This window comes from Pelophylax lessonae, assembly GCF_965119305.1.
Source record: "Pelophylax lessonae genome assembly, chromosome: 3".
Taxonomy (NCBI): domain Eukaryota; kingdom Metazoa; phylum Chordata; class Amphibia; order Anura; family Ranidae; genus Pelophylax; species Pelophylax lessonae.
The window spans coordinates 139,999,526-140,071,614 of record NC_138770.1 but is presented as its reverse complement, the minus strand read 5'-3'; positions in this window follow the sequence as shown (position 1 = coordinate 140,071,614).

Genomic DNA, 72,089 nt, shown 5'->3' with positions numbered 1-72,089 from the left:
TTGGTCTATTCCATAAAATATCAGTCCTTTTGGGCCTCTGTTATGCACCTCTGAAAAATGTCTAGATAGACTGTGTTTGGGGAACCCTTTTTTTGACGGTATTAATATGTTCCCTAATCTTAACGAAAAGGGTCCTGGTGGTCCTCCCCGCATATGGGAGCCAGCAAGGACATTCAATCACGTATGTCTCATGTGTACTATTACAAGCAATTAATTCCTTCATTTGAAATGTTTTATTAGTGACTGAAGACTTAAAGCTTTCTCTCTTTCTGGATTGGTTTTTGCTCACCTTACAAGGTAAACATTTCTGGCACCTATAAAATCCTTTTAGTTCAGATAGTCTTTCATTTTGAGGAGGGTCTATAATATTGTGGACAAAACGGTTCCTACGTGAATGTACTCTCCTTTAGATATATCTAGGCCTTCTAGGAAGAATCTTGGAGAATATTCTGTCCAATTTTAAAATAGGCCAGTACTTCTTCACAAAGTATTCAATGGACCTAAACTGTTTTTTATACCCTGTGATAAAGGCCAGATATGTATTCTTCTCTTTAGTATTAACTCTCTTGGTCAGCAATGTTTCTCTATTCATATTACCCACTTCTCTTCTTAATATTTCTAAGGTCTCTCTTTGATAACATTTTTCTTTCAACTTCTTCCCCATTACTTCAGCTTGTTCATCATAATCTTCCATTCTGTCACATTTCCTCCTCAATCTCATCAACTGACCCTTAAGGATTTTTCCTTTCCATCTTGGGTGATGGAAGCTGGAAACTGGTATATATCCATTTCTATCTGTGGGCTTAAAAAAATATCTTAGCACACAATGTGTCTCTCTCCTTGTATATCTGGAGGTCTAGATAACCGACTTTTTGCCAATTCCAGTTCCCGGTAAATTAAATCCCGTATTTATTGTGGTTGATCTCATCAAGGAACCTTTCCAGGGACTCTTCTAATCCTTCCCATAATATTTTATCATCTATATATCACCAGTAGAACTTCAACATGGTTAACAGAAGATAGACTTAGAGCTAAACTAGAGAAACTTAACATAAATAAATCCCCGGGACCGGATGGCTTGCACACGAGGGATCTTAATGAGCTCAGCCAGGTGATTGCCAGACCATTATTCTTGATCTTTAAGGATAGTTTACAGATGGGTATGGTGCCAGCTGATTGGAAAAAAGCCAACGTGGTACCAATATTTAAGAAGGGGCCGAGATATATCCCGGGTAACTATAGGCCGGTCAGCCTAACATCTGTAGTGTGCAAAATCTTGGAGGGGATGTTAAGGGACCACATACAAGACTTTAGTAATGAAAACGGTATTATAAGTAGTAATCAGCATGGATTCATGAAAAATCGTTCGTGCCAAACCAATCTATTAACCTTCTACGATGAAGTGAGCAGCCACCTAGATAAAGGTAAGCCTGTGGATGTGGTGTATCTGGACTTTGCAAAGGCCTTTGACACCGTTCCCCACAAACGATTACTGTACAAACTAAGGAAGGTAGGTATGGATCAGAAGGTGAGTACCTGGATAGAGAACTGGCTCCAGGGTAGAGTACAGAGGGTGGTGATTAATGGGGAGTACTCGGATTGGGCGGGTGTGGAAAGTGGGGTCCCCCAGGGTTCTGTCCTGGGACCAATCCTGTTTAATTTGTTCATAAACGATCTAGAGGAGGGGATATCGAGTACAATCTCAGTATTTGCAGATGATACTAAACTAGGCATGCCAATATCTTCTATGCAGGATGTGGAAACCTTGCAAGCAGACCTGAACAAAATAACGGGGTGGGCAACTACATGGCAGATGAGGTTTAATGTTGATAAATGTAAAGTAATGCACTTGGGGGCCAGAAACCAGAAAGCAAGCTACTCACTAGGGGGGGAACCTCTGGGTGAGTCTAGGATGGAAAAGGACTTGGGGGTACTGGTAGACAACAAGCTTGGCAGTGGCATGCAATGCCAAGCCGCCGCAAGCAAAGCCAACAGAATACTGGGATGTGTAAAAAAGGGGATTCACTCCAGAAATAAAGAGATTATTCTCCCACTCTACAAGACTCTGGTCCGGCCACATCTGGAGTATGCTGTCCAGTTCTGGGCACCGGTCCTCAGGAGGGATGTGCTGGAACTGGAGAAAGTCCAGAGAAGGGCAACAAAAATAATTAGGGGAATGGAGGACATCAGCTATGAGGAAAGACTACAAGCACTGAACCTTTTCTCTCTGGAGAAAAGACGATTGAGTGGGGATATGATATCAATATACAAATACTGTACTGGTGACCCGAGCATAAGGAACAAACTATTCAGAGAAAGGAGATACAATAAGACACGTGGCCACTCACTAAAACTAGAGGAAAGGCGGTTTAACCTTAAAGTGCGTAAGGGGTTCTTCACTGTAAGAGCGGTAAGGATGTGGAATTCTCTTCCACAAGCAGTCGTATCAGCAGGGAGCATTGATAGTTTCAAAAAACTATTAGATGGACACCTGAAAGACCACAACATACAGGGGTATACAATGTACGGTTAAAAGCAAACACACACACGCATCATAGGTTGAACTGGATGGACTGATGTCTTTTTTCAACCTCACTAACTATGTAACTATGTAACTATGTAACTATGTAATAGGGGTCTCTCCACACTATAAATCTGTTCTCCTCCCATATATTCATTAACAAATTGGCCACACTTGTGGCATAACGGGCTCACATAGCCACTCCTTTAGTCTATACATAATTGTTGTTACCATACCAAAAATAATTACTCTCCATTGCCAACTCCAGACCTTCCAAAATATACTGGACCTGTTCTTGTTTTAGATCTGTTCCTTCATATAGGGCTTTTGCAATCCCATCTCTCTGTACTATACTAGTATAGAGGGAGTTGGCATCTATAGTAACTAGAAAACACTGATCGATAGTAATGATATCCCAGATTTCTGTAATTAACTGTGCACTATCCCTCAAATAGGATCTCCCTTCCTGTACCAGTGGTTGTATATACTGGTCCAGATATTCGCCCAATCTGAAGAATTAGTCCACTCCACTAATAATAGGCCTACCTGGTGGTTTCTCTAGCCTCTTGTGTATCTTGGGTAGATAATATATCACTGGTGTTTTTGAAGCTTTGGGAAAAAGATATCTAGCCTCCTTTTTACTCAGGATACTCTTCTCCTTGCCCTTTTTAATATAGGCCCTGAGCTTCTTCTCATTTTGCCTTTTAGGAATATTTTTCAACCTTCTATATGTACCTTCAACCCTCAAGAGATTTCTCATTTCTTCTTTATAGTCACATTTATTCAATATAACCAATCTACCTCCCGTAGCTGCTGGGGGGATGATAACCTCCTTTTTCTTTTCTATTCCTTTAATTGTCTTCCATATATTCTTATTTCTCATGCCATTCATCTCCAATCTCTTCAAGTTTTCCTCAACCATCCTTTTAAAAGCTCCCATGCAATCATTTCCTGGTACTTTAGAATTAAATAAGGAGTGATTCCTTAATCCAGTATGCTTAAATTCTGTAGGCTGTAATGGTTTATCTCTCCTTTGAGTGTAAAAACATTTTTGAGTCAATTTCCTCATAAATTTCTGTAACTCTATGTATACCTCAAACTTATGGATTTATTTATCTGGGGCATACTTGAGGCCCAAATCTAAAATACTCAATTCTACCTTAGTAAAATCCACACTACTTAAGTAAAAAAAGCCAGTATCTATTAGTCTCTTCTTCTTTTTCTTCTTCCCTCCTCATTTGCCTCTTGTCTGTTTCCTCTTTCCCATACTGTGGTTCTGGGAGCTTGTCCTGTCCCCCCATCTTGATTGCGTTCCCATGGAAACCATGCATAGCCCCACAGTCCCCTGGGTTTGGGGTATCTCTGATTCCCCATCGGGCCCTGATCTAAATTGTCTGTATCCCTTGGGGTTCCCCACCACCCCTGTCTACTGGGTGGGCCATACCATCCTCAGACATATGCTCATTAGAAAAAAGAAAACATTCCCACACCCTCAGGTACAGGTTTGCATAAGAGGGGGCACATGTGGTCCCCATAGCAACACCCTGCACCTGGAAGTAGTGGAATTAGTTAAGAATAAAAAAACATTATGTGTCAGCACAAACAATAATAAGTCCAAAATAAATTTGTTATATTCACCCTATTCCATACTTCTTTCCTGTAGGAATGATGAGACAACATCAAGACCTTTGTCGTGTGGTATACTTGAAAAAAGCACCTCTACATCTAAGGAGGCTAAGATAGTTTAATTTGTAACATGGATATTATCAAGAATAGACAGTAGGTGAATAGTATCCATTAGTTAAGAGGGTAACGCCTCTACATGTACTCTTAAATAATCATCTATGACCTTGCTCTCTCGATGTGTAAGTGATCCAATCCCTGATACAATGGGTCTACCGGGGAGGGGGGAGGGGGGCATCAATAGATTTGTGTGTCTTTGGAAGTGCATAGAAGGCGGGGGTAACAGGGTGGGGTACTTTCAGATAATCATGTGTGTTGGTAGAAATAAATTGTTTTGCGCAAGCTACATTAATAATTTTTTTCAAATTTCTGCTGGAAAGCTGTGAGTTCCAGAAAATGTGTCTGTACCACGATTGATTTTTCAGTATGTTATAACACACCTGTGTGTATTGTATTTCCAACATTACAATAATGTCCCCCCCCCCCACACTTATCAGAGGGTTTGATGACAATCCCCTCATATATCTTAAGTTTTTCCATTGCCAACCATTCCTCTCTACTTAAATTCAAATGACATGAGTGGATAGGCATTTGTTCTATTTCTTGTGTTACAAGGACCATTAATAATTTAGCTCTAGGGTTGGTGGTGCTAGGAAACCTCTCAGATTTCTTTTTATATTCTTGTACTGTATTTCTATTGGAATATCTGAAAGGGAGGGAAAGTCGTTGTCATAATTATCCATTTCTCTAAACAGATCCTCTGGGTTGTGCCAAACTCCTCCCTCCTCTTCGAGGAGTGTGAGGTTTTTGAGAGCACAAAAATCAGCTCTCAAATAGCCGACCCATTCTGATGTTGGTTCCTCTCTCTTGTTGTCAAATATGGATTTAAAATTCAATTTACAGCCAAATAATTGCAGGTCCTTGATAACATTAAAGGGATCACTATTGCTAGAAGGGCAAAAGTTAAAGGAGTTGTAAAGTCAGAAGGCTTTTTATCTTAATGCATTCTATGATAAAAAAAAAACCTTATGTGTGTAGCAACCACCCCAGCACTCCCTAAAACTTACCTGAGCCCCTTCTCTCTCCAGCGATGTCCACGATTCTCTCCTGATTGGCTGAAACAAAGCTGTGGCGCCATTGGCTCCTGTGGCTGTCAATCAAAGTCAGTTAGCCAATCAGGAGATAGAGGGGGCAGGGCCGAACAGTAGCTTTGTGTCTGAATGGACACACAGAGCTGCAGCTTGGCTCGGGTGCCCCCATAGCAAGCTGCTTGGTGTGGGGGCACTCGATGGGAGGGAGGAGCCAGGAGTAGCATTGAGGGACCTGAGAAGAGTAGGATTCAGGCTGCTCTGTGCAAAACCACTGCACAGAGCAGGTAAGTATAACATGTTAACATGTTTGATATTTAAAAAAAAAACAAGACTTTACAATCACTTTATGGCCCAATTTTAGGACTGGGGGTTCTAAGGCTATTGAGGTAAGATTAATAATATAAAAAGTGGTGGATAAATCTGTACCAAATGTTTCATGTTTAATATCAAGGTAGGATTGGAAGTTGATTGAATCAGACGCAACGTTGATGCATCCTATTTGCCCAAAGGGGAGCCTAAACTTTGTTTTGTTGTGTCTATCTCTAAGAAGTGGAGTTAATGGTGCATCTGAAGAAGGAATACCCGCTTGCATCACAGACGTAAAGTCAAGTGCCGTACCATAACCTGTGTCATGGGAAATGTGAGGTGATTCCTCTTCCTCTAAAGAAAGGGGAAACTTATGTTTAGTTCTCATGATCTAAAGGAATAAGAGTGTCCACCATTTGTTTTACCACCACCTGATCCAGCTGTTAAATGTGAAGATTGGTGTCTTCCAAAACCTTGTTGTGTTCTTGATGTACTTTGTTGGGAAATAATAGAGGAAGCAATAGATGTGTCCGAAAGAATACCATCCTCTTTATCATTAGCAAAGTATTCACTATTCCTGTTGTGTCTATAATTTTTCATTTGCCGTTTATACGCCCTCTCTGTTTTGAATGCTAGGTTATCTTTAGAGAGTTTACTATTTTTAGAGATCACCAACTGTCTGTTTTAATGATTAATTGAAGCTCTAAAATCCTTATTTTGGGCTTTAAAAAAGGAGTGACTGTTCGGATGTTTCCGCTTCATAGTATTCTTTTGGCATTTCAAGTATATTTAGGGAACATGTGGTGAGATTCTACTCCCATTTTTCTTTAAAACTGGGAGAAGGATTGTTTATAGTAATAGGAAAAATTTGGACACATAATGCAATCGGGACAATCTTTGTATCAATATAGGTTTGAAATAACTAGCTATGCCCAAAAAATCTACATTTGTGTTCTGAAAGGTGTTTAAGTTGTCAAAACTGAGATATCATTAAGGTCCCCATTATCATTAACTTTTTCTGCTCTTAGTTTTTTCATATGTTCCTGCCATATATTAACACAGAACATAGATGTATATGGGCGGTAAAATATACAAGAAAATAAGAATACTATATAAAAGCAAGATATATTTCACTTAATTGCATGTCATCTCACCCCAATAGGTAGGTCAGGGTATTATCAGCCAGGAAAATTTAAAATATGTGTATGGGTGAGAGGAGAGATGCCAGGTAATGTTTATGTCACGTTCTCATTGGCATCATCCCCAAATGTAGGTAAAAAGGAATAGCATAGAAAGGGCAGGACTTTATATGTGCCTCTGAGAACATACCACACCAGATATATAAAAAGTACAAAAGTATTTTTAAAAGCCTAGACACATCATAAAAATGCCTATTGGCATAAAAACATAGAACATATACCATATACCATACAGTGCAAAGTACATATCATGAAGACACGAAGATTTGTATATATATATATATTCAAAGTTAGCTTGGTCTGGTCAGTGCGTTTCGTGGGGCTCCCGTTTCCTCAGGACCATGCAAGCATATATTGTATATAACTTTAAGCTGAAAAAATGAGAAGACACTATATATATATATATATATTTATATATATATATAGTAGACGTCTACAAATCATTGGAAGACATCTACAAATCAATAAAAGTCTAAAAACAAAGTTCCTCAAGACATTATATACGAGAACATGTATATTAACCATTAATATATATTTGGGGTGGGGGGAGGGTGCTTTGTCTCCATGTTGATGAGCTGTAGGGGTGCAGGGGGGTGACTTATCGGAATCTTAAAACCATGTAACCAAAATACTTATTCACATTGGGGGGGGGGGGGGGCTCTGGGACTTCAACCCCCTCACCCCCGCAGAATTTAAAACGGTCAGCATTTTTTTTTTGCCAAAACACTGCTGCCACAAAACACTGCTAAAAGCCTGTGTGCGTATGAACACATAGCATAACATGCAGGGGAGTCTAGAGGCAGTTAAAAAAAAAAACATGGGATGCCACTGACAGCAGCTGTAAAAACGCCCAGTGTGAATAAGGCCTTAAGGTTTGATAATTTGCTGAATTTCCATAAAAAACTAAGGTTTTTAGAGAAAGGGAGGAGCCCATGTTCCCAAAATGTTGATCCCTATAAAATGTTAGTAAATCTTCAATCCTTTATTTTACAGTGCACGCTATTATCTCTTCTAGGTGCCAATTGCTCTTGGTGTCCCCACTGGGGAGATTTACCCGTAGAGTGACCATTATAACCTGGACTGAAAATGGGGGAAAATCCAACATTTTGGGTTGGCAGTGACAAATGAGAGTGGATTTTCCTCACTTTGGAGATTTCCTCCTAATTCCTGTTGTGTCTACCAGAAGGAAAGTAGAGGAAAATTTCCTCAAAGGAACACAGAGCAAAAGTAAATGGACAGGAGTTTTAATCCATCATTATGCAAAAAAAATATCTAGAAATACATTTTAAAAATAACATGGTAAGAAAATAATTCACAACAATATAGTAGATTAGAGACAGGACATCTGATAAAGCTAAACTTGCATTTAACCCCTTGCTGACAGCCACACATACATTTACTGCGGGGAGGCGGCTCCTGTGCGCAGAACCACGTACAGGTACGTCATTCTGCTTTTCCAGGTCTGGGGCGTGCGCGCGCTGCCGGCGGCCCACTCCTGCTGTGATTGGACACAGTGGGAGCCAATCAGTGGGTCCGCCAGGACCCACCGATCATTCCCAAGAGAAGCAGAACAGTGGTCTGCCTATGTAAACAAGGCAGAACGCCGTTCTGTTAGTAGGGAACACAGATCTCCATTTTCCCACAGTTAAAGCACCTCACACACATTTAGCAAGCACTCCCTAGGAACACATTTGACCCTTTGATCGTCCCTGATGTTAACCCCTTCCCTGCCAGTGTCATTAGTACAGTGACAGTGCATATTTTTTAGCACTGATTACTGTATTAGTGTCACTGGTCCCCAAAAGAGTCAAAAGTGTAAATTAGTGTCCGATTTGTCTGATAGAATATCACAGTTTCGCTCTAAGTCGCTGATTGCCGATATTACTAGTAAAAAGAATAAATAAATAAAAATGACAAAAAATATCCCATGGTTTGTAGATGCTATAACTTTCACACAAACCAATCAATATATGCTTATTGGGATTTTTTTTTTTTTATAAAGTAATAGTAAATATGTGATCAAGTGCCTTGTGTGTATTTTTATTTTTTTTTTCAAAATTTTTGACAGGTTTTTTTTTGTTTAGAGCTCAAAAAATAAAACCACAGAGGTGATCAAATACCACCAAAAGAAAGCTCTGTTTATGGGGGAAAAAAAAAGGCATGTGACTGCGCCATTGTTAGTTAAAATAACGCAGTGCCGTATCACAAAAAATGGTCTGGTCATGAAGGGGGATAAATCTTCTGGAGCTGAAGTGCTTAAAGACAACAGTCCAGGTGCTGGAGTACAATTAGTTCCAGATTCTCAACTATTCAGCGCTTAAATAATTTGTTTGGTGGGGCTCATAATTCACCGTCTGCCTTGATTTCTGTCTGTGCAATTGTCAACTTTGTCATTTTACAGCAAAACTGTTATTTTAATGCTTCACATCTACAGGAGAATAGAACAATTTGCTGCAGCTGACAAAAATCAAAGCACATTCTTGCATATTATGTGGAAGAGCTGAGGAAGTAGATACAATGCGTGCCACAGCACATTTCTTGTTATTCAAAACATTATTTGTCAGAACAGAAGTCATTGAAGTAGAACCATCCTTTTATCTTTTTTCATTTCCTGCTTCTCAAAGTGATGGGCCATTATCACCAGCCAGCCGAAATGCGAGAATGTAATTGTCAATGGGTGCGCACAAATGTGGAAGTACGGCATTAATAGTTTGAAAGCTCTGTGTGCGTAAAATAAAACAAAGAGGTCTGCGCACAAAGGCGCCATTTAGAATCGTGTAAACCCAATCTTGTTTGTGAGAGACTTTTTTTTCTTTTCTTTTTTTTTTTTGCTCGTGTTGCTCTTGCAGACATCTTAGCGTGTGATTAGCAGAGACTGCTATAAAGGAATGCACTAGAAGGGGGATAGGTTTTATGAAAACATTATCAACATGGAAAAACAGGAAATTCCTAGCAGACCATTAAACATTCACAATTCTAAGCAATGATTCCCTGCTCTGAGAAATTAAATTTTCAGTAGTAATCTGTGCAACACACTGTGGTAAACGTAACATGGCACCACAACAGGTTTTTATGATAGTATTAAATTGGGACCTATTTGTTAAAGGCCAATTAAACTATTATTTTGAATTGGTTGAACATATTCCAAGTATGCAAAGTCTTACAACTCATTTTCTTCAGAAAGCAGCCACAGCTTAAATAGAAAGGCCTGTCCCCTGCCAGCATGCTGAAGTCTGACATGCCCCGCATTGAGTCAGAACTAGAGGTCTCCACAATGGCGGAACTATCAGGGTTGCAAAGGTCGCACTTGCAACCGGGCAGTGGCGTTCTGCCACTGTCGGGGGGCCCCAGCGGGGTAGCTGTCTGCAGGGCTCTGAGGTGACAGCATCTCTCTCATACATACATATTTTTTTGAATTGCATGTATTTGGGTATTCTTTTCCCCCATCAATACTGACTGTGTTGATGGGGAATCAAGCAATTTTCACGGGTTGCAGGAAAGAAAATCATTCTGTCTATGGCCAGCTTAAGCTCTGGGGCAAAATCCTTTCCATAGTGCAACTTCACAAAGCCTATTTGCCTTTCAAATCAACCCCACTGACACAGCCCACCAGACATGTATAGTTACCCAGGCAAACGTCCTCACCATTGCAGCATCCTTGCTTGTCGAAGCTCTGTTGTCAACTGGTGTTAAATCTTAAACAGAGGAAAAACATGACACCCCCACATGACAAAGTTCAGGCTTGATGATTGGTTGCTCAGACCCAAGCACTGTTGCATAGGTAGAACACTTGCTCTTTCACACACAAAAGCCCCTGCAGTGCATGCTGTTGATTTGGAATATCTGTATTAGTAAATTGGACCCTGATGAAGTCTCAATAAGGAAGCACATAGGAAGGGACCTATAGAAATGGGTTAGACCAGGCATTCCAATTTACAACCCTCAAGCTGTTGCAAAACAATATGTCCCTTGAGGCATTGTAAAACTCTTACATTCACAGACATGACTAGGCATGATGGGAATTGTAGTTCCTGAACAACTGGAGGGCCATAGTTTGGAGATCCCTGGTTTAGACAGTTCAGCCCCACAGTGCATGCTGGTGAGGTGGCATATCTCTATTGCTAATTGGACTGTAATATAATGGGACCAATAAGAACACATCCTCATGTCCCCAGCATGCACAACAGAAGGAAGTACATGGCAAAACAAACTCTTGATTTTATTATATATCGATAATAAACAAATTGAAGACCACTGGCCCCAAGAAAGAACCCTGGGGCACACGTTTCACAGGTTTAGACCATTCAGCCCCACAGTGCACGCTGGTGATGAGACGTATCTTTTTTACTTGAACCCTGACAAAGTCTCAATGTGGAAGAACATAGGATGGGACCAAAAGGAACACTCATCATGTACTTATCATCCAATAGGCAGAGATGTATAGTAACTAAGTAGAATTACTTCACTACTGTACTTAAGTAAAGAAAGGCGGTATCTGTACTTTCCTAGAGTAGAATTTTTTTCTCCTACTTCCACTTTTACTTCACTACATTTTTACGATGATTTCAATACTTCTACTCTGATATTTTTTTTTGTGCTGCATAGTTACTCGTTACTATTATAAAAATTACCACTGCCAGAACAGTAGATGGCAGGTTTCATGAAGCTCAAAACATGTGTATTATCAGCGCATACGAAAATAAATGCTACTCTATGTATAAATAAAAGCTGCATTTGAAATAATAAAAAACAATATGATGTTCAAACTTTTGACTTCTTTCTTTAATAATTACATAACACAGTACTTGTACTTTTACTTTCAGTACTTGAGTAACAATTTTTTTTCAAAACTACTGGTACTTTTACTTTAAGTACTTGAGTAGCAAAATTTTTAAAAAAACTACTTGCAATACTTAAGTACAAAAAAATGTTGAATACTTTAGTACTTCTACTTAAGTCACTTTTTGATTGAGCACTTCCACTTCTAGTCAAGTCACTTTTTGATCGAGCACTTGTACTTTTACTCAAGTATGGGTTTTGAGTACTTTATACAACTCTGACAATAGGATCCTCATTATGCACAACAGGAGGAAGTACATTATGTTTTTTTGATACTTCTGTTACTCATGAGGGTTGATTTACTAAAGGCAAATAGACTGTTCACTTTGCAAGGAAGTGATCCACATGGTTTAGTAAATGAGGTGAAGCTTTGTTGACTTCCAATCATGTGCAAGAAAAAATGCTGTTTTTTTATTATTATTATTTTCCTTGCCCATAATTGGGTATTCTTTTTAAAGTGAGCTTTATCACATTCACTAAGCTCTGGGTGAAAATTCCCTTGCAGTGTGTAACGTCTCTTGCAAAGTGAACAGCCTATTTGCATTTAGTAAACAAATTTCATTGTGCTCAGTACATTATGTATATGTGAATGCATACTATATATTGTTTTTGTCTAGGAGTGTTAGTAAACTGAGTTATGCTATGTTTATGTTTCCTTTGTATGTCTGTGGATGATACTTGTGGATGTACCCAGGATCAAAGTTTAAGGAGAGGAGGATATTGCTCATTGGAGATCATTAGGCGTTCCTGACCTTTTATGATATGATACACTTCTAGTGAGTTTGCCTTTCAAAAGGTGGAGGAACGCACAGAGTGCTACACTAGAGAGAAAGCCATTATATCACACATCGGGAGTTTTTTGTTACATAATTTGTGGAGGTGGTGGACACGGTGTGCAGTGTTCATTTTATACAAAGACTTTTATGATTTGCATTCTATAGGAGGGTGATTGAAGGGACTATTATCATTTATTATGGAATTTCTTTATGTTACATTGTTATGTTGGGCATAGAATGTTGAGAGAAATCTGAGCACTGCTTAACTTTGATATATAAATTGAGTTGCTTTTATCTCTGGATCTACTAATAACTTCAGCATGCTTTAGGTGAAGGCAACCAATGCTTATACTGTACATGTGTTAATCATATCCACAGGTTCATTGGCCAGGTAGGTAGCATTTTATGTACACAGAAATATGATGAAATTGGCTAAATTCCTTTTAAATGTAAACAAAAATCTGATTTACTAAATAACAACGACAGTACATCCAGATCTTTAAAGTGTGCTTTTTTTCATTATATAATCATATGCAAATTATAAATAAGAGATGCTAAAAAGCTTAAAAACTTTACCTAATGCTATATTTAATACTATAGTTATAAAGTCAGTAACTATTTAGCATTAATCCAAAATTATGCCCATAAAACTACTATAATACCATTAATACACAGGGATACCCAAATGTGTGGTAATAATTGGGTGCATTATAGGCCTAATTTACGAAAGAATTTAAAACAATAGGAACTTCTCCTATACACAATTCAATGTTTGAAGTAAACACAGGTTCACTTTGGTAAAGCCAAGACATAGACGGTTCAATTCTCAACCGAGCAGCAGGGACCAGCCGAGATTCAAACCATGTATGGGTAGGCTGATTGTACCCAAATTGTTTGATCGATCAACTTGGATACAACCAGGTGGTCCGATGTTTCATGCAATTATTGCCAGCGGTTATAGCCGCTAGCAACAATCACTGTGTATTCTCATGGCCGGGATGGCTCCCCCCCGCCCCCCCCCCCCCCCTTGCCTAGAGAACAATATAGCTCCATAGGAAGGATCTCCCATCAACACTGATTGTGTTGATGGGGGAATCTAGCAATTATCTTTCCTGCAACTCGTGGTTGCAGGAAAGAAAAGAACACCATCAACGACCAACTTAGGTCAGGCTCTTTGGTGCCAATTTATAATAGAGAGAATATCGCTATCTGCACCCTATGGTATTTCTTAATACTGTCTACGGTATGTCATGGTATTCTCTCTATTTCTTGCAGTAGGCATTACTTAGTGATTGGAAGAAAGGGAGCCATGTGACTTTAAAAACATTTTTTTTGCATCCTGCCAAGTTTTGTTTACCAAAGTCATCAGAGCACAAGACACATTTGTAAATCACACCGTTGTGCTTTATAATTGTGCAGTGGTATTTTTTTTAAAGCAGCATTATGGCTATAGTGCTACATATTAAATGTATCAGCTTTAATGTTATGGTAGCGTGAATAACATAGATTACCTTGTTACAATGGCACCAGAAAGTGGGTGTAATATATAAGCAGCACCTTGCTTTGTGCACTGGTCCAAATCATTTGGTGGAGGGGGGGGATTATGGTGTGGGGTTGCTTTTCAGTGGTTGGGCTTGGCCCCTTCGTTCCAATAAAGGGAAATCTTAAGGCGTCAGCATATCAAGACATTTTGGACAATTTCATGCTCCCAACTTTGTGGGAACAGTTTGGGGATGGCCCCTTCCTGTTCCAACATGACTGCGCACCAGTGCACAAATGAGGTCCATAAAGACATGGATGAGGGAGTTTGGGGTGGAGGAACTTGACTGACCTGTACAGAGACCTGACCTCAACCCGATAGAACACCTTTGGGATGAATTAGAGCGGAAACTGCAAGCCAGGCCTTCTTCACCAACATCAGTGCCTGACCTCACAAATGCGCTTCTGGAAGAATGGTCAAACATTCCCATAGACACTCCTAAACCTTGTGGACAGCCTTCCCAGAAGAGATGAAGCTATTATAGCTGCAAAGGGTGGGCCAATTCAATATTGAACCTTACGGACCAAGACTGGGATGACAATAAAGTTCATGTGCATTTAATGGAATGTGTCCCAATACTTTTGACAATATAGTGTATATGTTGTATTCTTATGTTACATTTATTATCTCTTACTTCAAGTTTTTTTTTTTTTTGTATACTTTGTTATTTAGCGATGGTGGTTGACATTCTCACAATATAGATAGACTGACCTCAGAGAGGTTGCACTCTGATGGGCTCAGTTGGCTGAGGGTTCATCAAACCCTCTTTTGGAGGGTGTCTCCTAATTGTGCTGTATTTGAAGAATGGAGAGAGGGTTCCTGATCTCCTGTTCATCCAGGGGTTCTGGGCCTTAACTCATCCATACCTAGTCCCCAGTACATCCAGGATCATTCAGTAAAGCAGCTGATAAAAGAGAAGATGCTCTCTGGAGCTGTCTGAGGAAGCAAGAAATAACACTTCTTAGCATTATTGCAGCTTCCTATAATACTCTTATAAAGTTCTGATGTAACAGATACTTCTATTTTTTCTCAGAGGAGAGTAAATAATAAAAGGTTATGTAGAAACAGCTGTCAGTCCTACTTGGACTCTAAATGAAAGTAAACTGAAAATAAATAAAGCCGTATTTAAATGTATACTGTATACAGAATCTGTTTATCTTCCAAAGGATTTGAAGCTCTGTGCAGACAATCTTGTGATCCTGGTACTTCCGCCAGACATCAGACATGTCCAGGACCTTTATTACAACAACAGAACAACTTGGTTTAGAAACACACCCCCAGCCTGCTAACTGGTCAATGAAACATCAGCAACATACTAAGGAGTCATCATTCTGGTCTCTTTTCCAGCCAGCATGTACCCTTTAAGCACCTATCCACTACAGCACAGTCTGATTGGTTCCTAGTGCTGGCCCATCCTCTTCTAAGTTAAGTGAATCAATAACAGGGAATAAAACAGGCTTACATTATGACAAATTCCAAGACTTGCAGCTGGGCATTGCATGCTATTGGAATGATCTGTGATCTACAAGCACCCCCAGATCCTTTTCCATCACTGCTTCTCCGAGGGAGCCCCACCTAATGTGTATCTTACATGTGTATCTTTAGTACCCAAGTGCATAACTTTACATTTCTCAATATTGAACCTCATCTGCCATGTAGCTGTCTAACCCCCTATTTTATTTTGCGAAGGTCTTCCTGTAATGATGCTATATCCTGTGCCAAAACGTATTTCCTGGCATCATTTGGTATCATCAGCAAACACTGAAATCAAGCTCTTAATTCCAACCTATATATCATTAACCTCTTGGCGCAGAGTACACGCAAATATGCAACCACTCGGCGGGTGGGCCCTGAGCGCTCCCAACGCAGGAACCAGAGGCTAACGGAAAGCTCAAAATCGCCACTTGGGATCAGGAGCTTTCCCATTATGTGACTGTCGTGACAGCCAATCACAGTAGTCACACGACCATAGGCCCTGCCCCACCTCCTGGCATTCTAAATACCTTGGTGGCTCCAAGGCGTTAAAAAACAAATCAAATCAAATACCACTGAAATGAAAGCTCTATTTGTGTAAAAATAAATCATTTAAATTTTGTTTGGGTACAGCATTGCACGACCATGATATTACCAGGTTAAGTAGCGCAGTGCTAAATAGAAAAAAATGGTCTAGTCATGAAGGAGGCAAAAACCTTCCGAAGCTGAAATGGTTTAAAATTTCTCATCACTGCGGATGATAACAAATGTGTATTTGACCCCACTAAGGATTAAAAATCCCAGAAGCATTCATAAAACAAAAAAATTCCAACTAAATTGTATTAGTGTATGGTCAGTTTTAGATTAGCTGTAATAAAATATTAAATAGATTTTTAATAAATACACAACCCATTGGTGTTTGTTAATATTAATGCCTGACTGTATTATGTCTTTAAATGATAAGTTTACCTTTACCGAAACTGTAAGGTGAACTTACACTTTTGTGGTCCAGTGTAAGTTCACCTTACAGATTTTCTATTTGGGTGAACTTACACTTTAAGTTAACGTATGTTTTGTAGATGAGGTTCACAAACCCTGAGCATGACCGTGCCTGATGCCTATCTGTGTCTGGCTCAATACTGCTGAGTCCTGGAACATGCAAACTGAAAGTCAAATTTATAAAACAGTGAATCTGCAATTCAGCTTTAAATGACAGTAATTAATTCACCACCTGAGAGTGTTCAGTGGAAGTCTCATTCACTACTTTACACGTTACTTTCACTACTACAGTATGCACCCAGAAGTACTGAATACAAAATGTCAGCATAGTAGCCAGGAGAGGAGTGTAATCAGGAATTTGGCGAGAGACAGAGAGCAATTTGGAACTTTACTATGGCAGTTTAAGAACTATTGGACTACAATTCCCAATGCAAGCTGGGTTTAAAGAGAGATAGAGCTGTATTTTCTCAGGCTGACTACTGAGGGATTTCCTCTTTGCTAAAAGGAAACTGAGGTGGGCACAGAACATCAACCTGCTTAAAGCCTGTGGCCGTGTTGTGAGGACCAGGGTTGTTCCAGGCAGATCCAGAAGGGAGCTGACATCTGAACAGCAGGACCCCTGTTGCTGTATCGCTGAAACTGGTGAGAGGACACTGCTGCCATAACCTGTTGCTGCTAGCAGAGACTGGCCATCTAACTAGCAAGAATATTTACTGAATGCAGACTTTACTGGGACTGTACTCATGTGCACCATTGTAAAGGCTAGGCCCCAATGTTATCCATCTGAAAAACTAGGGCCAAAGACTGCTCACTCTGCCACTTCACAATAACTTTTTCCATAGTAAGAGGTACCTCTTTAGGGAGTCCTAAATGTCACTGTTGCTATTCATATAGAGTATGCTCTAAGTTGGATAGAGCCTACTGTGTACAGAAGAGTTATTTCAGTATTGATAATCGTTGCTGTTACTGTTTTCTAATGCCATTACTTATTGCTGATTTTGTGGATTATCAGGTTTAGTCTAATTTCAGAAGACAGTCAGTAGGAATTAGCAGAGTGATCTTATTAAAATTGATTTCTGTGTGAAATAACTGATTTTGCCATCCAAGAAATTTTTAATTTCTCTTACTGAGTTGTTGAGATAAAAATTCTCTATATTCAGAGGATTTTATGGGTGTATTTAGGGTAATTTAGGTTATTTTCTTTACTGTCTTTGTATTCGTGTTTTTCTTTTTCTTTCTTCCTTTTTTTTGTGTGCTTGGTATTTCTCTACTGTTGCTTTACACTTTTTATTTTACTTTTCAGCTGTGTGTTCCTTTTGTGAAAAAAGTAAACTAATGGAGCTAATGGGGAGCCTCTCGGGCACAATAACAGGTCCAGGACCATGGAAAGGTATCAGGAGACATTTAGGGGTGTAAAATCAGTCTTTATATGCAATAAAGCATGCTTGTTATACTCACTGTGGAGCCTAAGGGGTTAACCTGTGCATTGTGTATAAAGGCTGATTGATCATGTCTTCTGTGATCCCCCCCTTCTTCCACAGCCCCAAACCATCTCTTGATAGAACAGAACCTTGGGGCAAGCTGCATGTGTATTGCTAGAGAGTTTTTTTCTTGGGAGAGTGCATGTGATCAGCACAGGACCAATCAGCACTGTCTAGACAGTGGGTCAGGGGTCATACAGTGGGTCAGGGGTCATGCAGTGAGTCAGGGGTCATGCAGCCTCATAGGATAATCAAGAGAGAACTAAAACTCCTCCTACAAGCTTTAACCAGACACTGATATAAGTCATAAGACTGCTATATGCTGCTGATGAGAAAAAGGTATTTAGCAGTTTATTTTTGCTAAAACGTTTACATTTCCATGTTCTGTGAACAGTGGGAGACCAAATATGGGGAATACAGGGTCCTGGGTTGAGTAACACTTTAAAAAAAAAATATTGCACACCAATTTGCCAAGTAAAAGTGCATGTACATTTGTTCTGCATTTGGCCACTAGATGTCACTATGTATCATTAGAATTTCTTATGATACTTATCGCCATCCTGTGGCCAGATGCTGTATTTTTCAATCTAAATCAATGAACAACTTTCAATGAGCACATGAAATAGCCTAATAGCATTATTTTGTCCCACTCACACAGAACAAATGCACATGCACTTTCAACCGGCAAATTGATATGCAAAGACATTTTTTTTTTAAGATACACCCCATAAAATTCATTGCACACCTAAGCCACTTTAACTATTGAGCCCAATGCATTTAGCTAAAATGGTGAAATTCCACTAAAATCTCACGATTTACACTGACATCTCAGGGAAATGAAAACTCTATATTTCAGGTCAGTAATGGTAGTCCCTCATTTTTCTTTAAAGTTTGGAATAAAGAGATAAATTGTACCATTGTAAGTTATGATACCACAGAATCTATTTGAAAAGTCAGAGAAAGCTGTTCTAAAACTTTGTGAAATGTTTCTACACAAAACTGTCTTTTAAAGTATAATTATTGAACATTAAATTCTATATAAATGTCAAAAAGTAATGACCAATTTTCTCTATAAATGTTCCTGTCACAAAGTGTTCAGAAAAGTCTAGCACTAATAGCACTGCCTGAATCAATGCATGATTGAAATGTGATGTTTGTGCTTGAACATCACTAAGGAGAAGGAAAGAATATAAAAGGTGTTCTCTAGGTGAATTATATGTGCTGCTGGCATTGTCCTGCTGTTCTTTACGTGTTGGTGTAGGAAGAACCTAGAATTAGGAGTTTTTTTTTTTTTTTGCTGTCAAAAATGTATATGTCTATTTCATCTTCTGAGGTGTTCTACAAAGAAATTCTCACAAATAATGTTAATAAAAACAGTTGCTTGCAGTAGAAGTCTGGACTAAACCTATTTAAGCCTAAACCTGCTTCCACACCTATTCTAAGCTCTATAGTAACTAGCCTGTAAAGGAAAGATGTCTATACTTACCTTAAGCCTCATACACACGCAATGATTTTTGGCCGACCTATCGGCCGTCTTTTGTCCAGTGTTGTTGTGTTGGTTGAAATGTGCTCTAGACTGCACACGAATTTTATCGGCCAACAAAAACCAACTTCAGAAGTGATGTCATGTTCTGGTTTACTTTCCATGTGTTTTTTCTTCTCTGAGCATGCCCAGTCTTGCTCATCACATTTTTGTCTGCCGAAATCTGTACTGACTGACGAACAATCGGCCGTTCTGTTGACGGCCAACAAAAATTTTATAGCATGCACACCAGATTTTGTTCGGCCGAAAAGTCGCAGTCGGTTGTCGGAAGCATCATACTAACAAGCCGACAATCGGCCGATCGGACGTTGGCCGAAAATTCACGGCCAACAATCGTTCGTGTGTACGAGGCTTAATCTAAGGGCTTTCTGGTCCAGTCCTGTGGACATCTCCCGGTGCTGGCTTCAGGGTAGAGGAGGGACAGCTGACAATGGATGCCCCATAGTAAGCTCACGGGTAACATCACCATTAAGGCTGTGCAGCCTGTGTCACTGCTCTACTAAGGCCAGTCACTGGGGAGATCACGTGACTGGACTGGCAAGCCCCGAGAGAAAATTAGGCAAGGATGATAACTCTGCTTTAAAGTGGAATTTTGAGATAACCCTAACTACTCTTATAAATGCTCCCACCCCCCTACTAACTCCTAAGCTTACTAACCTGTGAAGGAAAGATGCATATATTTACCTATTTTCAGTCTGCCTCAGTTTGGTCAAGTGATCTTTCCTGTGTCAGCCAGGAGCAGCTGAAGGGAAGAGGAGAGAGCGCTTCGACAACGGCTGATAATCCTAAAGTGGCGATGTCATCCATATGCTCCTAAGGCCCATCCATTGGCTGGACTCCCTTCTCTCCCCTGCAGCAGCATTGGCTGACAAAGGGGAGCTGGATCACATGATTGAATGGGAGTTGCATGAAAATAAGTAAGCATATACTGTACATCTTTCTTTCACAGGTTAGTTAGTATAGGTGTTAGGAGGGGGGGGGGGGGACCGTTAAAGTATTACTAAATTCAATTTTTAAATAAAATAAAATAATAAACATGTTATACTCTGCCCTGTGCAGAGGTTTTGCACAGAGTGGCCCTGATCCTCCTCGGGTCCCCAAGCAGAGATCTTGGCTCCTCCTCTTCTTTGTGTGTCCCCATAGCAAGCTGCTTGCTATGGAGGCACACAGTGTCCTCACGCTCCCGAGCATGTGTCTATGGAGCACCTAGCCCCGCCCCCCACTTGATCCTCACTGCATTTTATTGATAGCAGCAGGAGCCAATTGCTCAAGTGCTGTGTGAAGAGAAAGTGAGAGGAGAAGAGATGCAGCCATGCACAGCCCTGGATCTATTCTCCCCTCTCTTCCTCATTACACAGGGAAGAGGCGGGGGGAGGGGCAAATAAATGGAAATATTTTTTTTTAGTTTTAGTAGTTAGGGTTGTCCCAGAATTCTACTTTAAGATAACACCGCTAAGTGAACAGAACACAAGACAGCACTGGGTTTTTTTAGCAGGTATTTTTGACACTTATCAATCACATGTACCAAAAGAGCAAATAAGAGAAAATCATTGTTAATCTTCGGATACACTTAGCATTCTACAGAAACATACAATTGTATATCAAACCATAAATGACAGAAACAAGATTCAGTCAAGTCTTTCTCTATATTTGCATTGTAAGATTGTAATTGCTGACAGTTAACATTAGAGGGTAGGCAGCAGGAAAACCCCATGGTTAAGCCACGGTTTTATTGCCCCTCAACTACTCTTCTTTTAGGTGCAGAGGCAGAGGTCCAGGGAGGTACACATGCAGTGGCCATGATGGTTTGCCTCGCGGTGGCAGTAGGAATTATACTCTGTTGCTTTCAAGTAAATGGGGCCACTCTGCAACCACATGCATTGCAGGGTGCTAGTGTTAGTTCCAAGGAATTAAAGCAGATGTTGAAGAGGCAATATAATGCCACCTCATCGCCTGTCAAATGCTCTGAACCAAAGTGTGCATGGGATATACTGGGTGTGCCTGGGCACACCCTAATCAACCTTTGTGGCATAGAATCCCCCTGCTGCCCAGGGCCCCCCATATCATTTACCGACCCCTTCCTTTTCTGAATGAACACATTGAGTGATCTGTTCCAGTCACTCTCTGTGTTCATTCATAACTGAAGCATAGAAAACTGTGCTTACTATGCTTCAGTTTATGAATGAACAGGAGGCCACTAAGCACAGAGCACTTCCTATTCATTCACTGTCCAGTGCAGCTGAGGCTGCAGAGAAAGGGACTGGGGAAATCTCTGTCCTCAGTCAATTTCTCAAAAGTGAGACATCAGGGTTTGTTTAGACCCCCTGGTATTTCACAAGAGCCCTCAACAGGGCTCCTAAAAAAAAAAATAATAATAATAAAAAATAATATTGTAAAAAAGAATTAAATACAATTGTATGTAGCACCCTCCTATGTAGGTGCTAGGCAAAAACAATATGTGACCCTGTTCTGCTTATCAGGAAGGTCTAATCTGTTAGTTAGCCTGTCACATGCTTCCCGGTGTGACCTGTTGAGTCTGGGGAGTCTCCCCACTGTATCCAATGAGGGACATTGTTGGACAGTGGAGGAAACCTAGCCAATAGCACACCAGGGTTTATGACTGTCCCAGTGGGTGGGCATTGTTGCAATGCATCCTGTTATTGGAAATAAATCCTGAGGGGGCATGTGACAGGGTGTCTTTTGGCGGGAGTAAAGTCCCAGGAGGAGGTGGACGGCTGTCACCCCTCCTGCTGAAGTGAGGAAGGTGGTCCAGGCAGTTGGCCTAGGGACCAGGGGTTGAGCTATACTGCAGAAGGATCCAGTGTGCTGACTAAGTGGAGCTGCTGGGCAGAAAACTTCTGGAAAAAACAGTATTGTGAGTACTCAAGAATCTGCCCAGGGGTCTGCCTAAGAGAGGGGACCACTCCAGAGGGGTCAAGGGGATCCAGAAGTCAGATAACCCTGAGTGATACAGTAAAGAGGGTGCCAAGTTGTCAAGCCCTGAAGATTAGGTGGGTAAAGGGGGTGCCAGGAAGAGTCCTGGAGTGGCTCAGGAGTACAGTCTCCTTTAAAGTATAGCTACCTCAGGAAAGAAGTACCTCAGGAAGCTAACAGGATTCTTTCACAGCCAAGGGCAAAGTGAAGCAGCTAGGTCAGTCAGCATTAACCAGCGTCAGTCAGCGTCAACCAGCCTCAATCAGAATTTTCCATATCATCCCTGCCTATTGTGGATAGTTCAGTTCAGTTGGAGTATCCCACTCATCTCTTCTCCTATCCAAGTTCCTAATAAAACATAAAAACCTTGTCTGAGGTAAAAACACTTGGAAACATGTCAGAATGTTCTATTGTTGCTAATGGTATTCCAGGGGAACCCACACTCAGCAGCTCCCATGGGAGTAGTGCTACATTTGGGGGCTCGTCCGGGATGTTGCCCTGGGTTACCGGCCCGGTTGCTAATGGCAATGGCCGAAGAAAATTTTCAAAATCTCCATTTTTGTGTCCGGGACTTTGTTCTAATGCTCAATCCAAGTGTGAGGCCTGCTCTACAGGAGATAGGGAGAGTGGGATGAAGATAGAAGTACACCTTGAAGGTTGCCAGTGGCAACGTCAAAATTTCAGTCAGAACTGTGATATGTGTTCATCAATGGCGGGAATCTTTCACTTCAGCTATGAAATGTATACCACTGTGAAGTACTGAGAGGCAGGAAAAAGGCCTCGAATAGTGAATAAAGACTGTATCTGCCTGACAAGAAAAGGTGAATGGAGAAAATGGCGGCAAGGGGCATGTGGATCGGTGTGCCAGGGGCCGCGTGTGTGTCAAGGCTACATAGAATGATGTTGACCATGCATGCGACAGCGGGACATTTATTCTGTATATCGACAGTTTCAATACTGTGAAGATAGCCGTCGGCCATGCCGGGAAGGGCAGTGGAGCTTTCTTTGGAGACAGTATGGTGACGGGCCTTGCTTGTACATGTGCTGGGAGGAGGACTGTTGACTGTGCATATGACAGCGGGACAATTCTCTGGACTGGCAAATAGGGACAGCTGGCTCAAGGTGATGGAGGTGCAGATGGGGCCCTGCTACAAGCAAGATGCATGTCTGGCAAGGGACATGGTCCACTTTGCAGTAACTTCTGTGTCGGCTAAGGTGAGAGAGCGCGGCATTGGTAGGGTTACTGCACCGTGCAGGAAAGCGTGAGCTAGAAAACTCTGCCTAGCAGGAGGAGCCACTGCCAAACAAGGAATGTGTGTGGAGACGACGGTCACGTCCAGCCAATCAGGAGTGACAAGGGAAGTCTAAAAAAGACTTCCTCCTTTGGGTGTGGCTGAGAGGGAGACACGTGCAAGAGGAAGTAACATGGAGGTTACCAGAAAAAGAAAGTGCACACCAGCGAACGCTTCACCTGCTGGCGGAGAACCTGCTGGGCAGACCCGGGAGCAAACCAAAGAGCCTAAGGTGATTGTCCTGTGGGATACAGGAGTATAGATGGTGCCCGATGGAGGACTGGCGCTGTGCATCGGAGGAGGCGTGGAGCACTTAGGCCTGGTATGTCCCCCAGTGTATGAGTGTGACTATGCAGGTGTGGGCGTGGAGCCAGTGTGGGCACTGCGGCTATCTGCTGCTGTGGGCGGAGAAGAGAGAGGGTTGGCCCAGACAGCTGTATGTGTCATGGGAGACAGGAGTCACTAGGGTCATGTCAGTTCTGGAATCGGGACCTCTCCGCGGAGGTGGGAGAGGAGTCATCAGGGTGCTAATGCAGCTGGAGGCTATGCAACCTGGCAGTGGTTTAGACTGTACAGCAAGAGAAACCCGATTGCCAGATAAAGGGTGCATGCAGGTACTGAGGGCCGGGAAGTGGCCACCTCATGTACCGAAGGTCACCGCAGCAATGACAAGGTCTACTCCCACCCCCATTAAGGAGGAAGCATGGCCAGCGGCAGTTGAGGCTCCTGCAGCTAGTTGTGAGCAGTGAGGAGGAGGCCGGGGTCATCAATGTGGGGTCTCCAAGCTTCCAAAACAGATTTGGGTCCATTGAAAAAGAGATTGACAATTGGAAGTCTGAGGATGAGACAGAATGGGACTGGGGATCTGAGGCCAGAGGCAGTCCGCCATGTCCTGATACAGTAGAGGCGCCTGACGAGGAAACCAGGGATTCTGTAGTGAGAGGAGAGCTGGCTCAAAGTTTGGGGTTCCTTTGAAGCCTATTCCAGTAGGGTCCCAGACCTAACTCCACCCACTAACTATTCCCGGGATCGGGATCAAAATGAGGCCTATAGCTCCCTCATCAGGTGTAAGGAGATTCCATTTTCTATAGCTGGGAGAGGAAACAGAAAGACCCTCCCCAGGTTTTCCAGGATGCAGCGGTGGCTGCAGCGAAAAGTGGCAATGGAGTATGGGTATGATTACCCATATGCTCCCTGGGAGGTTATGCTCGAGATTGAAACTAAAAGAGTCTTGGTGTGACGAAGCCATCTGGGACTTTCTGTTTGTTCCAAAGCCCTATTGGAACTCAACTAGAGCAGATCTACAGTATGGGAGAAATTTACAGTACTTCAGTAAAGACACAATGGTACTATGGGCGGTCCATATATGTGGATCGGGTGGAAGTCCTCTGCCCAAACGGATCAGGCCAGGCTTGGTCATTCTGTGTTCGGGACAGGGGAACCTAGTAAGGATCCCCCACCCAGAGTATTACATTTGAAGAGGGACTACTTCAAGAGAGAAAAATAGCTGGCTAGCTTACACAAAGAGCACACACTGCCGGGTCAAGAGTTGCTGTTGGGGCTTGTACCCCCTTTTTCATTATCTTCACATGCTTTTGTTGTTCTACAGACCCCTTGGGCCATCGGGCCAGGGTCATGCTTTGTTGTTCTACAAACCCTTTGGGCCATCGGGCCAGGGTCATAAAGGAGAACACCAACTTTTATGGATCCTTTTGGCCATCAGGCGGGGATCACTGGATTACAAATGTTATACAGCTTCACTATGCTGTATAACATTTGCGGGTGGCTGTAATATGCGGGTGGCCGTTACAGGAATGGGCGGTGCATCCAGGAAATCTGGTGGGGGTGCTCTGGTGCGAGAGGCCCCCAAAGAAGACATCCTTGACTATGGGTGACCTATCCTGTCTCAGACTAGGAAGAGTGCTATTGGATTGCTGCAAAGGAATGCTGCACTCACTCTTTTCTATTGACTCTGCATTAGGTAGTCAGTGAAAGGACACAGACTCACCTACCAGGAGGATGTGGGACGTCGTGTCAAGACTACAGCAGAGAAGTCAGGGAACAGGATGAGAAGGTCGCCTCTGCAGAGAGGGTCTTCTTATCACAATTACAGAGACAAGATAACCCATGTCAGTGTTAATGTGTATAGCATTCTTAACCTTTTGCTTTCTCTTCTACAGGTGATATCAACCTTAGAGGTAGTCAGCTAGGCTGTATATATTTGTTGATTTCTTTCACCAAACGGAGTTTGTTTGGTGGGGGGTGCATCCTTTTAATGCACCCCACCTGTAAATTTGTATAGCAGGTGTATACCTATATTTTTGCACGTAAATTATTATTTGTACATTCGTTCTTTTTCCCCCTTTCCAAGTTAGTGGGATACTCCTGATTCTTGGCAGGATTTTTTGTAGGGGGCGGGCTGATCCAGAGCCAACGGGATGTGGCTCATTTTGGTGGGGGGTGGATGTAGCACCCTCCTAGGTAGGTGCTAGGCAAAAACATACAGTATGTGTGACCCTGTTCTACTTATCAGGAGGGTCTGATCTGTTAGTTAGCCTGTCACATGCTTCCAGGTGTGACCTGTTAAGTCTGGGGAGTCTCCCCACTGTATCCAATGAGGGACCTTGTTGGACAGTGGAGGGAAACTAGTCAATAGCACACCAGGGTTTATGACTGTCCAAGTGGGTGAGCATTGCTGCAATGCATCCTGGGATTGGAAATAAATCCTGAGGTGGCATGTGACAGGGTGTCTTTTGACAGGAGCAAAGTCCCAGGAGGAGGTGGACGGCTGTCCTCCTGCTGAAGTGAGGAAGGTGGTCCAGGGAGTCGGCCTAGGGACCAGGGGTTGAGCTGTGCTGCAGAAGGATCCAGTGGGCTGACCAAGTGGAGCAGCTGGGCAGAATATTTCTGGAAAAACAGTATCGTGAGTACTCAGGAATCTTCCCATGGGTCTGCCTAAGAGAGATGACCACTCCAGAGGGGTCAAGGGGACCCAGAAGTCAGCTAACCCAGAGTGATACAGTAAAGGGGGTGCCAAGTTGTTAAGCCCCAAAGATTAAGGGGTAAAGGGGGTGCCAGGAAGGACCCTAAAGTTGTTCAGCAGTACAATCTATAAAGTATAGCTACCTCAAGAAAGGAGTACCTCAGGAAGCTACTGTAAAAGGATTCTTTCATAGCCAAGGGAAAAGTAAAGCAGCGGCCTATCTGTGACTAGCTCAATCAGCGTTAACCAGCATCAGTCAGTGGTAACCAGCGTCAATCAGCATTTTCTATATTGTCCCTGCCTGTTGTGCATAGTTCAGTTCAGTTGGAGTATCCCACTCATCCCTTCTCCTATCCAAGTTCCTAATAAAACACAAAAACCAAAGAAACTGGACTGGTCCTTGTCTGAGGTAAAAACACTTGGAAACATGTCAGAATGTTATATTGTTGCTAATGGTAACCAGGGGAACCCACACTCAGCAGCTCCCATGGGAATAGTGCTACATGTAAAAAATATGAAAAAAGAAAATAATAAAAAAAAAAAAAAAACTACTGACACCATCCACTGCTATACTGACTAACGCTGTCCACTGCTCTACTCACTGACTCCATTCACTGTCCTACTGACACTGCCTATGTTTAAAAACATTTAATATGTGACAAAGGATTCCCAAAGCTCTATGAGTTAGCTGAACAAACAGCACAGCAAGTAAAACTAGCCTTATTAAAATCATCTCCTAGCCCTCTCTGTGTGGGCCAAATCATCACTCCCAGGACTCCTAATCTTCTTTACACTGAAGATATTTCTTAATGACACTGGCTGTATGTTTGGGTTAGTTGTCCTGCTGCAGAATAGATTTGGGGCCAATCACATGCCTTCCTGATAGTATGGCATGATGGATAAGCATCTACCTGTATTTCCGAGCATTGAGAACACCATTGATCCTGACTCCATTTGCAGAAATGCACCCCAAACTTGCAAGGAACCTTCACCATAACTCACTGTTGCTTGCAGACACTCATCATTATACTGCTCTCCAGCCCTTCGGTGAACAAACTGCCTCCTGCTACAGCCAAATAGTTTACATTTTGACTCATTAGTCCAAAGCACCTACTGCCATTTTTCTGCTCCCCAGTTCCTATGTTTTCATACAAAGTTGAGTCGCTTAGCCTTGTTTTCTATCCAATGCCCAGGCTGAAGCCACTCCTTATCGTTTATTCACCTTGGCTACTCCCGACCATCCTAGGTGAATGAACAATAAGGAGCAGCCTCAGCCTAGACATAGAGTGCAAAACAAAGCTAAGTGACTCAACTGTGACTATGACTAAGCTCTGGTGGGCGGGGCAAAATGCATCAGGGTGTGTGATTTGGTGGAGACATATAGGCTGAGGCCGCTCCTTATCGTTTATTCACCTTGGCTGGTCGAGAGTAGCGGCAATCCTTTCCTCTTTTCAACACAATGTAATCACTTTAAGCTGCAAAGTCAGCAGATGGTGGTGTACACATGCCGCAGCCGCATGCAAAAATTATCCCCCTGTTGTGTTTATCGGGCAATACCGCCTGCCAAGCGCAATCTATTCAAATGAATGGGGCTGCACTGCAACTGCCCCCCCCCCCCACCATGTGGAATGCATGCACTTGCGGTTAAGTGGTGCATGTTTTTAGGGGTTAAAACAGACAATGACCAGGCGGCATAACGGCTCGCTCTTCAGAGGTGCTAATAGGAATGTAAATAAGCCCTTTAGGCTGCCCGCTTCTTTAGACAATATTGAAGAAGCCAGCGTGCCTCAAAAGCTTGCACTGCAGTCTGTTTAGTTAGTCAATAAATGGTAGCAACTTAAATTTAAACGTCTACATTTGTTGATGGCTAACAGGGTACAACACTGCTAAAGCAAGTTCATGTACGTCGCCTGGTATTTTGAAGCTGTGACCTGCCATTTTTACAAGCTAAAAACCTCTATGAAAACCACTGAGCTGTGAAAACCTGCCAATAAACCACAAGCTGACATAGGGACTTTCTATCATTCCGACAGCAATTTCAGGCGAGTTGACTAAAGTTGTTGAGAATCTTCGCACAATAAAATGAATGAATATTCACTTATATTATCCAATCATGTGAAGAGAAAATTTCTATTTGCATCTGTACAATTGAGTATTCAAAGCGAACAGAAATTTGCTTTTGACGATTGGATAAATCAAGTGAATATTAATTCAGATTATTAAAGTGGAACTTTAGTCAGAAAATGAAGTCTTGCTAGATTACTTCAGGCTGGCCCATTTTGCAGGTATTGCTATGTAAAACACTAAAAAATAAGTGTCTATACTGTTTATAATCCAGTAATAAGCTGCCTCACCCTGCTCTGCGCATGCTCAGTTGCTCTCCATTTTTAGGCACTACTGAGTTTATAGAGGTCGATCTGCTGACAGCCTTAAAACAGAATTAAACCCTGCTATCCTTTATAGCCAAGGACACTGCTTCTGTTTAATCTCCAACTGCCATGGTGCTTTACAAGCAAATGTGACAGTTAGCAATCCAGACATTCCAGGAATGTAACTGTAACGGAACCGCAAACCACACTGTACTTGTGGACTTTCGTCAGTATACGGCTTCCTCCCAGTCGTGAACATAGATATCAGATTTTCCAGCTGATTTTACAAAGTTAGCCGACAACTTAGCTTGTACTGGAATCTTCTGTTTATTGAACAGTCACACAGAATTTATATACAGCATGGACCTCTCCCTCCTGATCAGATTACCACACACAGGTCAGGGGTTGCCTGATTACATTATCATATGCAGATGAAATTGTATACAGAAATAGAATTAACCTGAACTAATTATCTAGCCATCTGGACAGAAACAATATGTGAGTTCATTATCATTTAACAATGGGACACACAGGCTTAACAGAATACACATCACATCTCAATACACAAACAATAGGGGGAGCCTGTCTCTGCCATTGAAGTACAATACACATTAGCATAAGTGTAAATACAGACATTTGAATCCAAGCCATATTCTCAGTGTCCATTAAGTATCTGTCTTTCACTCCCAGTGACGGTGAGTACCATCACATATCTTTCCCCCAAAAGTAGACTAACCAGGTACCAGAACCTCCAATCGGTCTGTGCCTGAGTTAGTCAGGTAACAAGTCCCAAAGAGTCAATCCATCATGGCAGCTTCCTTGACAAAGTTCCACATAGTTTGTAAGTTTGTCCCGGGAGGGCGCATGGAGCTCTCATAGTCGATCAGTCTGTGGAAGTCTGATTTGAGCAGGCCAGACTGGGCTTCTTGGTCACCCTGTGTCCCTAATAGACACAGGGTGACTTACACATAAGAGAGGCCTAGGGGGCTGAGAGAAGTATTTCCCAACCTCTCTAAGGTAAGCTGTGTTCCATGGGCCCCCCAACCAAAGTGACTCCCCTCACAGTAACTGTTTTTTGAAACCGTTATATCCGTAGGTTTAGTCCTTCTTTATGATTTATGGCTGCTCAGGGGCTCTGGGCTTCAACAAAATGGCAGCCTCCAGCAAGAAGAAACAGTAGCAATGCTGGAGGCAATTTACAGCACACACTAATTTTGGTAGAATAATTATTAATGTGAAATGTATGTTCCTTGCTAAAGAACATTATTTTTTATCAAGTTATGGGTAAAATGCAGCTTTAATGCATTCTCTGAATTAAGATAAAAAAAAAGAACTTCCAATATCAATTCCCCTCAGACCCCCTAAAGACTTGCCTGGCTTCTCTTCTCTGCTCTCTCTCTCCGTCTTCTATTGTCAATAGAGCATCTGAGTATGATGTAACGCCCCTTGGGGTCCAGTATAGCTTCGTGGTGCTGGAACACCAGGGAGTGCTTGACGGCCAGCAGAACTCCCTTACGTTTCTTTTTCCCAGATGCCATATAGATGATAGGAAAGTTCTCATGGCTACAATGTGGAGTAGCAGAGCTAGCAAAGTGCGTTTCTTGTACACAAAGGATATCTCCCTTAAGCGAGCATGCCGTGGACCACATAGAGGCCCGTTTGGCGGGGTGGTTCAAGCCCCTGGCATTAATGGATACAACGGAAAACGACATTGCTTAAGGATTGCGGGAGGCCGAACCAGTGACAGGAAATGTAGGTACACACGCCAGTCAATAGTTACAGGTACCTTACCGATATGAGTGATGCTGGGCGGGAACAATAATGTTACTGTAGGAAGATGTGCAGGACCAGAGGAGACGATGAGCACTCAGCTGGAGTGGGATGGTGGTCACTCCTAGATCAACACACTGGGTATTAAGAGGTAGTCGCTGAAATACTGCGGTGAAGCAGAACGTACGACACAGCGAAATTCGCTTCTGGTGGCAGAGATAAACAACAAAAAAAAAAAAAAGTTATAACAAGAGAAAACTTGCACAATAGTGCACCGGCACTGAAACTGAGTACAATACTTTGCGGTTAAGAACAAAAAGTGCCAATACTCAGCAAGTGTAACCCTATGTCAGGCTTGCTGAAAACAAAATGGGGGTTTTCCACACAGGTGAAAGAACAGAACGTGAGGTAAATCAGGTAATCACACATTTGTAGCCCGGCCGGACTAAGTGAAGCTATGGAGGGGTAGCTCTGAACTCATGTTTAAAACCTGAAGTTTGGGGACCCCTGATGCGGTCTGGATCTAGGCGGAGGGGGTAGCCTTGCACCCTCTTGGGAACCTTTAGGAAGCTCTGGAATGATACCCCAAGAGTGAAGTAGCTTCATTCCACCTTCGATAGTGGAAATAGTGTGGGGAATGCCGTTATGTGTGACCATAAGCGTGGCAGGATGACGCCATTTGTAGACGATTTTATGGTTGAAGAGAGCTTTGGTCAGGGTCTTCAGTTGCCGTCACTGTTGGAGAGTATGTTGAGACAGATCTGCATATAGCTGGATAGCTTCGTATGGAGCTGGCAATGTGCCCATTTTCCTAGACACTTGAAGAATCTGTTCCTTAGCCGGGTAAAAATGTATACGCAAAAGTACATCCCTGGGAACAGAGTCTTCTAGGTGGCGAGGCCTAGGGAGCCTGTGGATCCGATCAATAGTCAACTCTATAGGTGACAGCCCAGGAACCATAGCAGAGAACATAGTAGTTGCATACTGTTGCAGGTCAGCAGGTTGCACAGACTCAGGGATGCCTCTAATTTTAATATTATTGCTGCGAGATCGGTCTTCAAGATCCGCCAATTTATGCTTAATCCAGTCAGTATCATCTCTCTGTTCATTGTAAGCATCAATGAGATCGTTTACTGTGTCAGTGCATTCCTCCATTTTATCTTCTATATGTGTCACCCTCCTGCCCATCTGCAACATCTCACTAGAAAACTTCTGCATGATGGTAGATAAGTTTGCCATTAGAGACGATTGGAATGTCATCAACATATTTTTCATAGTGGTGTCTAGCACCGGTTGTCCCGTAGTAGGGAACGCAGCTATGGAGGATTGTAGCGCTGCCATGGCACACAGTTCTGGGAGCGGTGTACTCACTGCGGGATCAGACATGTCCTCCGGTTCCATTCTCATGCGGGTCTTAGCGGGGCTGCCCGTGACCGGGGTCGCTGGAGAAGCAGTCGCTCTGTCATCCGGGAGCAGCGGCAGCGCGTCAGGTAGATCAGTGTAGGCTGCGGCATCTCCCCCCTCAGCAGGCGCGGCGGCGCCATCTTGGGATTTCCCGGGCCTCGCTGGTGGCCGAGAGAAGAAGGCCGTAAGTTTAGTAGGTCCCCTCTCATCTTTTCGTTTGCGGGACGACATCTTTCTAAGGGGTCAGGAGTGCCAGTAGATAGATTCTGGAGCGTCGCTGTCTGTTTGCTGCCCCGATGCTGGTGGATTGTCCGGCCGGTTACAGGGAGCTCTCAGCTCAAGCAGCCATTTAGCTCGCGCGCAAGCCACGCCCCCCCTCTCTCCGTCTTCTCATAGGACACAGAGGCAGCTGCAGGTCCTGCTGCTGTCAATCAAATCCTGTGAGGAGGGAGTGTATATTGATACGCACAGCCCAGCTTGGGAGCGCACCTGCACACAGCTTGCTATGGGGGCACTTGGAGATAAGGAGTAGTGGAGAATGCCAATAAGGGACCTTAGAAAAGGAGGTAAGAGTCTGAAGGTCAGAATTGTTTGTGGTAAAACCTGGTGGCAAGGATTGTTTGTGTGTGTAAAGGGTTAGCTGTGAAGTTAACCAACCCCAATGATGATCACTCTCAGTCTGCTGGCACATAGATTGTTCCAGAAATGCAACTGTTTTTTGAAACCATTAAATTAGTGGGTTTAGTTCCACCTAATGATTTACTGCTGTTTGGGGCTCTGGGCTTCAGCAAAATGGCAGCCTCCAGCAAGAAGCAAGTTTTTAAGGATAAAGTTCTGCTTTAAGTGAAGATTCTTGACTTCTTTTGTAAATTAGCCTCAGTGTTTGGTGTAGCCTAAACCTGCTACTTCTGCTTTCTATTTGATGCAAATCTTATCCAAAACATAATTATTGTTTTGTCCATCTTGTTTGTGCACTATTTATTAAAAAGGAGCTCTAGTCTCTCTAGTTTCACCTTCCGTTTTCATTCCACGGTGCTGGCATCTTAACTGTGGGCACCCGGCTGTGACAGTTTGTGGCTTCACAGTCAAGTGCCCACTGCACATACGCAAACCGTGCTGCATATTGTGAAGGGTCCTGCAGTCTTCTGGGATCTGTGACATGTCCCAGAAAACTGTGGGGAGGGAGGGGGGAAGGAAAACATCCGCTCTGATCGCCTAAGAGGTCAAAGCTGAAGTGGTAGCGGGTACTCCCAAAAGTACCAGGTTATAAGGGAGGGGAGGAGGCCTTAAAGTGGAACTTCCCCTTGTGGGGAAAAATGGTTTTGATCAGAACTCAAAAATGGGTGTTAGACCTGAAGGTGGCCCTATGTGGAAATTGCACAATCATATTGTGTAAAAAAAAAAAAAATCCTGATCACTTCCCCAGAGAAGTACAGTGGTACTATGGTAACCCTTTTTTCTCCGGTCACCGGGTTTGTTTACTAAAACTAGAAAACTAGTCACAATTATGCAGAGAAATCAATCAGCTTCCAGGTTTTATTGCTAAAGCTTATTTAAACAAGCTAAGGATAAATCTGGTTGTGACTAATTTTGCCCTCTCTAGCTTTAGTAAATAAACCCCAGAGTGTTAAAAAACAAAATCGTAAAAAGAAAAAAAAAAAATGTAACAAAAAAGAAAAAAAAAAAAGAATTAAAAGAAAAAACTATTATTATTATTATTTTTTTTACATACTGTCACCAGTCAGTGTTCCTGATCACTGCCACACCAGTTATATGTGAAGATTTTTTTTTTAAATTTCATAATTTTCCAAAAAAATACAAAATACTTACCTTACTAAATAGCTTGGACTGTTTGCTTTCCAAAAAGGGAATATTTGAGGGATATGTGTACTGTCCTGGTGTTTACGACCATCAAGAAATGAAATGGGCCATCAGTACATCAGGATTGATCAATTTTCAGATATATGTACCATAGTTTGTGGACTCTAAAACTTTCCTACGTGCTAAATTTATTTAGATTATTTATTTGAAAAATGTTATAACAGAAACAAAGAAAAATGCGTTTTTTTCATTTATTTAGCAAAAATTAAAAATCCATTGGTGATTAAATACCACCAAAAAAAAGCTCTATTTTGTGTGAAAAAATTATAAAAATGTCATATGGGTACAGTGTAGCATGACCGCACAATTGTCATTCAAAGTGCGACAGTGCTGAAAGCTGAGAATTGGCCTGGGCAGGAAGAAGGTAAAAGTGCCTGGCATTGAAGTGGTTAAAGTGGTTTAAACCTTTACATATACCAAATGATGTGACTGGATACACAGAAATGAAATAAATCCTTCCACAAAAGTTGTTCCTGTTTATCAGCAGCCCTCTCTTTTTTCTAACCATTGAAAGTGCACAGTTTACATATCATTTCTCAGCTTCAGGAGGCAGGGGGCGGGGATCTGACATCACACACTTTACAGAATAGAGAGGAGAGCTGAGTGTAGAGTGAGACGTGAGTGGTGGGAATGGACAAACCTCCCTTTACATAGTCTAATAGGTAAGCATGTACAGCAAAAGCTGTCAATCACCTTCTGTGTGCTGGGGGGGGGGGGGGGGTGACATCTCCCAGGATTGCTTGTTGTTGGCATATAGACTGTCAGAAGAGACTTATGCAGGTAGCAGAGAAATGACAGAGCAGACAGATATCACAGTAGGTGCATTGGGTTGAAGCAAATACACATTATAAAAGGATATACTTTGTTAATTTTTTTTGTTAATTTTTTTATTTTAGGGGTTTACAACCAATTTAACCACTTCTGGACCGGGTGACCAGGCCATTTTTTGTGATTTGGAATTGCGTTACTTTACCTGACAATTGTGTCGTGCAACACTACCTAACAAAATGTATGTCCTTTTTTTCCCACAAATAGAGCTTTTTTTGGTGATATTTGATCACCTGTGGGATTTTTATTTTTTGCGCTATAAGCAAAAAAAGAGCAACAATTCTGAAAAAAAAAAATATTTTTCCCTTTCTGCTATATAACATTCCCAAAAAAAATAATGTAAACATCTAATTTTTCATCCTTTTAGGGCATTTTGTATTCTGCTACATATTTTTGGTAAAAAAAAAAATCCCAATAGGCATATTTTGATTGTTTTGCGCAAAAGTTATCATGTCTACAAACTAGGGGAAAGATTTTTGTCATTTTTTATTTATTTATTTATTTTTACTAGATTTTTAGCAGGATGGCAACATTTGCGGTGGACAGATCGGACCCCTGACATTTTCAACACTTTTGGGGGGAACCAGTGACATTACTACAGTAATCAGTGCTAAAAATATGCACTGTTACTGTAATAATGAAATTGGCAGGGAAGGGGTTAACCAAAGAAAGGGGTTAAATGTGAGCCTAACTGTGAGGGGGATGGGCTTATGGAATCAACACAGAGGCCTGTTTTCCTAAATAGGAGGAACACAGGAGCTCTGTATTGATTCCTGAGAGAACAACGGTCTGCTGTGTTTACAACAGCAGACCACTGTTCCCTCCACGGGGAGCGATCGCTGGTGCCCGGCGACAATCGCGGCCGCCTGGCTCTGTGAATCAGCTCCCCCCGCTGGCAAATGGGGGCACGTGCATGCCCTCAGGATTGCTCCCGCGAACCACCGTACAGATACGGCGATTCACGGAAACCTGCTGCCATGCCGCGGTATATCAACAGTGGCTGGTCGGCAAGTGGTTAGGGAAAATCTCCAAAAATGATCTCTAGAAAGGACTTTGAGTAGTAAGTGTAATGCAATAAATACAATTACCTCCGTGTTGTTCTGAGATACAGCTCTCTGAAATTTTTGCCCGGTATGTTAGAGTACCTGCTATGTTCTGAATGGAATTAGTTGTTGCATTAGTGGCCCCATAGACCTCCATTGGGACGACTAAATTCTTTTTATTCGCAGACAACAATCATTGTTCCTTAAAAGTAAGAACAAGACGTGCTGCTATGAAAGTGCCGATCACCCTGAAGGTTACATTAGATCATGGTTCATCTCCTAGTACAACATTCCCATTGGGCTTCCCATATCATTCTGTTCTTCCCCCATTCTGTAATCCCTTTAATCCAATCTGGAAGGAATCCAATGAGCTGTCTCTTTTATTACCCTGGCAAATAAATGGATACATCAGAATGTTGACTACAATTATCAAAGCGGGTGATTCATCAGCAGAGAACAAGTGGTGTAACATCATAAATAGTGAATGAAGTGATGTAAGAAAGTTGCTACAATGCTTCCGAGGAACAGATGCTTCCTGGGAACATCTCCTCTGTTTTCCAAGGCTCTTACAGCTTTGCCAAATGTATTTTACTTTTGCTTACAAATAAATATGAAGTTTGCTCTTTGCATTTTGAATGTTTTTATTGTCTCTGCATTACTGAGCTGCAATGCATTTAAAAAATACTTTAATAAAATACATACAGTGCTCAGCATAAATGAGTACACCCCAACAGATTTGTCAGAAAACCTTTAATTTCTTTTTAGAATCAACATTTTCTATGGGACACTAGACTACAAAATACTCCCACAAATGCGGGCCATTGATTGCAACCAAGATTTGCGCACACTAAGAAGTAATTTTCCTAACAAATTCATTCAAGACCATGCTGCAAAAATGAATTTTCCCCAATAATAGTCTTAGGAGCAAAGCTAAATTTTAGACAACAAAATCCTAAATAAAGTCATTGTAAAGTCTCATTTTAACAACAAAAAAAAAAATACTGTTCTGCTCTATGCAGTTGGTTTTGCACAAGGCAGCCTGGATTCTTTTCTTCTTGGGTCACTCTTGCTGCCAGTGCTGTCTCTGTATCATTGAGTCATTGAAAGCTGCTCAGCACTGGTAAAAATGGAAGGGGACCCTGTGCATCGTGTGACTGACCATTACCAAAACATCTAGGCATGGACAAAAAAAAAAAGAAAATCCAAAAAATATATGTGTTGGTGGGGTTTATGGCTGGAACTGTGTAACAATCAAACTTACTTATCAAACATATGAAGTGAAAAGCTATTTAGTTGCATCTGCTATGAAAGAAAATAAATTAAGTCTGCATGCAACATATTGCTGTTCATGTGAGATCATGAGACCATCTAGCCATTACACACAGTTCAGGTCTATTTATTTACCAGTAAACTCCTCCCTTGATACCTCCTACAAACTGCTGCACGAAGGAACAAATAGCTGCAAGGAGTTATTACTGCAATTCTGTCACATAAAGGAACTGTCAAGTGCACGTAACATGATCTTGATAATTGATATTGATTTCAAGCTGATCCATATGTTTTTTTTCCTGTATTGAGTCTGAAAATTATAAAATGTAAGTTTTCTTCCAAAATGACAACTTTGTAAATTTTCCAGCACCATTCATAGAAAAAAAAATTTGTTTTAGAAGGAAAAAATGAACATTTCTGGACAAACAAGCACAGATATCTGAGCAATCACTGACGTGCGTTAAGCAATATAAGCAAGAAGAAATGTTTTCCTTCTATGTATGCTTAGTGCAAAAATGTTACAGGGTTATTTTAACAAAGGGCATTCATCCTGAGTAGATCAGGATAAAAATGGCATTCACCCTGAGCTCATCAAGACAAAAGGAGGATTCCCCCTAAACTCACCAAGACACAAGGGCATCGCCCTGAGCCCATCCAGACAAAAGGGGCATTACCCAAAGACCATCAAGATACATGGAGGATTTGAAACAAAACCAAAGAAATTCCAAGCTCAATTTACTGACCAGCCTGCTAACCAACTGAATTGTCCTGTCTAAAAATATATGGTAACAACTGGGGTTTGGTTTTCACACATTTGCAAATACATACATAAGCTACAGAGCACCGTCAAGGTACCCCATTCATTTCTGTAGTTCTTACCCTAAATTTGAGAGCCTCCACAGTGGAAGCACATGCATTATAATAGATGGAAGGGTCCTGCCCTCTGCCTTTCCAATAAAATGCATGTTCTTCCACTGTGGAGGCTCTCACATTTAGACATAGGACTACAGAAGATACAAGGGTGCCTTGTCGGGGCTCTGAAGCTTACACATGTATTTGCAAATCTGTGCAAACTAAACCCCTGTTTTTAACGCATACTGTTAGACAGGACAACTTGGTTGGTTAGCAGTCTGGTTGGTAAGTTGAGCATGGAATTTCTTTGGTTTTATTTTGCATGCATTGCCCTTCCATGAGCTCCTTGCTGCAAAGGCCAGTTAAAGGTGAGGGCAGTGGCCATTTGTTTGTACAGGGAGGATTCACCCTGAACTTATCAAAACACAAAAAAGGGTTAGCCCTGAACCTACCAAGACACAAGGAGTATCACCCAGAGCTAATCAAGACACAAAAAGGATTAGCCCTGAACACACCAAAACAAAAATGGAATTACTTAGAGTCTAGCAAGACACAAGGCAAAATTACCCTGAGCCCACCAAGACACAAGAAGGCTTCACCTTGAACTCATTAACACACATGGAACATCACCCAGAGTGTAAACCCATCAAGACACAAGGAATAATCCTCCTATGCCCATCAAATCACAAGGAGGATTCACCCTAAACTCAACAAAAAAACAAGGGAAATCACTCAAAGCCCATCAGGACACATTGGGCATCACCCAGGGAAATCAAGACAGAAGAAGGATTCACTCTTTACCCATTAAAACACCAGAAGGGTTAGCCCTTCTGCCACCAATTCACAAGGGGCATCACCCACTGCCCATCAAAACACAAGGAGGATTCACCATGGACCCATCAAGAAACATGCAGGATTGGACCTGAACCCACCAAGACACAAGAGGGAATCCCACAGAGCCCAAAAACACAGAAAGGCTTCAGCCTTGACTCATCAAAACACACAGGGCATCACCCAGCACTGAACCAATCAAGACAGAAGGAGGATTCATCCTGAGCCTACCAAGACACAAAGGACATCACCTAAAGCCTGTCAAGACACAAGGGGCATTCCCCATGAGCCCATAAAGACAAGAGTCAAACCAAAAGGCTTTCAGGTGATGGAGCCTGAAATAGGGAGGCATGTTATGTACAGACTACGTCACAAGTCTATTTTTTATACTTTTTATAACCTACACTGTATTTCCTCTAAAATACTGATTGCTTTATGTGTCAATACATTCAAAAAAAATACACAGTGTTTTCAACATATTGCATTATCTTGTCTAGAAGCATAAAATGGCATTCAAAATGCAAGTAAATGTGCTAGTTTGATGTATCTGAAAAATTAATTGTGGTAAATTACAGAATTGCAGAAATAACCATTCCAAAATGTTTCAAATACGTGTGGTTAAAAACCTGGGGCAAAAGAAAATGGGGGTCTGTAGAGATGCTAAAATCAGTTCTCTATGTCATGCTTAGCCCGACCCCTTAGTTTCACCTTGCCTGTGCTCCCTCCTCTGCAGTTGTCCACAATAACCAAAGCTTCAGGCGTATTATAAAGCAGCGCAAGCATTATTGGCATATTACCTTTTACCATCATACAAATCATCTGCAAATAGCATACCATTGTATAAAACTAATTTAAAACACTGTGATCCAAATCCTGAAGAAATGTTCCATAGACATAGGCCCATATCAGAAACAAAGCAGAAATGTCCTATGCATTATACAATTCCATTGCTAGGGGACCCATGAACTGAAAACACCGCAGGGCCCATTGCACAGTGATCCCACTGCTGATACAGTTTATAATACAAAAGTAATGCATTGAAAAAAGCCATGTTTGGCAACTTTTACATGTTTTATGAAAAAACACATGCAGTGGTCTGACTAACCTTATTAGGGAAGGGCTGGGAATCTTTGAAATGTCAAGCAGAACCAACTAGTCCCTTTATGGTGGTTGGTAAGGATTTATGTGGACTAAAGAAAACGATATGTAGCAGGTTTTCCAGGCATTGGGCCTGATGTGGGTCTGCCATTGTTACCGGTGATACCTTCAGCGCATTTAAACTGAAAACCCAAGTGTGCGATTGGAGACAATGACCATTCCGGCATCTTTGGTTTGTTTTGTTTATTTGATAATGGGGATGGGAGAAGGAAATGAGTGGGATACTCCTCTGGCTCAACTAGGTACAACTGGGGCACTTTGCAGAAGAAAATGCCCTTCAGCGCTGTCTTGACGCCTGCTGGATGCCGACCAAAACGCTTGTTGGCGCTTGAAGAATGCTGACTTGCTGAACTGTACTTGAACTTGACTTTTGACACTCTGGTTAGCTCAACAAGTCCTGGACTATAACTGCGAACTGACTCTTGACAATCTGGTTAGCTCAAAAGTTCTGTATACAGCTCCCTCCAGTCCTTCCTGACTGAGGTAGCTCTCTGTAACTGCTTGTGCTGCTGCAACTCTCAACACTGTACACGGCACACTACACACTGCACACTTTAGCTCTTCGGGGTCCAACCGCTGGTGCCCCCTTTACACTTCAGGGTCCTCTCATTAGGCACCCCCTCTATACTTCAGGGTCAACACTGGCACCCCCTTTACCGCTAGCTAGCTCCTGGATCCCTTGGACCTTCACCGGAGCGGTCCCCTCTCAGCTAGGCAGACCCTCAGGGGTAGTTTGCAGTACTCACAAACTGGGAATGCTTTCCTGAAACTGGACCCCCTCTACTCCGCTGGTCCTCGGCACACTGGATCCTCTCTGCATCTCAGCTCAGCTCTCTGTCCCCTCAGGCAAGCTGCCTGGGACACCTGATCCTTCTGACAGAAGGAGAGACAGCCGTACTCTCCCTCCTGGGACTCTGCTTCCCCCAAAGACGCTGCGTCATGCACTCCCCTCAAACTTATACCCACTCCCAGAATCCTGTGCGGCAGAATCTGCCTTTCTGGGGTAGATACAGGTCTCAATGTGCCATTGATTGGGTTTCCTCCACTGCTCAATGAGAGCCCTCTCAGGAGCACAGTGGGGAGACTCCCTAATTTCAATAGCCACACCTGGGAGATATGACAGCCTAGCTGAAAATCATGGCCCTGCTGGTAGGCAGCCAGGGCACACTATACTTAGCCTAGCACCTATCTTGTAGGGTGCTACACATATAAATGATGCCATAATGCCACAGTGATTGGTGGGGATGGTGACACATTTTCACATCATCAAGTATCAGTTTATTTTGTGGCTTTTAGCATTTGGTCACATGACTCCTTGTCACCATAAAGGAAGTTTGTTTTGGAAGACTTACCTCTGCTACATTGTGCAATTGCAGGTCTGAACAGGGATTGGGGACCTATATAATGCCCAGCAGCTGTCATTAACTAGTGGGCTGATATGTCCACATGGAGCCACCAACCTAACTTACACTATATTGTCAAAAGTATTGCCTGCCTTTACACGCACATGGACTTTAACCACTTTACCACCGGAGGATTTTGCTGTCTTACGTCCAGGCCACTTTTTGCGATTCGGCACTGTGCAATTGCACGGTCGTGCGATGCCGTACCCAAACGAAATTTACGTCCTTTTTTTTCCACAAACAGAGCTTTCTTTGGTGGTATTTGATCATTTTTACTTTTTGCGCTATAAACATAAAAATAGCATAAATTTTGAAAAAATAACAATATTTTTCACATTTTTTTATATGAAATTCCCCCCAAAATCAAAATTTTTTTGAATTTTTGCCCAATTTTGTTTTCTGCTACCCATTTTTGGTAAAAAAAAAATCACAATAAGCGTATTTTGATTGGTTTCGCAAAAGTTATTGCGTTTACTAACTAAGGGAAAGATTTCTGTCATTTTTGGTGGGTTTTTTTTTAACGAGTAATGACGGCGATCTGCGATTTTTTTTGTGGGACTGCGACATTTCGGCGGACATATCGGACCCTTGACTGACATTTTTGACACTTTTGAGGGTACCAGTGACATTACTACAGTAATCAGTGCTATACATATGCACTGTTACTGTAAAAATGACACTGGCAGGGAAGGGGTTAATTTTATTGGAGAGGGAGGGGTTAATGTATGCCTGGTGCTTACTAACGTGTGTGGGGGGAGGTGACTGAGTGACACAGGGACAGATCGCAGGTTCAGCTATGCTGAACCCTGCAGTCTGTCACTGTCTGTCACTTAGGAGATCCGCCCGCTTTGTTTACACAAGCGGGCGAATCTCCAAACTCGATTCTCCGACGATCGGGGAAGAACGGCGGTAATCACCGCCGCTCCTCCCCTGGCCCGACTCCCGCTGTGACTGAATACAGTGGGAGCGAGCCTTCGGGCCCCGCGCGTGCGCCGCCCACAAGGGGAGGAGTCGTAGGTCTACATCGCTGGACGGGAACGAGCCACTTTGCCGCAGTACCAGCTCAGTGAGCGGTCGGCAAGTGGTTAATGGCATCTCAGTCTTAGTCCATAGGGTTCAATATTGAGTTGGCCCACCCTTTGCAGCTATAACAGCTTCAACTCTACTGGGAAGGCAGTCTACAAGGTTTAGGAGTGTGTCTATGAGAATGTTTGACCATTCTTTTAGATGCGCATTTTTGAGTTCAGGCACTGACTTTGGAGGAGAAAGCCTGGCTCGCATTCTCCGCTATAATGCATCCCAAAGGTGTTCTATCGGGTTGAGGTCAAGTTTCTCCACCTCAAACTCGCTCATCCATGTCTTTATGGACCTTGCCATATATGTAAATACCCTAGTATTTACATACTATAAATAAGCTCATATGCCAATTTGTTGGTCAGATTGTAAAGAAGGGAACCACTTTTAAGAGCAGGACTGTAATGTGAGTGATCATCCAAACAATCAAACAAATAGTGAACTGTGTGGTCTTTTTGGAGTGCCTGAGCATGGGAAGCATCAGGATTTCTATCCCCTTGGTGTATCCAGAAGTCCAGGGGATGTTGGGAGCCCAGGGAATTGTGGGGAGCAACTTGTTCATGCCACCAAAGAAGGTGGTCAAAGAGGGATTCCGCTATAGTGCTATACTCTAAAAACATGTGCCATTGTGCTATTCAGAAAAGCGTGAATGGCACAAAAAAAGTCTCACTGTAACTCTTGGCAGTAACTGTTCAAAAATTGTCCCCCCCCCCCCCCCGGTACAACCCTTAGGAGTAGGGGCATACACATTCCTCATAAGGCTACCCCTTGGGATGGCTGTAAAGTACCTGGTGCCTGATTAAAAAATATAAGCCAGCTAAAGTTGGGGCCCGTCTGTACGGTGGTGCACATCTTTATACTGTCTGCAGTGAACAACTGTCGGCCTGCTAAGTAAGGACAGTCTCTTCTAGTATTAACTGTTGACAGTGAGGGGATAAGTACAGTTTGTTCTGCTCACCACTCCTGGTACCCAACAGATCTAGTTCAGAACACTTGGCGGTTTTGTTGTCTCCGATGGTTGGGTACTCACAATCAGGTGCCCACACAGCTCTGTTCTGGCTTATGTAGCCACTCACATGGCCACAGGTCTCTCCAGCTCTGGTCCCAGCACAAGGAAAGATCTTTCTGTGGCTCAGTCCTTAGGCTCTATGGACACAGCGCAGCACTCCGGTCCCCGTGCACCAGCCGTTCATGGCTGTCTTGCAGGTTCCAGCAGCAGGTCTGCACTACTCCAATCCCAAGATTCAGTAACTCTCTGTGGCTCAAGCTCTCAGCTCTTTGGGGGCTCAGAACACAGCAGGGGGTTCACTAGTCTTTTGTGTTAAAAATAATATTTTTTAAAATTCCTTATCTGAGCTTTATGATCTCAGCTATTGAATATACTGCACTCGTGAATCTTCTTTATACCCTTAATGTATTTAAAGGTTTCAGTCGTGTCCCAGCTTTCCTGTTCTTCCTCAAGGTGTACATATTCCATTCTTGAAATGTATTATTTTACATGTTTTAACCCTCAGACCTTTCAGGATTTTGAGGTCCACCTTCGACTTGTTCTAACTTATCAATATCTTTTAGTAACTGAGGCATCCAGAATTGGGCACAGTAATGACATCTCTGTAAAGATCAATAAATCAGGACCTCTGGTAGTGATCTCTCAACTGATAACTAAAGTTCAGTATAGAGGTAGTAATCCCTCTAATAATAACTAAAGACAGGGCCAGGACAAGGGGTGGGCAGGAGGGGAAGCTGCCCTGGGCACTGTAGTATCATGTGAGGTGGGTGCCACAAGGACATTGGGGCAGAGGGGACTGGGAATTTGGGTTGCGGCAAGGGGTAAGTATTGTTCTAGGAGGGGAAATTTGGGGGAAGGGTGATAATAGTGTTGGTTTATGGGTATTTGTGTTGAGAGGGGGGGAGAAGACTTGTGCTAAGAGGGAAGATTTGGGGGGAATTTGTGCTGGAGGGGGGGGATTTCAAGTGGGGGAGAAGATGTGTACTAGGAGGGGAAAGTTTTGGGGAAAAGGATTTGTGTTAGGAGGGGTGAATTTTTTTTTTGGGGGGGGGCAAGGACTTGTGCCAAGGGGGGGGTATTTATGCTTGGGGGAGTTTCTTTGTGGGGAGATTTTCTTCCCCCTGCTGGTGGTCCCTCTGATGATAACTAAAGATCTATATAGAGGAATCAGACCCTCCTTCCTCCTGCTGGTGATCCCTCAATTGATAACTAAAAATCTATTAAGAGGAATCAGGACCTTCTTCCTCCTGCTGGTGATCCCTCTATTGATAACTAAAGATTTATATAGAGGCCTCAGGTCCTTCTTCCTCCTGCTGGTGATTGCTCTGGTGATTAGAGATGGACGAACATCGGCCAGGGTGGTTCGTGAACGTCAGCCGCAAATTTTCTCAAAAGTCCGAACCGCAAGTTTGCGGCGGGCCCCATTGATTTTAATGGGAGGCAAACTTTAAAAACCTTTAGGTCATATTTACAGCCACAAAAGACGTACTAGCTGTGCACAAATAGTCCCAGCAATTTTTTTTTTTTACAGCAAAAAATTATAATTTTTTTTTTTTTTCATAAATCAGCCAGAACTGACAGCAGCTGGTAAATACATGTCTAATACATATAGGGTCCATTGACAGATCTGTAAAATGGGTCCGCATCCATTCCACAATTTGGCGGAACCTTTACAGACCCATTGATTTTCAATTCCAGTCTGAAAAATTAGGCATTTACAGGATAAAGAAGTAAGTGTCGGCCATTCCAGGTCCCAAAAATTAGCCCACATGCGTTTACCTGACAGCTAAGAACGTAGTATTCTGTGGCTGAGGGTACATTAGGCATTCACAGGATTCAGAAGAAAGTGTCAGCCAGTATAGGCCCCAAAAATTAGCCCACATGGGTTTACCTGCAGCTAAGAACGTAGTATTTGATGGCTGGAGGTACATTAGGCATTCACAGTATACAGAAGAGTCGGCCTGTATAGGCCCCATAAATTAGCCCACATGGCTTTAGCTGACAGCTAAGAACATAGTATTTGATGGCTGGAGGTACATTAGGCATTCACAGGTAACAGAAATAAGTGTCGGCCATTCCAGGCCCCAAAAATTAGCCCACATGGGTTTAACTGAAAGCTAAGAACGTAGTATTTGATGGTTGGAGGTACATTAGGCATTCACAGTATACAGAAGTAAGTGTCGGCCTGTATAGGCCCCAAAAATGAGCCCACATGGGTTTAACTGACAGCTAAGAACGTAGTATTTGATGGCTGGAGGTACATTAGGCATTCACAGGATACAGAAATAAGTGTCGGCCATTCCAGGCCCCAAAAATTAGCCCACATGGGTTTAACTGAAAGCTAAGAACGTAGTATTTGATGGTTGGAGGTACATTAGGCATTCACAGAAAAAATAATTGTCGGCCCTGAAAGGCCCCAAAAATTTGCCATTCAATGGACATGAAATGCCTTTTATGCCGCTGTATGTAGCGAAGCCAAGGACCGGGAATTGCTGTGGGTGGATGGCGGTCTGGCGGATATTTGTGGCCTGGCATGAGGAATTTCAATGAAACATGGTCTACTGGTCACATGTGTTGAATTCCTCAGAGATTCATGCCTCATTTATTTTTATAAATGTGAGGTAGTCTACACTGTCATGAGCTAGGCGAGTGTGCTTATGGGTCACGATTCCCCCTTCTGCGCTGAACGTCCTTTCGGACAGGACACTGGACGAGGGGCAAGCCAACATTTCCATTGCAAATTGCGCAAGCTCTGGCCAGAGGTCAAGCCTGCCCACCCAGTAGTCCAGGGGTTCATCACTCCTCAGAGCGTCCACATCGGTCGTTGACCCGATGTAGTCGGACACCTTTTTTTACGCTCAAACATTTGGGCCACAGAAGCCTGCCTTTTTCCAGAACAACGTGACAACGGCCTCATGGAAGGTGGAGTGGAGGACAAATGTGTGGAGAGAGGAGAAGGAGAAGAGGCTGGATGGTGAGAGCCTGGAGTGTGGCTTTGTGGGTTCTGACGGTGTTGCTCCCACTGGGCTCGGTGATGGGAGCTCAGGTGCCTTCTCAAGGCGGTTGTCCCTAGTGAGTGTTGGGCTTACCACGACTTATGCGTTGACTGCAAAGGATGCAGACGGCAACACTGTTGTCAGCAACGGACACATTAAAAAAAAGCCCACACTGCGGAGCCATGTGCCGGCGTCCTGGGAGCGCCAGATGTGACTGTATATGGTTGATTGCTCCTGATACATTTGCAGTCTGCTTTGTACCTCTTGTGCAATGCAAGTTCTGCCTGCCTCTCCTCCCTATCTGCCGGTCCGTTTCTCCCTCTGAACTCCCCTCCTCTTCCTCTCTTGTGGCCACTCACATGACATCCATAGACACGTCATCATCCACGTCAACTTCCCCACCACTAACATTCGAGATCTTGGAGTAGGCAACAACAGCAGGGACCAACCTCCTTGGGCTGATCTGGGTACTGTCGTCAGACTGCTGAGTGGCGGCTGTTGCTATCTCCTCTTCCTGATCCGATGCCAATAATGGCTGCGCATCGCAAATGTCTTGTGATGGATCGGAAAATAATTCCAGTGACTCAAGCGGAGGGTATGTGGTGGTATTTTTGGGGGTGCACACAGCAGAGAGTGAAGAGGGTGCAGATAGAGAAGATGAGGAGGGTGCAGAAGAGGAAGGCTGAGTGAGCCACTCAACCAAGTCTGGTGCGTCCTTTGACGTAATTGCACGCGGCTTTTGAAACTTCACACCTTGGCTCCAGCCTACTGCTTCTGCCCTAACCCTACCACCCCTGTGTAAGTGTCTGCCTCTTCTTCTGCCTGTCATGTTTTTTAATTACCTTGTGACAAAAGTCTCTAGAGAATCGCAGTATGTCTGTAAAAAGGTATATAACACCGCGCTTCAATCTGTGGTATTGGGGGGCCACAGGTTTATCACACCAGTTCTACAAATAATTGGCCAGTAACTGTTGTCACTGTGTGTAGCACAGTTAACACAGCAAAAGAGGCCACATTTTGCAGGACTGAAATACAATCTTATAAAAGTATACTGTTAAATAACACCCCACTTCAATATGTGGTATTGGGGGGCCATTGGTCTATCACACCAGTTGTTCAAAAAATTGGCCAGTGAGTTTGGCACTGTGTGTACCAGACTAAACTCAGCAAAAGAGGCAATATTGCTGCAGAACACAAATACACTTGTAAAAGTATACTCAGATAACACCCCACTTCAATATGTGGTATTGGGGGCCACTGGTCTATCACACCAGTTATAATACATTATAAGTGCTTTTGTCACTGTTTGTTGTATTGCTGCAGCAACGCTCAGTCACCACACCTGTCAAAATGCTGCACAGTGCACAATAATACTACTAATCCACTATAATATGCTTTCTACAAAGTATATTATACCGTGGATTACCCCCCTGCCCCCCCCCCTATATAGTGCACTGCACAGCAATACCAACAAAAAAAATTGCAGCCCTTTAAATTACTTTTGTGGACATTAACAGAGCGATTTGTGTCACTGCTGCCGATCGCTAACTGCCCCTAAAGCACAGACTGGATATCTGTCCCTAACCTGAAAAGAGACTGGACCTATACCCTAATACCAGCCCTGAAAAGGACTTTTGTGGACATTAACAGAGCTATTTGTGTCTGGCGATCTCTCCCTCATGAACACAGCAGACCTTTCCCTACACAGACAAAAAGCAGAATGTGAAATGGCCGCCAGCTCAGGTCTATTTATAGGGTAGGGGGCCTGTCCATGTGCTGAAATGTTTCAATTGGCTGTCCCGTTCCACCTGACGGCTGTGTCATGGGTCAAAGTTCTCCCCAATGTAAACTAATATGGCCACCGCGAACAACGCCATGTGTTTGCAAAATTGGCGGGTAGCGAACCAGAACTGACCGCCGGGCGAATCGCAAGGCCATCTCTACTGGTGATAACTAAAGATCTATATGTAGGAATCAGGATTTCCCTTCTCCTATTGTAATGACAGCTAAAGATCTATATGTAATTTTAACAAAGGTCTCAAGAACTTGACACAGTTATCTAGATGAGGCCTAAATAAAGCTCAATATAGTGGATTTAGGACATTTCCTCCTCTGCATAGTAATCCCTCTAGAAATGTCCTCCAGATTTTTTGTATTTTCCACAGCCTCCACAAGCCACCATGTCTGCTCATTTTGCAGTCGTTTGAAATTATAACTTCCAAATCTTTTTCTTCTGCCCAATATTATACCCTGTCAGATGATTCTTATTTTCTTAAATGCATTATTTTGCATTTAGAAATGATAAACAGCAGTTTCCACTGCTTTGATTTAGCATTTCCCATAGCTCCTAACTTTCCCTAATTGCAAGGGACTGTCCCTGATTTGGAACAAAGTCCCTCTGTCCCTCCTCCTCCTTTGTCCCTCATTTTGGTCTGATCTATATAGTTGTATAAAAAATGCAATATTTATGCAAAATGCAATTTTTATCATTTAGAAAATGTTTCACGGTGCTAAAGCTTTCATCCAATTTCTTAATTTCTGCATTTATCAATGTCACAAGCCAGTGTAAAAGAATAATAGTTGTAAAAAAAAAAAAAAAAAAAACCCTAAAAAATCCTTAAATCCTTTTTTTTTTTGTTTCAATGGTTTTTATTGAATTTTCAACAAGAGAAAAGAAAAGATTACAAACAATAACAGCAGTGCAGTATTAATGTAACATTCCATCTAGAATATAGAACCATGAGAGGCATCCATATACATATTAAACTAGTCAAGCAGATCCGTGTCAAAGGCATATCATGGTGGTAACGACAGACAAGGTATCCGATACTCCCCTATCCCTCCCGGGACACCCCAGTGGGAACAAAAACTGCATCCCGGGGGGAATGGCATTCTAATTTCAATGAATTTTGATTAGGTGAAGAAGATACTGCCGCAGAAGTGCAAGACAGTAGCATGAATGCCGATACCACAGTAGGAGAATGGTATAAATCAGCTGTGAAGTATATTCAGCCCATTGGCACAACTAGAGCTTACCGTAGGATAGAGGGGCGATATGTGCCACACCCCTCACTAAACTTGAATACTGTAGTGAGGTTCTTAACCTAGTATAAACAGCCTTATTGGCCTAGATAACATCCTGGTCCTGACCCTCAGAGCCCTATTGGGAAGAATGGTAACAACAACAATATCTAGGTGCCAGGGAAGTCAGGAACCGCTTTAAAAAAATAAGGATTGGATAACCTGGGGAGTGAGGAACTTCAGACCCATCTTCCCCATGTATGCAACATATACCAAGAGGGACTATACCATTGACAAAATCATAACCCCTCATCGTATGGTTCACAATAGGAAGTGATAAATAACTCAATGAAGTCAAGTAAAAGGGCCTGCTGGCCTAATGTAGTCATAGAGAGAAGACAGGGTGGAAATAAAAGGAGGGTAAAGAAGGGAAGAAGAAAACCTGCAGGAACGCTGAAGGACAGTCGGTCTCCAGGGCCGCAAACCATTATTATTTAATTCAGGTTCACGCCTGGAACCAAGGAGATTCCCACATACGTGGCCCAAGGTTCCCAGATTCTTTCAAATTTCGTCACAGTGTTCGTAAGCACACTTACCATTCTTTCCTGGGCCATAACCCATGTGATCTTATTACGAATCTTCCGGATGGAGACAGTAGATTTTTTCCAAGCTCCCGCAATAGAGAGCTTAGTACCGAGTAAAATGTACAGGATCAGCCTTTGAGTGTGTTTCGGCACTCCAGGAATTCGTTTATTAAGTAAGGCTATTTGGGCCGATTTAGGAATTCTATGGCTAGTGACCTTGTAGATCATATGAAAGATCCGATCCCAGATGCCTCTTATACGTGGACATTCCCACCAAACGTGGATCATGGACCCCCAGAGCTGACATCCCCTGAAACAAAGGGGTGAGGAGGAGGGAAACATTCTGTGCAACCTCGTTGGCACCAAGTACCAACGGGTTAGGACTTTTAAGCCAGCTTCCATTAAAGACACGCTACCTATCCCTTGAAAAGATCGGAAGCATGCTCTGCCCCATTCCTCCAAATCCCAAGATTCCGCCAACTCCGATTCCTAAGCCTTCATATAAGATAATTTGTCCCGCCTTAAATCCTTTTTTGTATAATCTCCCTTTAGCGGGCGTGGAAGGGGTGTGTCCTAAGTCTACATACTTTTGCTTATAGGTGATCCTCGTTCCCATCTCAAAAAGTTGGAAGGTATGCATTTCCAGCAATGCCAAATCATGTTCCATGTTACAATCACTTCCATGAATAATAACCCTATTGCACACATTTGTGTCATCAGCAAAAAGACACAACTTACACACATCCATGTATATTCAGTGACAATTTACCTGCATGTAAGGTGCCTTCAGGTGTCACCTCTAAGCCCCCTGCTGAACTAATTTCCTCTGAAATAATAAAGCACTAGAGGATGTTGCCAAGTAAACCTAATGTAATTCTTCTTCAGTTATTGTGTGTCACTGACAGTAACAATGAGAATGTTGTGTAGTGTTGGTATTATCAACACTATTATTATGGAAGAACAACACTCCATTAGGAGGGAAAATTGGATGTCTGTATAACCCCCCAGGGAAGATCATGGGTGTGAACAGGCCTATTAAAGATAAAATGCACCTTATTTAATTAAAGGTCACGGCTGCAGGACACAATAGGCTGTTTACTAATTCAAACCGAAGCAACAATATTGCACTGAACAGCCCTGTTGGTCACTCTGCTAAATTCAAACTAAATAAATACCTATAGAGGTGACACACAGGAAGCCACATCAGCAGAACACATGATAAAAGAAACCATCAGCAACCGTAATAATCACATTATATTGTTGATTTTATAGCAAAAGCTTTCATATACAAAAAAATAATCAGGCACATAAGGATGGTTTGGACATAACATGTTGATAGGATGGTTGAATCTGTCCGGGTTTTTATTCAACAAGAGTTCGGCAATTCCAATTTAAAATCCACTAAACCCAAACTTTGTAACGAATCCCACTGAAATCTATGAGGGGGTGAATCATATCATTTTTAGGGCCAATAGGCAAACTACTGTAAAAAGGCTTGGGAAGGAAACTGGGCACTGCTATGGGGGACATATACCGATGCAACTTTATTTTTTTTTTAATTAATACCGTACAGCAAAGAGCGTAGCTTTTTATGCAGCTTCAAGGGCAACCCCAAATCCTGTAAAAAAAACATACGTGTGTGATCCCTTAACCACTTCTCGACCACCTGTCGCCTTTTAACTGCGGCAGGGTGGCTCTCCTGCGCAAACCGACATAGACCTAGGTTGGTCGTGCGCGGGAAGCTAGGAGGCGAGTGGCACGCTCCCGCCCCCACTCGGCAGCGGGGAAGCCGATGCACGGGTCAGGCAGCTCCGATTGCCGCCTGACACCTGCGATTGTTCCCCGCTGATAGAGAAGAACGGTCAGCTGTTGTAAACACAGCTGACCGTCCTTCTCCCTGAAATGATCATACAGCCCATGTGATCCTTCTATATAGAATCACATGTCTCTATGATCATTTCAGAAGCCACACACAGTTAGAATCACTCCCCTAGGCTCACATTTAACACCTTGATCACCCACAGGGTTAACCCCTTCCCTGCCAGTGTCATTATTACAGTAACAGTGCATATTTTTAGCACTGATTACTGTAGTAATGTCACTGGTACCCCCAAAAGTGTCAAAAATTTCAGTTAGGGGGGGCGTGGCCGGAACTCGGATGTGAAAGCAGCGCGGCTCCGGAGCTCTGTCCTATCTGCCCTGATCCTTCCGTGATCCTGCTGGAACCCGACATCCTACTCACCTGATTCCGACGTCTCCTGTCTCCTGATATCCCGGTGCACCCGCGGCGATGGTCAAAATCGGTCCTCCCGGTCCAGAAGCACTCGGTATCCGCCCGCCGGACCTCACGCTGCCACGATCCCAAGATGGCGCCGGCCCGGCGCGTGCTGCGGGCCCTTCCTCCCAGGTCGCTCGCTCCTCGGCTGTGCGGATGGCATCGGCCTCTGTGGAGGGGGAAGCGATTTCTCCTGGATCGTCTCGGCTGGCGGTGACTGTAAGTGATGCCCTCTCTCCTCCCCTGGGCTCCCCCGTACCCTCGGAGCCTGCTCTGTCTGTGGATAGGCCCGAACCTACCCTGTCTGCCATAATGGACGCTATCCAGCACTGTCAGACCTCGCTTGCCTCACAGATTGAGTCTGTACAGATGGACATGTCGTTTCTCAAACAGGATGTGCACAACCTTCGCCACAGGGTGGGCAACGCGGAGCAGCGTATTAGTGACATGGAAGATGCCCACCGCCCCATGCAGTCCACTGTGTCAGAGTTGCAGAGGGGCCATGTCGCTACTACAGACAAGCTAACGGACATGGAGGACCGCCTCAGGCGCAATAATTTGCGTTTTTTGGGCTTTCCGGAGGGATCGGAGGGTAAAAATCCTGAATCATTCATGGAACATTGGCTTATCGATACTTTTGGGAAGGAAGTTTTCTCCCCCTTGTTTGCCATTGAAAGGGCGCACAGAGTGCCATTGCGCCCCTTGCCGCCCGGGGCCCCACCCCGTCCTCTTCTCATCAAGCTTCTGCACTTCCGTGATAGGGAGGCTGTGCTCCGGGCCTCTAGGGACAAGGGCCGAATCCTGTATAATAACCACGCTGTATCTATCTTCCCGGACTTCTCTGCTGCGACCCAGAAACAGCGGGCCTCCTTCATGGCAGTTAAGAGGAGACTGCGGGATTTACAATTGCCGTATAGTATCCTGTACCCGGCTCGTTTGAGGGTCATCTATCAAGGTAAAGCCCACTTTTTTCAGGATCCTCAGGACGCTGCGCAGTGGGTGGATTCCCTGGGACGCCGCTCCCCTCCCTCCCAGGATCATAGGTCTCCTCGTCGGTGATCGCTGGCCTGTGTCTTGCAACTGCTGCTAGGTTTCCCTTTCTTCCTCCTGGATGTCGTTGGGATGCACCTTTATATTCTATGATCCTTCTTACAACTCCTTTTTTTTGTGATTGTCGGGTGTCCTCCTGAATGGGGGGACCCCCCCTTGTTCCTCTGGAAGGGCATTTTTGGGGATGGTTGCTCCCCTTCACCCCCTTTTTTCCTTTTTTTGCTACCATTCCTGTCCGCTTCAGGACGAGCAGATCCACGTTTCCCTGAACTACACTGTTTTCTGGTTATGGGATTTCAAGCTCTCAACTGTTGGGGACTGAGGGCCGGGTGGGTTAGGGTGGGATGGGTGTTGGGTTACTACTGTTTTTGTGTTTATCTGGGATTGTGGGGGTCTCTCCCCCCTTTTTTTGATTTGCGTTTACTCCGTCATGTCTTCTTGGACTCTTATCAGGGATTTTTTTTACGCCTAGGTGATACGATTTTTATTTCTGCCTTGCTGTACTTGATAATATTTTGGTTCTTGTCTGTGCCTTCTCCTCCTATGCATATTGCCTGCCAGTGGTTTTGCCTGCCATATTGTGAGGTCTTGGTGCTCGGGGGGGGGCCTCCCCCTTTTTTGGGACCCCCCCGGTCACCAACGCTGATTTTTAACATATCACTATGTCTACTCTCCGTTTAGTCTCTTGGAACGTCGGGGGGCTAAATTCTAAAGTCAAGCGTTCCCTGGTTTTCGAATATTTAAAACGTCATAACCCACACATTGTTTTATTGCAGGAAACCCATCTCCAGGGGTCCAGGGTGATGGCCCTAAAGAGGGCGCATGTGGCGTACGCGCTACACTCTACGTATTCCTCGTATGCTCGCGGTACTTCGATTCTAATTGCAAAATCAGCCCCTGTCACCATCAAGCATTTGAAGACTGACCCTTCGGGGTGTTTTATTATTCTTGTCTTCGAATTTCTGGGTAAGCCCTATACCCTGGTTAACGTTTATGTCCCTCCGCCGTTTACTAGACAGTTTTTTGACCGTATGCTGGGTCTGGTCTTGGAAATGGCTGAGGGTCCCCTTATTATGGCGGGTGACTTTAATACGGTCCTCGATGCTGCTCTGGACAGGTCTGGAGCTGTCTCCTCCGCACCAACTCCTTTATGCTCCTACTTGGACAAATTGGATCTCCTGGACGCCTGGAGATGGAAACATGGGGGGATTACTGAGTATTCCTGTTATTCCAGCTCCCATAATACATTGTCCCGCATTGATCTCTGCCTGCTCCCTCGGGAACTGCTAAGTCTTCTTTCGGGTGTCAGGTATCTGCCCCGCGCAGTATCGGATCACTCCCCTTTACTGGTGGATCTCGCCTTGGGGTCCCCCCCTAATTATAAACTCTGGAGGCTCAGCCCCCTGTGGCTGGCGGACCAGGCAGTGACTGACCAGGGGTCGGCGGAGATGAACTCATATTGGGCACTCAATAAACAAGCTGGATCTGAATTGTTGACCTGGGAGGCCTTTAAGGCGACCATGAGAGGTACCTTTTCGTCTGCCGTGGGCGGTGCCAGGAAGGCTCGCCAGACTAAGTTGGTTGACGCCGAACTGGCGCTGCATGCGGCTGAACGACAATATACTGATGACCCTACTCCCCAGCACCATGCCTCTTGGCGGGCCAGGGCTCGGGACTTGGATCTGGTGGTTGTGGAGCGTACACAGAAGAAACTCCTTTATCAAAATCAGCGCATTTTTGAACTGGGCGATAAGAACAGTCGCCTCTTGGCTTATTTGGCTAGGCCGGAATACCAGCCCTGTGTCATCCCTCGGATTACCAGCCACGCCGGTGTCATTGTGGAACAAACCCCCGATGTTCTGGCCAGTTTTGTTGCTTTTTATTCCTCCTTGTACCAATCTAGAGCTCATTATACCATTGTTGAACTTGATGATTTCTTATATGATATTACTTTGCCTAAGTTGTCGGCCGGCCAATCTAGTTTTCTGGATTCGCCCCTGACTGCGGATGAGATAAACAAGGCCCTAGCCACTTTCGCACACAATAAGACACCTGGCCTGGATGGTTTTCCTATCGAATGGTACTTGCACTATAGAGAATTGCTGGTCCCCCATTTACTGACTGTGTTCAATTGTGCTCTGAAGGAGGGACGTCTGCCACCCTCTATGACAGAAGCTCTCATTGTGCTCATCCCCAAGCCACGTAAAGACCCCCTTCTCTGTGAGTCATACCGCCCGATCTCGCTTATTAATACTGATGTCAAGATTCTCGCCAAAGTCCTCGCGAGGCGTCTGAATACGGTTGTCACGGACTTGGTGGGTGCGGATCAGTCGGGATTTATTCCTGGCCGTTCTACATCGATCAACCTGCGTAGACTTTTTACTAACCTTCAGACGACTCATGCCTCTGTGGGGTCCAGGGTCGTTGTGACCCTGGACACTCATAAGGCTTTCGACTCCGTGGAATGGCCTTATTTATTGGAAGTGTTGGCGAAATTTGGCTTTGGGCCCGGATTTATAAATTGGGTCCGCCTTCTGTATTATCTACCTCGTGCTCGTCTTCGGGTGAACGGTTTTGTGTCGGACCCCTTTCCCATTTTTCGGGGCACCAGGCAGGGGTGTCCGCTATCTCCGCTGTTGTTTGCCCTGGCCATTGAGCCCTTGGCTGCGCAGATCCGCCTTTGTGAGGGTATTGCGGGCTTTGTGATCAATGGCTTGGAAGAAAAGGTCTCCCTGTACGCGGACGATATGTTGATATATCTGGCGGATCCCTATCAATCCCTCCCTATTCTGTTGAATGTTATCGAACGCTTTGGTCACTTCTCTGGTTTCAGGGTGAATTGGAGTAAGTCCACGCTGTTCCCCCTGGATCCCCAGGCTCTGCCCCCTTCCCTTGCCTCTTGTCCCCTCCAGGTTGTGGATCGGTTTCGATATTTGGGGATTGAGATTCAGCTCCCCTTGTCTCGATTCTTTTCCAACAACCTGGATCCCCTGGTTGCCCGTCTTAGGTCCTCGCTGCGGCTTTGGTCTACGCTTCCCCTCACGGTGCTAGGCCGGATTAATATTTTTAAAATGATCTTTCTCCCCCGTTTTTTGTATGTGCTCAGCCATTCCCCGGTATATGTCCCTAAGCGCCGCTTTCAGGCCATTGACTCGCTCCTGACTTCCTTTATTTGGGGGGGTCGGGCGGCGCGTGTGGCCAGGGATGCTCTGCAGCTGCCGGTTCTCGCGGGCGGGCTGGCTGCGCCTAACTTGCGTCTATACTACTTCGCGTCTCAATTGGCCCATGCTCATTGGTGGTTCCACCCGGAGGATGCTAATGCTGCGGCTTCATTGGAAGCGGCTATTTTCACCTCCTATGAATCACTGCGAAACTTGGTACATCGAAGGTCCGTTATGGGCAGACCGAACACTGCTCTTGTTTCTGTCACCCTGCGGATTTTCGCGGCTGCGGCCTTGGATGGTTCCGACCCTCCAGAGCTGCATTCCCCCAATGCCCCCCTTTGGAGCAATCCGCGGCTGAAGGAGTTCTTTAGTCGGGATGATGGCCTTTTCTGGTCCCGCCTAGGGGTGAAATCTATTTCTCATTTGTATGTCCGGGGAACCTTCAGGTCCTTTGCGGACATGCAATCTACCTTTGGTCTGCCCCCCACGGCTTACTACCGATACTTGCAATTGAGACACACGGCGGCCGCACAGTTTGGCCTCCGTGATGTCTCGCTTGAACCGACCCCCTTGGAAAACCTTCTTTCTGACTCTTCACATGAGAAGCTGGTCTCTACATATTATACTCGACTTTTACATTCTCACTCCAAACGGCTCGCGGTGGTTGAGTCTCAGTGGCGGGAGGATATTCCGGAATTGTCGGATGAGGTGTGGCAAGACGTCCTTCCGGAACAAATACCTGTTGTTATCTCCTCTAGGGATAGGGTTATCCAATTGAAGCTTCTTTACAGGGCGTACTATACCCCAGTACTCCTGCACAAAATGGGTACATTGCCTTCTCCGCTATGCTCCAAGTGTAATGCTGCTGATGGTTCATTTTTTCATATGTTCTGGGACTGTCCACCTGTCCGGGCCTTTTGGTCGGAAGTCACAGCTTTTATTGCAGATATCTCTCAGTTATCCAATATTTGTAGCCCCCTTCGTTGTCTGCTGGGTTATGTGGATGACGAGGACGTCCCTGCCCGTACTAAATTGTTTCTCCGCTTGACATTCTTTTATGCTAGGAAGACTATAGCTACTAGATGGAAGTCTACTGCTCCCCCTGACGTTCCATTATGGATTGCTCTCATTAATCAGGCATTGCCTCTGTATAAAATGACGTATGAGGCCAGAGGCTGCCCCAAGAAGTTCCGGAAAATTTGGTCTTTTTGGGTGGACTCTGACCGGACTGCTTCTTCAGTTTCTGACTAGGGTTCTATACTAATGGTACGGCTGACAGCTATGTATGTTATTTTGGTCATGGCTTTTGTTGTGAAATGGAGTCTTGTGTGTGTCTTTTTTGGCTCCTCAATTGACATGGTTCTGATTATTTCTCTGTTCTGTATTGTTTTGTTTGTTCAATAAAATACCTTTAAAAAAAAAAAATTTCAGTTAGGGGCCTGATCTGTCTGCGGCAATGTGGCAGTCCCACAAAAAATCGCAGATCGCCACCATTACTGGTAAAAAAAAAACAATAAAAAATGACATAAATCTTTTCCGTAGTTAGTAGACGCAATAACTTTTGCGCAAACCAATCAAAATACGCTTATTGTGATTTTTTTTACCAAAAATATGTAGCAGAAAACAAATTGGCCTAAAATGTTAAAAAAAATTAGATTTTTACATTTTTTTTTTGAGGATGTCATACAGCAGAATATGAAAAATATTGGTTTCACTGGAGGGGAGGAGCCTGGAGTGCCAGCAGCGGACCCGAAAAGAGGAGGTTCAGGGCTGCTCTTTGCAATTCCATTGCAGAGAGCAGGTAAGTGTTAACCTGTTTATTATTTTTCAAGAAAAAAAAAGAAGCTTTACAATCATCTGTATGCATGGAACAGTACCATTTTCACAGACAGTATCAGCAACAGCATATAATGGCAGATGGACAATTTCTATCAAATTCTCCTTAAGAATCCACAATTTCCCATCTTTGCCAAAGCCTCTAGCTTGAGGAGGACTTCAGGCTCTGATGAAAAAGGACATACCTTCAAAACGCATCATCCAGACTGGTCCCTGGTGAGGTCCTCCTCAAGCTAGATGCTTCAGCAAAGCTGGGAAAGTGTAGCCACATGCAGTAACTGGATGAACGCTTTCAAAATCTTTGTGAGTAGCCATATTTTATACTTCATCTCCAATAAAATTGTCGTTGGTTAATGCACTAGGCCAGTGCGCCCTCTGTTTTTATCTATTTTCCATTGTGATTTGTGCTTGGCTCTTCCAAGGGAGTAGCTTCAGGAACTCACCAGCACTCCCACAGGCACCACCTGGGCCCAGGAACGGGGGCTACGTCCAGAGAGAGAGAAGAGTAGGGGTGGGTTGCCTGAACGCCTTTCTTTGTACACACCAACTGCCAGCATCAGATGATAGCTGCTCACCTCAATCTGCCTATGTGTAACTGCCTAACTGGAATATCCTCCAGCCAAATATATATACAGTATACAGTGCCTTGCGAAAGTTTTCGGCCCCCTTGAACTTTGCGACCTTTTGCCACATTTCAGGCTTCAAACATAAAGATATAAAACTGTAATTTTTTGTGAAGAATCAACAACAAGTGGGACACAATCATGAAGTGGAACGAAATGTATTGGATATTTCAAACTTTTTTAACAAATAAAAAACTGAAAAATTGGGCGTGCAAAATTATTCAGCCCCCTTAAGTTAATACTTTGCAGCACCACCTTTTGCTGCGATTACAGCTGTAAGTCGCTTGGGGTATGTCTCTATCAGTTTTGCACATCGAGAGACTGAAATTTTCGCCCATTCCTCCTTGCAAAACAGCTCGAGCTCAGTGAGGTTGGATGGAGAGCGTTTGTGAACAGCAGTTTTCAGTTCTTTCCACAGATTCTCAATTGGATTCAGGTCTGGACTATGACTCGGCCATTCTAACACCTGGATATGTTTATTTGTGAATCATTCCATTGTATATTTTGCTTTATGTTTTGGATCATTGTCTTCTTGGAAGACAAATCTCTGTCCCAGTCTCAGGTCTTTTGCAGACTCCATCAGGTTTTCTTCCAGAATGGTCCTGTATTTGGCTCCATCCATCTTCCCATCAATTTTCACCATCTTCTCTGTCCCTGCTGAAGAAAAGCAGGCCCAAACCATGATGCTGCCACCACCATGTTTGACAGTGGGGATGGTGTGTTCAGGGTGATGAGCTGTGTTGCTTTTACGCCAAACATAACGTTTTGCATTGTTGCCAAAAAGTTCGATTTTGGTTTCATCTGACCAGAGCACCTTCTTCCACATGTTTGGTGTGTCTCCCAGGTGGCTTGTGGCAAACTTTAAACGACAATATCTTTAAGAAATTACTTTCTTCTTGCCACTCTTCCAATAAAGGCCAGATTTGTGCAGTATACGACTGATTGTTGTCCTATGGACAGAGTCTCCCACCTCAGCTGTAGATCTCTGCAGTTAATCCAGAGTGATCATGGGCCTCTTGGCTGCATCTCTGATCAGTCTTCTCCTTGTATGAGCTGAAAGTTTAGAGGGACGGCCAGGTCTTCGTAGATTTGCAGTGGTCTGATACTCCTTCCATTTCAATATTATCGCTTGCACAGTGCTTCTTGGGATGTTTAAGGCTTGGGAAATCTTTTTGTATCCAAATCCGGCTTTAAACTTCTCCACAACAGTATCTCGGACCTGCCTGGTGTGTTCCTTGTTCTTCATGATGCTCTCTGCGCTTTAAACGGACCTCTGAGACTATCACAGTGCAGGTGCATTTATACGGAGACTTGATTACACACAGGTGGATTCTATTTATCATCATTAGTCATTTAGGTCAACATTGGATCATTCAGAGATCCTCACTGAACTTCTGGATAGAGTTTGCTGCACTGAAAGTAAAGGGGCTGAATAATTTTGCACGCCCAATTTTTCCGTTTTTTATTTGTTAATAAAGTTTGAAATATCCAATAAATTTCGTTCCACTTCATCATTGTGTCCCACTTGTTGTTGATTCTTCACAAAAAATTACAGTTTTATATCTTTATGTTTGAAGCCTGAAATGTGGCAAAAGGTTGCAAAGTTCAAGGGGGCCGAATACTTTTGCAAGGCACTGTATATATATATATATATATATATATATATATATATACAGATTTCCACTTTTTTTTTGATTTTTCTGGTTTATGTGCATCAGCCCAAAAGCAAGCAGACAGATGTGCACACATAAGGGGAAATTGTATATTCAAGCATTTGAGAAACACTGAAAGTATCTGAGCAGGTAGATGAAAAGTGACCTGCACCTTCCTAGGATATGAAAGCTATTACAAAGCACGTTTCCAGAAAAAATGAAGTGACTATTCTTTGAGTAAATAATATTGGCTTTCTAGATGCCAGCAGCTGACAGTTGTGACATTTGGAAAGCCTGCTAAATGTAACTTGATTACAGAATGAAAGGATCCTTTAACGATGAGAGCCTACATGACGACGCATTCATGCATAAACCCTGTAGGAAATAGGCAGGTATCTCTTCTACCTCGAATAAGAATCCATCTCACACCTCAATTTCTGACATTAAAAAAAAGGTTATTTAGGTAAACAGTAGCACAGGAATTGCCAAGCCTTAGGCTTTCCCATTACACTCTGTTACATCATAAAGGGCACCTGGGTGTTCTGACTTTCTGTTGAGACATGTCCTTGAATTTGCATCACACTTTATAATGCACACATAAAGCAAAATATAAAATAAAGCATCATTTTTTTTTAAACTATAGCTAAGAATTGAATGTGTTAAACCATAATGAGAAATTATTAAATTTCAAGTATGAGTGATTGTTTAAAATTCCTTGAAAAGACATTAAGGTTTATTTACTTAAACAAGAGAGTGCAAAGTCTGGTGCAGTTCTGTATAATAACCAATCAGCTTCCAGTTTTTTTTTTTTTTGTCCAATCTTAATTGAACGAGCTGAAGTTAGAAGCTGATTGGCTGACATGCCGAGCTGCACCAGATTTTGCTGAAATTAGAGATTTTAGTGGCAGCTGCATCAGAGAAGAGGAAGCATTAGCAACATGAGTATCAGAGGTTTGTAGGGGCCCGTTACAAAGGTACTGTCATTTTGCTTTGAATGGAAAAGGTGACAGTGTTCTTTAAACCCATCAATTTACCAAAAACAGTTACATTCAAGGCTCTTGGCCTCTGGTCCGTCTACTACTAGGCTCCTGAGGATGCTTTACATGCATCATTGTTTTTTTTCCCAGAGACTACATGGTGTCCCAAAACCTGGTTATGCCAAAGCTTGCATGGTCACACTGTGGCCAAACACTTCACACCCCTGTATTGACTAACGAAGCAACCTATCAAATTCAGTTTCCAGTAAGTTGGCATGCAATTCTGGACTGGAGCGCGACTGTGCAAGCTTTAGTCAGATTTTTCATAATGGTAATTCCGGGGGTTTGGGGTTCCCAGGGCATTCGGTAAACATATTGATTTTGCATACTAGAGTCAAAACCCAATAATTTAACAAAAACAATTACATTCAAGGCACTTGGCCCCTGGTCTGGAAACATATTGATTTTGCATAAAACCAGAAGGTGACTTTTATGCAATCCAGGAAACAGTGTATGATTTTTAAAGATACTGCAGGTTTGATTTAAGAAAATCAATCAACAATTGATCAAGCTCAAGAGTCCACGATGGCTGGTGTTCTATGAATTCTGGTGCAACCAGATCACTCTGTGCGCCTCCTTCCGTACCATTGAAAGGGTAGTAAAATTCTAGCCATAATTATGAAGGGTCAGCGTCATGCTGGGTATGAAGGCATTTACTACCAGAGATGTTGTAGCCCCAAAAACTACACTAGATTGCTGGTGTTCCCTGTCCCACCCATCATGAGGCCTTGCTTCTTTCTTACTTCTAGGATTCTTCTGCTGTTCACCTCTACTGTTCCCTATTTATCCACCTAGTCTTTCATGCCCTGAGTACGTCCACTATCATCCAAAGTCTTCCCCTGTCTGCTTCTAGATTCCTTAAAATGTCACTCCACAGCCAATCACTTTGATTAATAGCATGCTACAATCCTTTAACCACTTGCCACCCATGCCAATTCTGGCATTTCTTTCCTACATGTAAAAATCATAATTTATATAATAAAAATAATATTAATAAAAAAGTACTAAGAACCCCCAAACACCATATATATATATATATATATATATATATATATATATATATATATATATATATATATATATACAGTGCCTTGCGAAAGTATTCGGCCAGCTTGAACTTTGTGACCTTTTGCCACATTTCAGGCTTCAAACATAAAGATATAAAACTGTAATTTTTTGTGAAGAATTAACAACAAGTGGGACACAATCATGAAGTGGAACAAAATTTATTGGATATTTCAAACTTTGTTAACAAATAAAAAACTGAAAAATTGGGCGTGCAAAATTATTCAGCCCCTTTACTTTCAGTGCAGCAAACTGTCTCCAGAAGTTCAGTGAGGATCTCTGAATGATCCAATGTTGACCTAAATGACTAATGATGATAAATAGAATCCACCTGTGTGTAATCAAGTCTCCGTATAAATGCACCTGCACTGTGATAGCCTCAGAGGCCTGTTTAAAGCGCAGAGAGCATCATGAAGAACAAGGAACACACCAGGCAGGTCCGAGATACTGTTGTGGAGAAGTTTAAAGCCGGATTTGGATACAAAAAGATTTCCCAAGCTTTAAACATCCCAAGGAGCACTGTGCAAGCGATAATATTGAAATGGAAGGAGTATCAGACCACTGCAAATCTACGAAGACCTGGCCGTCCCTCTAAACTTTCAGCTCATACAAGGAGAAGACTGATCAGAGATGCAGCCAAAAGGCCCATGATCACTCTGGATGAACTGCAGAGATCTACAGCTGAGGTGGGAGACTCTGTCCATAGGACAACAATTAGTTGTATACTGCACAAATCTGGCCTTTATGGAAGAGTGGCAAGAAGAAAGCCATTTCTTAAAGATATCCACAAAACGTGTAGTTTAAAGTTTGCCACAAGCCACCTGGGAGACACACCAAACATGTGGAAGAAGGTACTCTGGTCAGATGAAACCAAAATCAAACTTTTTGCCAACAATGCAAAACGTTATGTTTGGCGTAAAAGCAACACAGCTCATCACCCTGAACACACCATCCCCACTGTCAAACATGGTGGTGGCAGCATCATGGTTTGGGCCTGCTTTTCTTCAGCAGGGACAGGGAAGATGGTTAAAATTGATGGGAAGATGGATGCAGCCAAATACAGGACCATTCTGGAAGAAAACCTGATGGAGTCTGCAAAAGACCTGAGACTGGGAGGGAGATTTGTCTTCCAACAAGACAATGATCCAAAACATAAAGCAAAATCTACAATGGAATGGTTCACAAATAAACATATCCAGGTGTTAGAATGGCCAAGTCAAAGTCCAGACCTGAATCCAGTCGAGAATCTGTGGAAAGAACTGAAAACTGCTGTTCACAATCGCTCTCTATCCAACCTCACTGAGCTCGAGCTGTTTTGCAAGGAGGAATGGGCAAAAATTTCAGTCTCTCGATGTGCAAAACTGATAGAGACATAACCCAAGCGACTTACAGCTGTAATCGCAGCAAAAGGTGGCGCTACAAAGTAGTAACTTAAGGGGGCTGAATAATTCTGCACGCCCAATTTGTCAGTTTTTTATTTGTTAAAAAAGTTTGAAATATCCAATAAAATTCGTTCCACTTCATGATTGTGTCCCACTTTTTGTTGATTCTTCACAAAAAATTACAGTTTTATATCTTTATGTTTGAAGCCTGAAATGTAGCAAAAGTTCGCAAAGTTTAAGAAGGATGCCGAATACTTTCGCAAGGCACTGTGTATATATATATATATATATATATATATATATATATTAGCAGAGACCCTAGGGAATAAAATGGCAGCTGTTGCAATTTTTTATGTCACATGATATTTGCGCAGCAATTTTTCAAACGCGATTTTTATGGACAAAAAAAAAAACATTTTCAATAATTAAAAAAAAATATATTATATTACGCCAAGTAAATAGATACCAAACATGTCACGCTTTAAAAAATGTGAAAACTCGTGTAATGGCGCCAAACTACAGTACTTAAAAATCTCCATAGGCGACGCTTTAACATTTTTTACTGGTTACCCGTTTAGAGTTAGAGAGGAGTTTTAGCACTAGAAATATTGCTCTTACTCTGACAATCGCAGTGATACCCCACATGTGTGGTTTGAACGCATATGGTGTACATATGTGGGCGCAACCTACATATGTTTTTGCTTCTGCGTGCAAGCACCAGGGGATGGGGGCACTTAAAAAAAAATATATATATTTTTTATTTTTACACTTTCCCTTTAACTATTTTTTTTTTATTACTTTTATTCCTATTACAAGGAATGTAAACATCACTTGTAATAGGAATAGGGCATGACAGGTCTCTTTACAGAGAGATCTGGGGTCTATAAGTCCCCACATCTCTCCTCTATGCTGGAAAGCCTGAGATAAATAAAAGATCTCAGGCTTTCCAAAAAAAAAAATGGAAGTGTTTACATTTGCCAGCTCTGGAGGTGAAGACGTTGCTTTCAGCCTTCAAGGGTCATAGAGATGGCCGGGGACCATCCAGTCCACGGCAAGCTCTATGGTAAACCACCAGCGGCATCGGATTTATTCTCTGGCTCTCCGATTGCACGGGAGAGCCTGGAGAAGCATAATTATTTTACAACAATACATAGTTTAGTGTAAAATGCAAGCCTGCTAGAAAAATGAATTAGAACAAAAGTTACCTTGTTTATAACCTGAGCAATTTTCATCCACATCTATGTAAAAAAAGAAGCTAGTAAGGTGTAAAGCTAGTTTAATTTGGCTATAGCTGCTATTTAATTAAGGAATATGACTTTAGGAAAGTTTTCAAGTAAAACACGTTACTTTTAGTGCTCTTCCAAATGGCGTCCTTCAGAAAGAACTAAGATTAAAGTGACTCAGGAGACATTTAATAGCATACACTGTATTGTTTACACATTAAGAGAGTGCAGAATTATTACTCCATAAAACAGAATTATACATACTTTACACCATCTTCCCAGGGAGTTTGGATGACGTTGGTTTACGAAGGAAGGGAGGTGAATCCTCCCATTTAATTATACCGTGCACAGGAACCTGGAAATGAGTTCTGCAAGTCAAAGAAAGAGCATAAGGATTTATAACAGGGAAAACGTATAGGAAGTAAGTTCTGTTCTGGCCTTAACCACTTCTGGACCAGAAAGTTTTACCTCCTAATGACCAGGCCCTTTTTTGCAATATGACACTGCGTTACTTTAACTAACAATTTTAAAAATCCAATTTTTTCATCAATTTAGGCCAATTTGTATTCTGCTACATATTTCTGGTGAAAAAAATCCAAATAAGTGTATATTGATTGGTTTGTGCAAAAGTTATCGCATCTACAAATGATGCAATATTTTTATGGAATTTTTATTTATTTTTTTATACTAGTAATGGCGGCAATCAGCACATTTTAGCAGGACTGCGACATTGCGGCGGATAAATCGGACATATAACTGACACTTTTTGGGGACCCGAGACACTAATACAGTGATCAGTGAAAAAATACTGTACTAATGACACTGGCAGGGAAGGGGTTAATATCAGGGGCGATTAAAGGGTTAAGTGTGTCCCTAGGGGGTGCTTACTAACAGTGGGGGGGGGGTTTGCACTGATTGGGGAAAGACAGAGATCCTGCTTCCTTAGCAGGAACACAAGATCTCCATCTTGTCCCCTTGCAGAGTGGCGATCTGCCTTGTTTACACAGGCAGATCGCCATCCTGCCTCTCCCAGGGATGAACGTCCATGGGTGTCCTCCCAAACCCACAACTCCCCCCGGGGCACGTATTAGGTGCGCTCCATGACCACTGAGTCCTACAGGGATCACAGATCACAGCAGCCCTTTACCATGTGATCAGCTGTGTCCAATCACAGCTGATCACATGTAAACAGACTAACTAATTATCAGCATTCCTTTCCTCAAATTGTGTCTGTGTGAAGAAAGGAGAGCCGATAACCAGCAAGGCTGACAGTACATTGTTTACACTGATAATCAGGGCACTGATCAACAATGCCCTGATAATCAGTGCAGCCCCCTCAGTACCCATAAGTGCAGGTTATTAGTGTCCATCAGTGCAGCTTATCAGTGCAGCCTTATTAGTGCTTCATCATCAGTGACCATCAGTGCAGCCTCATTAGTGCCTCATCATCAGTGACCATCAATTCAGCCTCATTAGTGCATCATCATCAGTGACCATCAGTGAAGCCTCATTAGTGCCTCATCATCAGTGACCATCAATTCAGCCTCATTAGTGCATCATCATCAGTGACCCTCAGTGAAGCCTCATTAGTGTCTCATCATCAGTGCCCATCAGTGCGGCTTCATCAGGGCACATCAGTGAAAAAGAAAAATTAATTATTTGTAAATTTATAAACAGAAATTAAAGAGGAGTTCTAGTCTCTTGTGAAAAAAATAAAATTCAGCAGCAACAAAAACTTGGTTTGAGGCACCAAACCCAAAACACAGCAGCAACAAAAACTGTAGCTGCTGACTTTTAAGAAACAGCCACCTCTCCCATGATTTAGCAGTGTGTTCACCCCAGTCAGTTTCACCCACTGTCTTCTTTCCTCTGCGCTGGCATCTTCACTCTGGGCACCCGGCTGTGACAACTTGCAGCCTCACAGCTGGGTGCCCACTGCAAATGGTGGATGCAGTCTTCTGGGACCTGTCAAGTGTCCCAAAAGACTGCAGGGGGTGAGGGAGGAAAATTTCCGCTCTGATTGCCTAGGCATTTGGAGCGGAAGTGAGAGCGGGTACCTGTCAAAATCAGGTACCCCCCCCCCCCCCCCCGCTCCTCAAAAGTGCCAATTTTCAAGAGGAGAGAGGGTTGAGTTCTAAAAGCAGTCCTTCCCCTTTTGGGTGGAGCTCCGCTTTAATATTTTTTATTTTTTTAATGTTTGGTCTTTTTTACTTTGTTTAGTAAATAATAAAAAAAAAAACCCTGTGGTGAATAAATGCCACAAAAAGCAAGCTATACCTGTCTAAAACAAATTGATTTCATATGAGTAGAGTGTTGCATGACCGCACAATTGTCATTCAAAGTGAGACAGAGTTAAAATCTGAAAATTAACCTGGGCAGGAAGGGGGGGGGGGGGAGTGCCAGGTATTGAATTAGTTAAACAAACTACTCTTAGCTTTCTCAGAATGACAATGTAACCACTTGAAAGTCTCCCAAAGTAGCCTATTCTTTTAAAATGAGCTGTTGATTTAACACAGATAAGCTTTTACTTCCTCTCTTAGCAGTAAAGATATACTAACATGAAGTGTAGAATCTAACACTTTTGTCTCAGATCCTACTTCCTTCAATACACCATTCTGTCTGTTACATAGAAGGCTGTGGCTGGACCCCTTGGATATACACTGGTCCATATGCTGCTGCCATAGTTGCTTTATGGATGATAATAGAAATAAGAGGTGATTCTTCTGTTGTATCATAGAAACAACGTATGGGCATCCTTGGGTAAGAGCCTGTCCAGATGACTGCCACATTATGGCCAAAGAAATGAGACAAGAAAGTAGGCAATGTGCAGCCATCTTGTGGTGCTGACTGCACTTTGATATTAATAGGACTGGTCACATGACAGATGTAGGGAATACATGTCTTTGCCAGGCCGGTTATTAGTACAAGTATTTCCTTGTATGCTGGCTTCTTGTCTTTCCCCTTTGGTGTGCTTGACGGCTGAAGATCACAGCTCAAGACATCCCACTCATTCCATGACACGTGCAGTATAGATATCTGCCAGCACTACCCCCAACCTGCTAGGCCCAGTGCTGTATCCTGGCCTAGGCCAACAAGGCCCAGGCCTAGGGCGGCACTTTGCAGGGGGGCAGCAAAAAAAAAAAGCTGCTCCCCGCATGAAAAAAAAACAGCCTCCTCCTGGCTCCCGCATGAAAAAATGGTCCCCGCCCACTTGTGGGGAGGGCAGGATCCAGGAATCAAATCAGTCTGGCACTCCCCATTAAGCGGTCACACTGCTACCTGCCGGCACGAAAATACCTGCGGGTGAGGACATTCGGACAGACCACAGACCGCCGACCACACCTAATACAACTGGCCCAATGGCCGCCAATGCTAATAAGTGTGGCACTGCAGCCTATTGCTCCTCCTACCCTCCTCCACCCCCAGGCATGGCAGGCATCATGTCAATAATATAATTTCATTTCTTTAACCACTTGCCTACAGTGCACTTTCACCCCCTTCCTGCCCAGACCGATTTTCAGCTTTCAGCGCTCTCACACTGACTGAGAATTACTCAGTCATGCAACACTGTACCCATACAAAAATTGTGTCCTTTTTTTCACACAAATAGAGCTTTCTTTTGATGGTATTTGATCAATACTGGGTTTTTTATTTTTTGTGCTATAAATAAAAAAAGACTGAAAATATCGTAAAAAAACACATTTTTCTTTGTTTCTGTCATAAAATTTTGCAAATTAGTCATTTTTCTTCACAAATTTTGGCCAAAATTTATACTGCTACTTATCTTTGGTAAAAATAACCCAAGTAAGTGTATATTATTTGGTCTTTGTGAAAGTTATAGAGTCCACAAGCTATGGTGCGAATCATTGAAAATTGATCACACTTGATCACACCTGATGTACTGAAGGCCTATCTCATTTCTTGAGACACTAAAAAGTCAGGAAAGTACAAATACCCCCCAAATGACCCCTTTTTGGAAAGTAGACATTCCAAGGTATTTAATAAGGGGCATGGTGAGTTTTTTGAAGTTGTAATTTTTTCCCACAATGCTTTGCAAAATGAAGATTTTTTTTTTTTTTTTTTTACAAATTGCCGTATTAACAGGTTATTTCTCTCACACAGCACATGTATACTTGCAACTACACCCCAAAACACATTCTACTACTCCTCCTGAGTATGGCGATACCACATGTGTGAGACTTTTTCACAGCCTGGCCACATACAGAGGCCTAACATCCAAGTAGCAGCGTCCGGCATTCTAGGAGCACAAATTACACATATAATTTCCTGACAACCTATCGCACTTTTGAAGGCCTTGGAGCACCAGGACAATGGAAACCCCCATAAAATGACCCCATTTTGGAAAGCAAACAGCCCAACGTATAATTTTTGAGGCATAATGAGTCTTTTGAATATGTCATTTTTTTCCACAAGTTTTTGGAAAATGTGGAAAGAAAATGAAAACACATTTTTTTTAAACAAAGCTGTCCATTTATGCAATATTTCTAACACATAGCATGTACATAGCAAAAATTGCACCCCAAAATACATTCTGCTATTCCTCCTGAGTATGGCGATACCACATGTGTAACACTTTTCACAGCCTGGCCACATACATAGGCCTAACATCCAAGTAGCGCTTTACACAAAGTTGTCCATTTATCCACTTTAAGACTGGGCCTATTTTTGACACTTGGTGTTTACAAGCTAAAATCATTTTTTTTGCTAGAAAACTACTTGGAACCCCCAAACATTATATATTTTTTTTTTAGCAGAGACCCTAGAGAATAAAATGGATATCGTTGCAATATTTTTTATCACACCATATTTGCGCAGCAGTCTTCCAAATGCGATTTTTTTGAAAAAAAATTACTTTTTTGAACTAAAAAATAAGAAAACAGTAAATTTAGCCCAATTTTTTTCCATAATGTGAAAGATAATGTTACGCCGAGTAATTAGATACCCAACATGTCATGCTTTAAAATTGCGCATGCTCACAGAATGGCGCCAAACATTTTTACTTAAAAATCCCCATAGGCAACATTTTAAAAATTTCTGCAGGTTACTAGCTTAGAGTTACAGAGGAGGTCTAGGGCTCAAATTATTGCTCTCGCTCTAACGATCGTGGCGATACCTCATATGTATGGTTTGAACACCGTTTACATATGTGGGCGGGACTTGCTAACAGGGACAGGGCGCTTTCATTTTTTTTTTTTCCTATTTATTTTATTTATTATTTTTTTATTTTTACACAGTTTAAAAAAAAAATGTTTTGATCATTTTTATTCCTATTACAAGGAATGTAAACATCCCTTGTAATAGAAATAGGCATGACAGGTCCTCTTTATTTTGAGATCTGGGGTCAAAAAGACCTCACACCTCACAACTACACTAAAAAAGAAAAAAAAAAAAATTTGTTGAAAGAGGAAAAAAAAAAAGAAAAAAAAAAGCGGCCCTTTAAACCGGTTGCTAGGCAACATCTTTTGACGTAGCTCCGGTCCTCCAAGACCATAGAGTCGAGTGAGGGCCATCTTGCCCTCACTCGACTTCCTGTCTCTGAGGATCCGGGACCGGATAGTTTTCCCCGCTGCCGGCGGGTCCGGTAAGCTGGGAAAACGTCTGGGACGCGGCAGGAGGGGGGGGGGCACCTCTTCCCCTGCACCGTAAGGGTAATTCCGTGACGAATCCGCCACTGGGACCACCCTTATCTGAAAGCCGACCGCCCGCCGTTTCAAAAAATACCGGGGTTATGGGGGCTATCTGCTGCCATAACCCCAGTATTTAGCTTTTAATGGCCGACGCATATAGTCGTTAGGCGGTCAGTAAGTGATTGCATGCATATGGCAAACAGGTGACGATGACTGATGGGGTGACAGGTGACGATGACTGATGGGGTGACAGGTGACAATGACTGATGGGGTGACAGGTGACAATGACTGATGGGGTGACAGGTGACGATAACTGATGGGGTGACAGGTGATGATGATTGATGAGGTGACAGGTGATGATGATTGATGAAGTGACAGGTGACGATGATTGATGAGGTGACAAGTGACGATGATTGATGGGGTGACAGATGACAATCACTGATGGGGTGACATGTGACGATGATTGATGGGGTGACAAGTGACGATCACTGATGGGGTGTCAAGTGACGATGATTGATAGGGTGACAGATGACGATGACTGATGGGGTGACAGGTGACGATGACTGATGGGGTGACAGGTGACGGTGATTGATGGGGTGACAGGTGACGGGCGATGGTCACTGATGGGTGACAGGTGACGGGCGATGGTGCACGGCGGTACTGATGGCAGTCTCTGGTGACAGGTGAACTTTAGGCTACGTTCACATGTGAATCGCAGTGATTCTGCCCGTGATCCAGAAATCATTGCAAATGGCGGGACGCCTGTGCGTTGTGCGTGATTTGCAATAGCACCCCAAACGCTGTGCGATGTTGCTGCGATTTCCGCCTGCCGAATAGCGGTAACATCGCACAAACAACGCATGACGCCCCAAAGAAACTCTTGTACCTTTTTTGGGCGTCATGCGTTGTTTGCGCGATGTTACAGGGATTCGGCAGGCGGAAATGGCGGCAACATCGCACAGCGTTTGGGGTGCTATTGCAA